Raw genomic sequence first — 72,089 nt, 5'->3', positions numbered from 1 at the left:
TCTTATAATTAGGACCGGAGGAGTAATATAATATCACAGTATAAATATCATTTCATACTAATTAGCCTCTTTATATTAATTTTGATAGACACGGATGACTCAGGTCGATATCAAGCTGCGTGAGTCTCAGGGATTTGCCTTGGATCCCACCGCCTCACTTTTAACGGGTAGTGGCCGGGCACAACACCCTGGTTGAGTTAGCAGGCTCAAACTTGGACCTACACCGACTAGGTTGCCCTACTCAGGTGGCGCTGGCCCTTTCTATATTGCGAGGAACTCTAGGGCGAGCACGGGAGCGAAGCGGCTGGGTTCCTCATCCCCAGAGGAGTTGCGAGAGGAGCTCAGACAAGCGTTGGAGGCTAGCATCAAGGCCAGGGTGGAGGCCAGGATCAAGGAGCGTGATCATCAGTTACAGGAGCATGATGCTCAGCTCTAGTTACAGCTTGACCAGTTCAAGGCAGCTGCTACGGCTATGCGTGATGTGATGATCAGTATGGCTCCAAACATCCCAATTCCTGAGATCCCCGACATACGCCTGCCACCAGTCCCGCCCCTGCCCCCCATCAGCCAGTCCAGCCCCAACATGTTCAGCAGCCTGGCCATCCCTAGTAGGAGGGTCCAGCGGAGGACGATCACAATAATGCTGCTTCTGCCCCTCACCCTTGATTTCTCCTGTTTTCATTGTATAGGATTTTATTTGAATTTTGATTTTATGATTTTATATTATATTTAGATATTTATTTAAATTTTATGTTTATTTGTTTACTTTAATTATTTATTTAAATTTTATGTTTATTTGTTTACTTTAATTATTTATTTCTATGATTTTGTTTATGTCAAGTATTAATTAACATTAAAATATTTATTAATTTATTACTATATAAACATTAAAATTTATTAAACATGTTACACATGTTAATTAATTAAAATATTTCTATAATTTATTAATTACAATATAAAACATGTTACACATATAGACGTATACCTGCAACCGTTGATACAAGAATTGATCGACCTGTGGACGAATGGTGTTGAGGCATATGACTCATATGACAAGCGACTATTCAATCTCCATGCAGCCTTGATGTGGACAATAAGTGATTTTCCCGGTTTAAGAACTTTGTCCGGCTGGAACATGCATACTGGGTTGGCCTGTCCTGATTGCAATTTTGATTCCGTGCCATGTCACCTTCCACACTGTCGCAAGTGGTGCTTCATAGGACATCGACGGTTCCTCGATTCCAAGCATAGACTTAGATTGCAACAGATTCACTTTGATGGGAAACAGGAGAAGAGAGATCCTCCTGTTACTTTGTCTGGTGTGGATATTTTGCGGCAGTTAGAAGATGTTAATGTCGAGTTTGGTAAGAGTGTAGATCCCGAATGATTGGGACGATGATCTCGTGGGACATCTGATACACAACCTATGCAATGGCGGAAGATAAGCATATTTTTCACTCTTCCTTATTGGAAATCTAATTTGCTATGACACAGTTTGGATGTTATGCACATTGAAAAAAATGTGTGATAATGTGCTATATATGTTGCTCAACGAAACTGGAAAGTCCAAAGACCATCTCGCAGCTAGAAAAGATTTACGGGCTTGGGGAATTCTTGAAGAGGCTTGGCCTGATGAAAACGACAAGTTTCAACCAGCTAAATTCACCTTGACAAAGCAAAACAAGGATATCTTCCTCTCGACATTGAAGAACATAAAAGTACCAGATGGATATTCTAGCACCATCTCAAGGTGTATCGATCTGTAGGCTCAAAAGGTTACTGGGTTAAAAATTCATGACTCCCATGTTCTTATGCAATAGCTACTTCCATTGGCCTTGAAAACCACACTTCGTTCCGATGTATCAGTGGTTTTGGTGGAATTGTGTTCATTTTTCAAGAAGTTGTGTGCGAAGGTCTTAATAGCGGAAGAGTTTGATCAGCTGCAAAATAAAATTATTCTTATACTTTGTCACTTGGAGATGATATTTCCTCCATCATTCTTCACTGTTATAGTTCACTTGACTGTCCACCTTGTTCGAGAAGCAAAGGTTGCTGGCCCAGTTCACTATCGATGGATGTACCCTATAGAGAGGTACTAAATTATCTTTTATCCCCGCCTCTTTAAATTTCACATTGTTGTTTCATTTGCTCGCAATTATTAATGCAATATTAACTTGCAGATACTTGGGAAAATTAAAATCATATGTTAGGAATAAGGCATGGCCTGAGGGGTCAATAACATAAGGTTATTCTAGAGATGAGGTCCTAACTTTCTATTCAAGGTACTTTGACGACATGGAGACATCTTTTAACCGCCTGTGTCGCGTAGATGATTCTCCTCCTGGTCCATCCACGTCAACTTTATTTCCTCCTGTCGAGAAACCAGTTGGAGGATATGAATTCTTCAGACTCACTCCTACAGAGAAACTCCAGGCACACAGACATGTTTTGATAAATTGCAGCCAAGTTGAATCCTTCATGCAGTAAGTATATCATATAAGCTCACTAGCTTTTACACTTTATATTTGTTTCTCACTGACTCTTCTAACAAATTACACTTTACTGTAGTGAGTTTAGAAGTTACCTTAGGCGTCAGCTACAGGGGCGTGTGCGTTCTGCTGACATTGAAAAAGAGTCCACAAAGAGTTTCCCAATTGGTTTACACGTCGAATACGTAATGACAACAGCCCATACACAGATGAATTCAAAGCTCTTTCCCTCGGTCCGTTAGACTATGCATGAAGGTTTACCGTGTATAATGTCAACGGCTTCAAGTTCTGTACGGTTGGATGTGATCAGGGATTGCTCACACAAAACTCTAGAGTTTGCAGGACATTCGGGACGAGATGTTATGCTAGCAGCGGTGATGGCAATATACACTTTGGAGGCGTCACTTACTAAGGAAAGCTAATTGACATTATTGAGTTAAGTTACCAACTTTTCACCGTGACACTGTTCAAGTGCTCCTGGGCAAATACGAAAACTTCACGGGGACTCGTTACTGACCACTTGGGCATCACCTCAGTTAATTTCTCTAGACTTATTCATACGGGGCCATCTGAAGATGATGAACCATATATCCTTGCTTCCGAGGCACACCAGGTTTACTATGTCGAGGACGAGAAACATAAAGACTGGAATATAGTCGTTCACCTCAAGCCACGGGATCTTTATGATATGGGTGATGGTGACATTATTTACGAAAGCGAACCCTTCTAACCCCTGAATTTTGAATACTTCTTTCCTCAAGGAGACGATAATTTGCCAATTATCAGGTATACGTCTTTTCTTAAATTATTTAAATAATTAACTACTAATTACTAATTTCTTCTAAATACATTATAATTCTAACATAGTTTTTTTAAATATGTCCTTTTAGGCCGAATGATGATGAAGAATAGCAGCATCAAAAAATTTTATTATTAAAAAAATTTTCCTTCCATAAATACATATGTATAAATTAAAATTGGTTTAGTTTTTTAAAAAATAAAAAATTATAATTTGTAGCGGTTACATAACTGCTACAAATTTATTATTAAAAAAATTTTCCTCCCATAAATACATATGTATAAATTAAAATTGGTTTAGATTTTTAAAAAATAAAAAATTATAATTTGTAGCGGTTACCTAACCGTTACAAATACTAGCAGTTACTTATATGCTAGAAAATAGACAAACAGCTACAAAATGCACCAAAACGCTGCAAAAAAACCGCTACAAATGTGTCGCTAATCTCTATAAATATCATATCACCTCTACATTTATTTACCCCATCTCTTTTCTTTCCTATCCTATTTTTCCTCATAATTCTCTCTTTTTTTTCTTACTCTCTCATATGGTGGTTTCTTTCTCTTCACTATATGGTAAGTGAATTTTATTTTATAATTCCTTATATCTTTTATTTGTCTTTACTTATAATTTACTAACATATTTATTTCTCTTTTTCTTTCAAATTTTTCTTCTTCACACTTGTCATGCCCTCCTCAACTGATTCAAATACTTCTCAACATAACAATTTAAGTTCAATATTACAAATTATCTCATCTTTAATTCAACTATCTTATTAAATCTTCAATTAAATTATCTTGTTAAATTAAATTCACTTCTTTTGACACACTCATAATTTAATTACATATTGTTTATTATAAAATTCAAATATATAAAAAGTAATACATAACTAATTATCCAAATTAACAAAAATTCTCCAATATAATCTATTTAATGGTTTTAAATTTATAATATTATATTTTCTAATAATTAAAAACCACAATTTTTTTTTGTGCCTGGAAAAACATTTCTAGCGGTTCAAGACTGCTAGAAATAAAAAAAATAGCGGGACAAATTTCGTGAAATTTAAATTTTGCGCCAAATTTCTAGCAATTCAAACCGCTAGAAATGTTTTGGCGCCAATTCAAAAATTTAATTTCCCGACAAAATCTGATTTGGTTTAGAACTTTCTAGCGGTTATATAACTGCTACAAATTTTTTTGCTTTTTCCAGCAGTTTCTATCTGCTAGAAATTTCGTCTCCTACTACTAGATTTTTCTAGCGGTTAAGAAAGTTTCTGACGTTTTAACCATACTGTGTAGCGGTTGCCATAACTGCTAGAAATTTTTTCTTGCACTTAATTTTTTAGCAGTTTTTGTAATCGCTACAAATGTTATTTGTTGCGATTAAAACCGCTAGAAATGTCTTATTTTAACCGCTACAAAATACATATTTTTTTGTAGTGTGCGAATTGGCCAAGACCGAATCTTGGTCGGATTCAAGTGTAACAACAAACGTGAAGCCATATATCACCGAAGAAAGAAAAGAGAGAATCAAAGTAGGGGGAGATGGAAGTGGCATCAAGGAAGTGGGGTGGGGAAAGAAAAAAAAGGAAGAGGAAGGAGAGGAGCAGAAAAGGCGAAGAAGAAGAGAAGGGGAATGGCAATTTTGTCTTTTTACTAATATTTCATAATTCATATTTAAGAACCGGTCTCTAACAGCAATTTTGTGAATTGAAAAACTTGATTTGTAATGTCATATATTAGGGGGTATTTATTTGCAATTCCCCCTTTCTTCTTTTCTCCCTTTTTCTATTATTACTTTCCCCAAACCTCTCCCTGCATTTAATTGATTAGTGTAACTTAGTACATTTTGCACAACTAAGATTTTCATAATATCTAAATAATTATAATAAGTTAATTTGAAAATACTTTAAATCAACTAACTTTGTAAAGTTTCTCTTTAAAAACTTTAATTTCACGCTGATAATTGCAGTAATTTTAATTATCATGAACTAATCTTATCCTAATGTTGCTTGCATCTTAAAAATAAAATTAATTTCTGTCCATGTGACTGATAGCTTGAGTAGCTTTCTAAACTTGTGATATGGACTGGCCAAAGTACCATAGAGCACACGATAAATCATGAGTTCCTTCTCATGAACCAATAAGACTAGGGGTGAGTATGAGGCTTGGTTGTCTAATTTGCCTACTCGAGTTGGCCAAAAAATGCCTAACTCAACCCAAAAAGTAGCTTCTCAAACAAAAATGGGTATTTTCAAAACAGGCTAATTTACGGTAAGGATGAGTATCAGGCACGGCTTGCTGCCCCTATCTATTTAGCGTACCCAAAAAAAGATAATTATATATATTATAATAACATGTAATGTAATATTATTTTTCAAAAAATAGCCCCTTTTATTTTGGACTTGGTTTCTCTCCGATGCTCTTTCCATTTACTTCCTCTCCACCACCCACCTCTTCACTCTTGGATTGAAATTTGGATGACCCATATTTGATTTTTTTTTAAATTACTAATAAAATGTCAAATTATTAAAACATAAATAAATAAATCCAAAACCTCTAAACTTTACTTATAATAATTTAAAAATACAATAAAAAGACATTTAAAAACTAATTTAAAAAAAGATCAAATCTGAATCACCCAAATTTCAATCTAACAATGGAGATAGGTAGTGGATAGGAAAAGTAAAGGAGAGAAGCCAAGTCCTTTTATTTTGACCAAAAAAAATTATTTAAGATTTTGTGCAACTTTTTTGTAAGTGCATCATATGAGAATCAGAGAAGAAAGTAGAAGAAAATCCAAATTAAGTATCGATATTTGTTAAGACATATAGTAATATTTTAAATTTTAAGACTTAAGTTTTATACTTATTTTGAAATAGTTCAAGGTGTGGAGTTATGGAATGTTTTTTTTTTTTTTTGGTTAGGCACATGTATACTTTTATTGGAGGTAATCATATTCGAGAAGCTATCAGACACTAAATATAGGTACCTCTCCTAACAAGGATTTGAATATTAGCTCGTCATGTTATGAGAAACTAGTTTTTCTGTTAGATTCAATCCCTGTTGGTTTATGGAATGAAATTGAAGTAAACAATAGTATTTGTCAGGTATAATTGGGTTTTTTCCCCCACATATGGTATCCTGCCCTACCCAATGTAACACCTTATCTAGAAATTTGCCAAACTTAACACAATATAGGAATGCAACACTATTACCATGATAATTAAAGAAAGCGCATTATAAACTTTATTTTAGATTTCTTTTCTTATTGTCACATAATCATGATATAAAAGAATAAGACAATCAGTCAGTAGTATAGCATATCATGGCTATAAAAGGATTATACTTGCTTATTATGCATAACCATGTTAGGAAAGAATTATACCCCTAACATGGTTATAAAAAGCCTTCCATGTACCTGTTTGACACAATTTGCCGCAATTAATATAGCCAAACAATTTAACTTATTTCAAAGAAGTTTCCATAAATGTTTAATCATAAATTCACAACCCTCAGAGCTCTCAATAGGAAATTTATAATTAAAGATATAAACAGTTTCAACATGGAGATATAAAAAAAGATGCATAATGATGTCCTAGGTAGCAAATAACTAATGACTAAACATAACTAGAGTTTAGGGTGCGATCACCAATAAAGGTGATCTCATGCCTCTGATTTCTTCCCCACTAGGGCTCCTCTACTACTCTTACCTGAAAATGATATATGTAACGGAATGAGATTACTATCTCAGTAATGAAAACTCCTACCCATTTCATCTACCATCACCCTTAAGAGGCACCAAGTAGGAGTAACAATAATCATTAAACATGTTACTATCACATAACAGATACCAGATATCACTAACATATAAGCTAAAGAAAAATATCAATATATGTACGTACTTTACTCATCATTCATTACTATTATTAATCATTTAATTCCTGCCTTATATCTTCCTTATATCTATTGACTTGAACCTATGGGCTAAGTTCTAATCATGTGACTACTGACTCTCATGAGCTTCCCATACGTGTGATGCGGACTAGCCAAAGTCAACACACTCGGGCCACAGGTTCCTCTAGAAAAGGGGGATTCTGCCCTAATGGATTTACTGCCCAATATCCTAGCGGGGATGCTGCCCTACGGGGATACTGTCCTAGGATACTCTTGGAATGTCGCAAAGGAGGGGATACTACCCTCTTTGATAGGCCAACCATAGTGCATGCTGTAGAGGCAAACCACGTGGTAATATATGTCTATCAATCTCCATCACCACACCTCTCTCGAGTGTTAAATAATTAATCATAGCCATGAGATTTCTCAATCCTTATGAGGTATCTCAAGAACATGTTTCATATGAGATTCAAAACATACCTCAACCATATCAGATAATTAATATCATACCATGTAATAGTATTCTTAGGTAATCAAGATATAAACATATTATTCCAGAAACTTATACTAACATATAAAACACAAACAAATAAAACAGTAGCTTGGACACTTCGCAGCAGCAAATAAACGACCTTTCACCCCAATGAACTACACAGTACGCCACAATTCCATAATTTTATTCAAAAAGCACTCATCATACTTCTATCCAGTCCTAAGTATTGGCAACACCTGCAAAAATAATAAAAAAATATGGTTCGAGTCGTGTCCAAAGACACTGTCCTTAAGAGTTATTCCGCCACACAAGTTAGAATAAAAGGCGGCACTCCCCAGGATTAAACGAACCCTTCCTACATAGAGCAAGGTGACAGAACAGCAGAAATTTAAAACTCAGGAGAAGAGAGAGAGGAGGAGAGCTCGGGGATAGAACTTGACGCACACTGACCATACACCACACATTGCCTTTTATAAGCAGATAATATGCGACCGTTGGGCTGCCATAATGATGATTAAATATGATTTTAATGACAATTAAAAGAGCGGTTTTAAAACAATTAATTAAGGTAAATTAAATCATTTTAAAGCCATTAAATCTGGTTAATGAAAGAATAAAACTGACTAATAAAAACACATAAGTGCTTCAACGGTCATTTCTAAAAACTCCTCTTCTCAGCTATTTTATTAGCTCAAGCTCACATCTTAGTAAATACTAAGGTTTTCTCAATCTTAAGTAATATGAGACTTCTTTTGACACACTCACAGACTAAAACTCCAACAATCCCCCATATGTGTCAAAAGGAGCATTATCATTTGAGTTATACACATGGGTATAACCATTTCGAATCTGGTGTCTTTCGGACTATGAACCAGACCTAGACCAATAACACTTAGTACATAAAGATGTCAGTGAAGCCTGCTTCTATGAACCAACAACTCTTGGTGTGTACTAGAGGCATTAAGAGTCAAATTATAACCCCGCAATTTCTGCTATTAACATCGGTTTTGCGCATTATAATGGCCAAGCGTGTGCCCAGTTCTTAACGAATGCTCTAGAGATTTCGCCACGATCTCATAGGAGTGGCCTCACTCCACATTCGTAAAGGTGATTTCATTAAGCGTACTTGCAATGAGCACACCATCTCGTAGGATTATGAAATCATTAAGAGCTTTGCTCAGCCTCGCCAAGAAATGCGTTCTAGCACTTTCTCACATCATAGGAAGGGACTATGAATTTATAATAGTGCTAGCAGAACTAACAGACGACTTGTTTTTCCCATTTGAACCTTCTTCATGGGGTCTCCAATCACAAAGGTTGGGTTTCCATCGTTGTTAATTTCATGTTGGCTCAAGTCCCATTCCTCTCAATGTTTCTAAAATATGTTTCTTCCCAAAGTTTTCATTAACGGATCCGCTAGGTCCATTTTTGACCTCACAAAATCGATTGAGATAACTTCACAATTTTTAAGCAAGCTTATTCACATAGTATCTCAAACGATATGTACTTGCACCATCATTTCCTCTACAATGGTTATTGCCATTTGGCAATCACAACTCATCAACACTAAGTGTTGGTTTTACACCAAAATATTTGTTGAGAAGTTTTCAACAACTTAGCCTTCAATCACCACTAAAGGTAAATGATCACTAATGGATTTTCTCATATAACTTGAAATTCAGTTAACATCCGTGTATTTCAATACATTGGGAATCCACCGCACAAGATACCATCATTTATGGTACTCCTCAATATTTAATTTCCCTCATAGGACTTCATTTAAACATATGCTCAATCTTACAACACAGGTTTTATCACTGGAACTAATTTAATTTAATGCAACAAATTCTCAAAATTTTGTGCATATACAGATTGAGCTATACAACTATCTCAAACAAAGTATCATAGAAATATTCACATATTGGCTTTTAGGTACCAACCTCTGGAAACACTTCTCAACTTGAGAGATTTTGTCACTACTTTTATGATTTAAACACTCAAAAACACATTTGTTTCACGTATGCGTCTGTTTAAATTTTGAAGCTAAAAAACATGATATTTCATATCTACATTAAAATTCAATACTCATAATGGTTGTACATACTCATGCATATTTATACCAAGATAATTTATTTATCCACAAATAATGATATTATGAAAATTAAAGCACATTTATTTCTATACAAAATAAATGATTTAACTTTCAAGCCACAAAAAACTTGATAATTCACAAAATTTGCCCTCAGTAGCAAATAACAAAGCCTCCATTTTTTCAATCACAGCATACATATTGAGACTTGTGAGATAAGGTTAACACAATTAAATATATTTTTCTCCATCAATATTTTTTTTTTAAAGGTACCTCATATTTCAAGCCCCCCCACACTTTCAAATATCTCATTTATATAGAAAAATTATTTCCATACCTCATCAATAATAATTCTAATTAAACTAGAGTCTCACACTAATATTTCTTCCCATTCTAATTAAATTAGAATTTTTTCCACAACAAAGTCTACACGACGAGATAATAAGCCAACCAAATAAATTATATTGATATTGCAAATAACATAATTTTTTTTTTTTGGTATTATTGCCACACGCAGCTCAACGTTTGGATATATTCCACAAAGTATATCAAGCAAGACAATGAATTTGGCACCATCAAATTTATGTATCTGTAGTAAAAACTGAGCCTAACCATTAGTTCATTACCGAGACACATTGACACAGCCAACCATATGATGCCAACCACAGACAAGCAACTAAGGACGCACATTTAACCGTGGTATTAAATCTTATTATTACTTTCTGGGTTTTCCATAGCACTGGCACAAAAATATTGAACATAACGGTAGACAGCTTATACTTTAATAGCATTCAAAGAGTAAATTACATAACCATATTTTCTGGAAGTAACTTCACCATCTGTTTTGTTTTTACATTTAATAATCATAATTTATATGACAATAAATGTTTGAACTTCCAAATTGAGGAAAATTAAACTAATATTGCTCCTTCAATATTTTAACGCTTAAATAGATTTTAAACAAAAGGTTGACCACAAGGACGGTAATATATAGTATTTAAAACTCATAAAGAACAAATGGAATATAATGTATATTTAAGACTCATAAAATCAGTTTTATAAACGATAACAATGAGCAATCATTTTATCAACCATCCAAAGGAATTAAAAGCACCAACGGATCATACTCATTAATATATATAAAGCAATAGAACCTCCAACATTAAAAATATTTTAAGTGAGGAAATTAACATAATCCCTTTTAAAATAACCATTAACTTCCAGAATTTCCAACAAGAAAAACCTCTCCACAATGGTTATTTCATTTTTCAAAAATGAGTGCATCAACCACCATTATTTCTTTTTAAATATATGAATATGTGGAGTTGACTCGGGAGCTTGATTCATGAGCCCTGGATGAATGATTATTGCCCACAATATCCCTCTTGCATTGAATTATAACATGCCACATATTTCTTTAGAAACTTATACACAACCGATTAAACCTTAACAGTGTTATGAATCACGGAACTATTTTAAAACAATTCATACACATCTAAATACAATAAATGTCTCATTAACGTCTACATGACCGAGAGATAATCATCGACTCAATTCAATCCACAAAACCATTAACTCATAATAACGAATACTAAATATATCACAGCATAACGTTGCAGCTCCTGCAAGTTAATGTAAACAAAGCATCAAGCCTTACTTTTCACCAAATATACAACCCTCAAACAAACATTCACAGGCAATTGATAATAGGTTTCATGTTTCATGTTTCAAATTTGTCCACAGAACAAAAGAACAACACCGCAGGCTTCAGCTCTGTTTTAAAGCTAACTAGCTAAGTATAAGCGTGCCTGTGGCAGGAGACCAACCAAAGTATCATCATGATCTCACGGGAAACCTGATCAGCAACAACATATTCACTCTCTATATGCATAACAGCAAGTCATTTTCGTGAAGGCTCACTCTCCAAGAATCACCATCACCATGATGGTGTTCATTCCGAGACTTTTCATCTAAGATGTGGTCCCTTGGAGGTGTTGAGTAAATCCGGTTAAAGAGTGAGAGGTGAGTTTAGCATGGTGTTCATTACCACCATCATCCTCTTAAGCAAATAACATATGTTCTGTAACTCAATTTTATTCATAAACATCATCAAATCCACTGTCCCAACACACATTTTTCATCGAATTCACGAATCACTTACTAAGTGGCCGTGCTCGGGTACCACTATGAGTTAAAGCCCAATTCTCAAATCATCTTTGGTCTCTATAATTACCAAAGGTTCATTGCTTGTTGTCTCATTCTGCCATAGAGACAAGGAGCGGCTTATTTTAGCCAATTTTCCTATTATAAGGTCTCAAGAAGTATCCTGAAATGATGCTCAAAACATAAGATCAAACTCATCAGTGTTCTTCTCACGCAAGGGAACAACCAAATTCATATAAAATGAAACTATTACTTTAGGACAAAGCTTAGAGGCTTCCCTATATGATCACTTCGTTGTTGACGAGTGCTAAAACAACTAACTTTGCGATTGAGTGGTATCTTCAGTGTGACGTAACTCTTAAGATTGTTGTCCAAAGACACTGTCCTTAAGAGTTATCCCGCCACACATGTTAGAATAAAAGGCAGCACTCCCCAGGATTAAACGAACCCTTCCTGCATAGAGCAAGGTTGTCGAACAGCAGAAATTTAAAACTCAGGAGAAGAGAGAGAGGAGGAGAGCTCGGGGATAGAACTTGACGCACACTAACCATACACATACACCACACATTGCCTTTTATAAGCAGATAATATGCGACCGTTGGGCTGCCATAATGCTGATTAAATATGATTTTAATGACAATTAAAAGAGCGGTTTTAAAACAATTAATTAAGGTAAATTAAATCATTTTAAAGCCATTAAATCTGGTTAATGAAAGAATAAAACTAACTAATAAAAACACATAAATGCTTCAACGGTCATCTCTAACGGTCGGTTTTAAAGACTCCTCTTCTCAGCTATTTTATTAGCTCAAGCTCACATCTTAGTAAATACTAAGGTTTTCTCAATCTTGAGTAATATGAGACTTCTTTTGACACACTCACAGACTAAAACTCCAACACTAAGGTTGTAACAATTGATTCTTTTTTCACAAACCAATCCCACCAAGCAAGTTCTAAATTTTTAAAAGCTTTTCTATAATTTCAAAATAGTTTTTCTATTCCATATTATTCAAACTCTATCCTAAATGGTTCAATTTAATTGAAAAAAACTCTTCATAGAGGAACTTGTAGGAGAAATAAATAAAAATTCACGTTACGTGGTGCCCAACCAGCATTTACTGGCCAAAAATCAAGATGCTGAACTTGAGATCATCAAATCAAATTTTAGATCTACAAACGGAAAATATACATTGCTATAGTATCTTATGGGTAAGCTATATTTTAAATTTCAACCGATAATTCCCTCTCTAAGATTTTCAAATTGTTACTCAGAATTCTAGCCCATACAAATTTTTCTAAGGTTTGCAGTAAGAACAGGGATACCATAATTTAGATTCAATTCCCAAGATTCTTTAACTTATATTATCTCTAAATTACTAGATTCATTAGAATCATCAATTATAATTGATTTATAACCCAAGTAGAAATCTCTTAATTTATAGCCTATGTCTTATTTTCAAAGAACTTGGAAAAACAGATTTAATACGAGTTACATTATTCTCACTACGGAAGTTTAATCATTGATCTAACCATTGAAATTAATGTATTGGATGTCTTGAGTCTATTTTTGAAATTTTGGCTTGATCTAACAGTGAACAAATTTAAAAACAATAATTTACTACTCAGAGTTCTATCTACAAAATCTGAAAAAAAAAAAAAAAGGAGTTTAATATATACCTAAAAACTCATACCTTAGATATTGACTAATCTAACTGTTGAAATTGACGAGTTGGATGTCTCAGACGAGAAGACTAAATTTTAGCCCAATCTAACAGTTTATGAATTCGCACATAGCACTTTACGGAGATTATCTCAGTTTTGTACGAAAATTATTTTACTTCTTCTTAGCTCTCTCTTACTACCACCTATTTATACGCTCATAGAGTCTCATCTTCCCATCATTTAGTCAATATGGGATTTTTTAACCTTTCTATTTTATTCATTGATTCATATATATATAATTATACATATACATACATATGATCATAAATATTTTAATTGCTTATATATATATTTAATCTCTGTTAAATCACTATTAACAAATATTTACTCATATATTTACTTGAGGTTTTAGAGATTAAAAAAATAGGATGTTACACCCAACTTGTCCTTGCTAAGCCTAAAATGATTAACGCTTCTACCAAGTATATGTAGGCAATGCTACAAAATGTAGCCCAGCCATCTTTCGGGCTAAGCATTAGGCAAGATCCTTGCCTAAACCGTAGTCCAGTCCATATGCAACCCTAAGTGGGATAAAGAAAGGGTTAGCCATATAACATCATATGATGGTCGTACTATATGATAATAAAGTAACTCCATGATCAAGCTAACCTTTCATCATTCATTCATAATTAACAATAAAAAATGTAACATACTACCTCTGATTTTAAATATAAAATATAGTTTGTATTTAGAATTGAGTTATAAACTAGATCTTATATTAAGAATCGGAGATAGTATATCATATATATTCCAAGCATATTTCTTTTTCTTTTTTTTTTTTACCGGCTATTCCAAGCATATTCCAAATCAATGTCATAAAATCATAACTTTCAAGTGTAAATTTAGGTCCGGATCCTCTTCGAATTCCTCCCTCTTATTTTCCTCTCAGAGTCCCATATTCATCCTTGGATTAAAAATGAATGATTCAGACTTAATATTTGAAAAATGGATGTCCACTTTCTCTCTCCTAATTATGTACTTAAAGCTAAACTATTCATTTTTTGATCTAATGGATATGGAATTCTACGAGAAAAATGAAAAAGAATGAATCTGCGAAAATGTCCTTCTGTGTCCTTTTCAAGCGTTTTGTCTCACGAGACAGTCTTACAAAATTACCTATTATTGAAAATTTTACATGTATTTTTCAACCAAAATTTAATTACGATTATAGTAGCATTTTTTGAAAAAGATAATGAGTGTTTTGTACTTTTACCCAATATTCTTTTTAGTAATATTACATAGATATTAATCAAGAGAGAATCCTATATAAATACCATTTGAATTTTAAAATGTCAAATTAGTTATTCTAATTTCATAAAAAACAAATAAGCCTTTAGGTATTCATTTGGGATTTACAATTTTTGACAATTTACCTACATACCCCTTCTTTCATTCTCTTTTTTTCAGATCAAAGAGAGCTCTTCTCCCTTTCTTCAGGCTCTTTTCTCCCTCCCTTACGATGTTCCCCGTGTCATTCTCTTCAAAAATAATTACAAACTCTCTCCTCACTTCTAAGTCGTCCCTCTCCAAACTTCCAAGTCCGGATCATTTGTTTAGGGTTCCTTTGAACTTCCAACCTCCAAAATTATTTTAAATTACCTCTATGTTCCTTATGTTACCATTCTTTAATCATACAATGGGCTACTTCTTTATTTCTCTGGCTTCCTCATCATGCTTGAAGAACACATATTTGTACCCTGGGCTTTTTCATTCCTCATTTGAATATATGTAATGTAATGGCTATCACAGGGCTACTGGTTTTTGATAAATACCATCATTTTAATGGTCAATTCTATTACAAATGTAGTAAATAATAAAAGTTATTATTAACATGTTTATTATGACATACTTTAAGTGTACTTATCTACTATCTACTAATTTCTCAAAACATTTAGGTCATTGTTTAGTAAAATTATTTGGAAATGACTAATAACAGGTTGCAAAATATGTCATGGAAATGGACAAATTCATTTCACAAGTTGTCAATCATGCTACATATTTGGTAAAATTGTTTGGAAATGACTAATAACAGGTTGTGAAATATATTATAAAAATGGGTACTTTCATTTCGCAAGTGATTAGTCACATTACATGTTTAGTAATTTTATTCAACTCAATCCCCTAAGTTTCGCCTAGTTTGTAAATGGCTAATAACAGATTGCAAAACACGTTATGAAAATGGTTAAATTCAATTTGAAAATTGTTAATCACTTTACAAAACCTGTCAATGTTTTCCATTTTACTTCAATGGTAGTTTAGTACCAAACTTTGCAAATCTCATATTTCTACCTCATGACCATTTGGTCCTTTCACTTATTTACATAACCTATTTGTCTTTTTAAATTTCAAAAGGTAGTTTTAGGTCATTTTTCCATTAATCAATGTACACAATTATGTGTCTTATTTGATTAATTTGAGTCGACATAGTCAAATAGAATAACCATTCATCCATCATGTTTTTAAATTTATTTCTTACCATGCCCAATGGCACCAGGTGGTTCCCACTAAATTTTAGATGATCTTATGTTGCCTTCTTTGACCTCAATTTAAAAAATTCATTCCAGGAAAAAAGTAAGAAAATTATTGTTAACAAATATAGTATTATATTATTGTTATAATATATTCTTTTCACAATCCCCAATCCAATTTTAACCATTCTTGCTGGGACTGCTAAGGAAGGGGCGGGCCGAAACGATCTCGCCGTCTCACAGTCTGTTTGATATGAGGAAAAATGAGATGAGAAAAAGAAAGAAAAATTTTAACAAATTCAATTTAAAAATTAAAAAAGTAAGATAAACATAATTAATTTTTATTTTTTTATATTATTTTTTAATTAAAATTTTAAAATCACACTTCTTCAATTTTTTAAGTAGAGTTTCTTAAAAGAAGATTTTTCCCTCCTCACTCCTCCGTTTCCCCTTGGGATCTGATAGCACCCAAGGTATTCCGTAGTTAATTTTTTTAATTACTAAAACACCCTTCTCCATGTGGAATCGACTGAATCGTAATCCCTTGCCTTGTCCATTCTTCGCGTTCTGCGGAGTCCGGAGTCCAGAGTCCAGCCACCCTTCTCAGTTCTAACGACCTCTCAAGCCACCTCGTTTTGCAGCCGCCGGCCCAGCCTTCATCGTTCGCCGGCAACGCCAATCCTCTCCGTCGCGATATCGCAGTCAGGTATATGGCGGAAACCACCTCCTTTCTGAATTCGTCGTCAAACATCGCTCTCTACTTTCTTCGTGCTTTCTGCATAAACAAGTTCTTGTAAAAGGAAAATGAATCTTTGATATCTTTGTGGCTTAACTTTTTCTGAAATACTGCCTTTGTGAGCCCTAAACTTGTTGTGAAATGCTGCATTAGTAAGCCCTCAGTCTCTTCAACCCGGCAAAATGCTCAAGATCCCTAGTTGAAGCTACTAGGGAAAAAACTGCATTGCATTTTCTCTCTTGTTTTCTTTTCTAGGTATTCTCTCTTTGGAATCCTTAATTTGGCCATAGCTGATAAGAATAATTGGATAATTACGTTTGCTGGTTTTGCAAAAGGCCATATTAATGTAAACGCCATTCCGTGTTTCTTCCTGGTCCTTGCTTACCTTCCTGTTCTATTCTGAGACCCAATTATAATTTGATTTGTAAACAGATTAGTAATCATAGAAAGAGATGGTTTATGTAATTATTTTAAACCCCTTTCTACTACAACTAGGTACTATTATTTGTATGCTACTATCACCAAAGGAAAATGTGTGGTTGATGTCCCAGTAAAACTGTATTGTTTTCTGGTATTGTCCCATAATCACTCTCTAACCCTGGTTTTCCTTCCACGCCAGTGGATGAGGGAAAAAGAGCATTTTACACATTCATCTTGAATGATGGTAGTGATAACAGAATGCAAGGAATGTATAACCCCTGGTTTCATAATTCCATGGTTGCAAGTTGAAACACCTCACTTATCCTGATTTTGTAGCACATCAGGCATTTTTTTATCAGTACATGGTTCCAGGTTGTAAACTGGAGCTATTTGTCCATATTTTGTAGTGTGCTCTGTGCTTGAGCCTTTAATTTATGACATTTGTAAAATGCTAGCTTGTTGCATTTTTATTTACTTTTGTTATGACATTTAATATATATTACTTTTTTAATTATCAATGAAATTGAGTTTTTATACAATCTAGTGACAAAATTTTATTTTTATATTATAATAAAAATATTTAAGTTGATGTCAATGAATTATGATATAGCCATATTGTTTCAAAAAAACAACATATAAAAAATGGAAAAAAAGAGACAAGAAAGGAGCTTAAATTTGATAGGGGTATAATAGTCTATTTATTATTATTTCGATTCTCTCCTCTTGCAAACCAAAGTAACATTAAAATTCTTTCCCTTCCCTTCCTTCCACTAAAATCCCTTCCTTCCTATCTCCTCCCTTCTGGTGAACCAAACAGACCCTTATTGTTCCAGAGTGTCATTGCCATGTGGTTGTGCTTGCAGGTTGTCAGTGATGGACTCGAACACTTTTGTTGAAGAAAATGAAACTTCAGATCCGACAAATAACGTAGAAGAGCCTGGTAACAGTGTAGAAGAGGCTTCTGAGCTTCCTTCACCACTTCAAAATCATATAGATGATGGGAAAGGTATAGCCTTTTAAAATATTTGATGTAGCTGCTGTCATTATCCATGATTGGGATTTATGCATTTGAATAAATTCCTCTAGTCTATGATATATTAGTAATGAATTTGTTTGAAGTCTATATTACAAGAGTGTTCTTTTTGTTTGTTGATTCCAGTCTCATTTCAGACACTTTCTCTGTCTCTTCCTTGTAAACGCACTAGATCTTCTATATAATTTCATTTACCAGAAATTGGAAAGGAAAATCTTAAGCACTAGAATAATCCAGATTATTATATTTTGCCCTAAAACAGCTCAAGGAAACAAGAACCACGGACCCTCAGAAGAAGAAAATATTAATCCTTTTGGAAGCTCAGTCAAGTGGGGTAACTAGTTTAATCATGTCCTGGACAAAGTCTTTGAACTAGAATAAATACTAATGATACTGAATCTCACTCAAACGTTGCCCATTCAGAGCCCAAAGGACTTGATATACTCATTTGGCCTTAGTACTTCACAAAGCAATAAATTCTGAGGTCCAGTTATGATAAAATCAATACCTTTGTATCTCTTAAGAACTTCAAATCTTAGTAGAGAAACCATGCTTCTGAATGTGCAATAAAAGATTGTGCTTCTAGCAAGAAATTTCTCTGCCTTGAGCCTGTTGGGGGCTTTACGGCCGACCCAGTGGATTGGAAGATGCTAGGGTAGCAAGAAGGGAGCAAGTTTTAGTTATTTGCCTTTACTGTTATTTAGAAGTTATTGTGGCAGAACAAGAGTGACATTGATGAGGTGCTTATTCCCTGTAACAATAAACCATGCAAATATCTTGAAGATAACAATAAACCATGCAAATATCTTGAAGATATTATTATTTCCTTCTGGGAAGAGATTGGGAAAGATGCTATTATTTATCTAAAATCTGGGATTAAGGGAGTGTTTGGCAACCTCCAAACCATGGTTTCAGAAGCACTTTTCCGCAAAACGAGACAAATTCCTCCATATATTTATTTCGTAAACCGTAAAAGCACTTCTGAAACCATGGTTTGGTTTCTATCCAAACACCCCCTAAATATAAGAAATTCTAGTTTATATGTATGTGTGTGTATTATCTTTTGTGTTTCGTTTTCTATAAACAGAATTGTTTTCAAAAGCTGGAACTAAACCAGCTATTGATGATTCTATTTTTCTCTCATCTGGTTCTATCTTTTTTTTTTCCCCACCTTTTTGCTTCAAATTCTGCAAAATTTTTTCTTGATATGCTCATTTGAAAGTTCAAAGCCTCTCCTAAGATTGAGGATTTCATTTTGATGGAGGTACTTGATAGTACCGATACTAATAGCATTTTTCTTGTTTGTAGATCTAATAAAGCTTTCTTAGTTGATGTGCACATGGTGTGTGATCTTATCTTAAAAAAGACTTTTCTCATTATAGTGCCCAGCCTCCTTCTCCATGTAGGATATGCCTCCTTTTCCACGTAGGATATGCTTTTTCTTGCATTTGTTGAACCTTGAGTTCATGATGTCAGCTATTAGATTTAGGAACTTTGATTTTTCTATTGTTCAGTTTTAAAGCTTTGACTATATTAAGGAAGTCAGGATTGTATGGGAATTTTTATGTAGCTACCCCATGGTGCATATGGCTGGAGGAAAATGCTTAGATCTTAAGGACAAAAGTTGATCCTGAAATTTATCAAGGGATGGGATATTTATGACATTTATTTTGGTTTTTAACACTTGGTTTGTTCATGGGAGTTTCCTTGACAATTGTGCAGAGACGTTTTGGAGCTTTTCTGTTCTAGTATGTTTCTCATCTTTTTTGTCATAAGTTTTGCATGTTTCCTTTATGTAAGGAGGTCTTGTTATTTTTTTATCTGTACTTTTCTTCATCTAGCATTAGATATTTAATGATGTTCCGTATTTATTTTATGTTGATAACATATGAAATGGTCTTTGTTTAAATATCTATTCTCTTTCAGCAGAAGTTGCAAAGAAGAAAAAGAAGAAAAATAAAAGCAAGTGAGGAAAATTCCCGGTCTTAATGTTTTTTCTCCAAATTTCTCCATTTTGCTGATTTTCTCATTTTATCTCTCTTTATGATAAGGAAAAAGAAAGAAATACCAGCGCAGACTGATCCACCGTCAATTCCTGTTCTTGACCTTTTCCCATCTGGAGATTTCCCTGAAGGAGAAATTCAGCAGTACAAAGATGAGTAAGTATACGAGGGAAAATTTTTTGGCAACATTTGTAATTTTAATTCCAAATTTTTATTGCAAATTTGGTTTGAGTTTGAATTCAGGTAAGGTGAATGTGCAGTTTACTCAACTTTTGCTTTTCTTAGTTTCTCCTCTTTTTGACATGGACGCGAGTGACTTTTTTCCTTTGCATTATTCTGGGGTAATTAATATTTATCCTTGGACCAGCACTTGACTTTTCCCACTGTTGTTTTTTTTTTAAATAATTTTTTTATTGAATATTTATGCTTGATTCAAAATTGTGGAAATTCCATCACTAGTATTAGAATATTTGTCTTCCATTGTGATGTAAGTACCCATAGTTATAGGAGTCGATTTAGGATCTAGTTTATTGTATTTATTGTATTCCAGATTTCTTGGACTCCTAATTTATGCCCTTTGGTGTATATATTTTGCTCTCTCCTTACTCAGAAATGCAAGGAATAAAATATTCTTTCCATTCGCACAAAAACTGTTCCTGCAGCAAGGCAGAAAGTGGTTGTGTACCTCATTTAGAAATTCCTTTGTGCTTGGAAATTCATTTCAAGAGATTATATCTCTTTGATGCCGGTGGTTTCTTTGAAATTGGGTCATGTTTCTTAAAAAAAAAATAGATTTTGTGAGCATAGATGAGAAATCTATTTTCAGCAGCGCATTGTTTTCTTATTGGCTTTCTGATCTGCATAATTCTCCTATTACTAATTTCTTCGTGATTAATTCTGATTGTTCTTGTTTGTCTTATTTCTTATTTTTTGTGGGACAAATAAAGGTGGAAAAGTTTTGTGTGAATGTGCATTTTCACTGTTACTTGGTTTATTTGGTTGGAAAGGAATGCTAAGAGCTTTAAAGTTTCCTTGGCCACTCTAAATGACTTGTGGAGAAGAGTGACATTCCCTATTTCCCTTTGATTTTCCGTTCAGTGGTTATTTGCAGTCTCTTTGACTACATGACTAGGGATTGGGCGTCATTATTTTTTCTATTTTGTGCATTTTTCTACTTCCCCCTTGTTTCTCCCTTTCATGAGGTTGTCTTATCCTCCATTCTTGTACCTATCTAACAAGTTTTTTCCTCATAAGTTATAAAAGAATTAATTGCCTGCTTTATATTCAGTATGCAACTATTGCTTTAAATTGTTGAACTTATATTAGGACTCTTCACTTGTCAATATTGGCTTTATTTTCTGCTTCTGCATTCACCTGCACTTTACTTTTATGTCGGACATGTAATTTTTTGTCCCTGTTGTCAATTTCACTAGATAGAAATACTTTCAGGTTATTACATTTGAATTTTTTTTTTTGGGGGGTGATTTAAGGCCCCATATATATGCATATATCGATTTAGGGCTTTCTAATTTCAACAGGAAAAAAAAGTTATTTTAGATTGCTGAAAAAGTACTTTATTGTTTAAAGATTTTATGAAAAGTGGAAATTATTTTGCATTTTGTAATTATTAGAAAACACTTTTTACTTGAAAGTAAGAAGCTACTCAGAATAGTTCCTCTGAATAATCATTAATATAATTTTTTTCCTGATTCTGATTATGTTTGATAGCTTGAACAAACATTCTAAAATTTGTCAGAACTACTTTTTTTTTTTTTTTTTTAATATTTCTTTCATGAAGAAAAGCTGAAACAAACAAGCCCTTAATGTATGTGTGTATGTGGGTGTTGGAATTTAACATTCAAATACTAACTTCTGCTTCTCATTAGAGCTCCACAGATGAAACCTGTATAAGAAAAGGTACCTTATTTTAAAACTTAAACAAACAATCTTTTTGGCTTCACCAATTTTTTATTTCAAACCTCGGGTGGCTATTTATTCTTGTTATTGCTTTAGTCTTGTTTTTCTGTAAGGTATATTGTTGGAGTATATTGGAAATTATTTTGATGGTTTTTTCCCTCAAAATCGTAGGAATAACTACTGAATGCATGACATACATCATGCGAGAAGTTCAGTTGGTGCCTTCTACATTACTAGCTCATTGACTCTTGCGGTTTTTCATTTTTGCTAAGTAGCAACTTTCAAAATCTTACTTAACTCATGAAGGAATACAAAAATATATATAGAAGCAGATGGCAACAGGTCTACGATTCAATTTCAGAAAATCATCTTCCATGATGACACAATAAAAGCAGTGCAATTTTAGGTTCTAAGGAAGGGAAGTCTTGGTTAGACTTTCGTCTTTTGTCTTTTTTCCATGCTTTCTGTTGGTCAACAACCAAAAGACAGTTGACATATCTTAATACATTATTAGACAACAAGTATACACAGATAAGACTTAATAAATGCTCAGGATTTTCAATAGGATTTTACTTATTAGTAGCTTTCATACAATTGTACACACGCACACACAGGCTTCTTGTAATTTTCTTTTAAGAGTAATGTCTTCTGTAATTTTTTTTTTCCATTTTACATTACACTGAAGTCTGTTGATGATCATTATGCTTCGGGCATTGCTCTTTAAATGACCAGATACCATTACTGAGTTGTTATCTATATGCCAGTAACCTCTGGAGGACTACATCTGAGGAGAAGAGAGAGTTGGAGCGCCTTCAGAAACCAATATATAATTCAGTTCGTCGGGCAGCGGAAGTTCATCGTCAGGTTGTGATTCGCCTTATTTGGTTCCAAGGTTAACTTTGTTTTAATGGGCTATCTTTGTGGAATGAAAAGGAGGGAGAAAATAATTGAAGATTGTACCTTTGACTTGTGTAAACAGGGAGGGGAAAATGAGATTGGAAGTGTGGAGATGATACAATTAGATCCAAATATATTCAAATTAATGGAAACTGCTGGGGTGTAAGTTAACTAGATGATCATACAAACTAGAAAATAGAAATCAACAATGGAAAATGAAATTCTAACAATTTGAGAGGCTTGATACCCCCAAACGTCTCACACACATCCTACCTTCTCCATTGGTCTTGCTGACCCCAAATTGCCTTTATTCGCTACCCCTCTCTTCTTTGACTGTCAAAGTTAGGCAATCTTATCGACCTTTTGCAATCATTCTGCTTCCCCTAAGCCCCACTGGCCCATTTCTCTTATTCTCCCCCTCATTCTCCCCCTCCTTCTAGAATAGTTCATTAAAGTCCCATATTTAATTTTGTTCCCCTTTCTTGTGTAGGTGGGCAAGGACAAAGGTCCCTTTCCATATCATAAGGGGGAAAAAAAATAAAACAAATATTGAACCTACTACTTTTTATTTTAAGTTGAGTAAACCATGAAAAGAAAGTTGCTTTTAAAAATCATATCACCTTTGTTTCAGATCTTAGTGAGATATGCTTTTTGTAAGTGTTAAAATATAACAAGAATATATTATTTTTATTGCAATCTGATATTTTCTTTTCTCATCTGATTTATACTGCATGCGTGTGTTTGTGTGTGTGTGTGTGTTTTTTTTTTTTGGGGCTTTGTTTTCCCCCTTTGGTCTCTGTTAAAAATTCAGAAACAATATCTTATCCATCTTTATATCCATTTTTTTTCCATTTACTTAATTACATTTAGTGTGGTTTGAAAAATACATTTGTTCTCTGATAAGATTTTAGCTTGGGAGTGTAATTGTCTAGCAATATCTATGCACACATATACTTGAGGGGGTATTCATTATGTATAAATCAGGTTCGCAAATATATAAGAGGCATTGTGAAGCCTGGAATGTTGATGACTGACTTGTGTGAAACTTTGGAGAACACTGTTCGTAAGCTAATCTCAGAGGATGGTCTGCAAGCTGGCATTGCATTTCCCACAGGATGCTCATTGAATTGGTTATTCTTTAAAGCTTGATTTTGTTTTTCCTCTCCTCATTGGTGGTTTCTACCTGGAATAGTCTGTTATTAGAAATTTTTTCACCCCCAGGGTTGCTGCTCACTGGACCCCAAACACAGGAGATAAGACTGTGCTTCAATATGATGATGTAATGAAGTTGGATTTTGGAACTCATGTAGATGGTAATATCTTAAAAGTCTTAATTTATTCGGATGCATGTATTGTTGGAACTATCGTTGATAATAGGTTACTGGTTTGGTACTCTGCCCAGCCTCTTATTATGATTTTTGCGTGCAGGGTACATAGTCGACTGTGCATTTACAGTGGCATTTAACCCTATGTTTGATCCACTGCTTGAAGCCTCTCGTGAAGCAACCAATACGGGTATTAAGGTATTGAAGTTTCTGTATTGAAGTTTGATTGAGTCATGTTGAAAAAGGAGTGGTCCGGACGTAGGTGTAGATTTTGGTTGTATTAATTTCAACCCTGCGTTCTTGCAAGGTGATTCTAACTTTTTGTTTGTTATTTTTATAGTAGAAAAGTTTAAGAAATTAAATAACAACCAAGCTAACGGCTCGTAACATAACAATGCTTTCTGTTTTACTTATATATTGATATATTGTTTAATTTGACTAGAAAATAACCAACAGCCATTTTTTCCTAAATTATGTTTTCACATAATTATTTGGCATGTGTCAGTTAAGGTGTATTATAATTAGTTCCACCAAAATGTTTTGCCTAACTGTACAGGAAGCAGGAGTTGATGTGCGCCTTTGTGATGTTGGTGCTGCAATCCAAGAGGTCATGGAGTCATATGAGGTTGAGATTAATGGGAAGGTGTATCAAGGTGAGATGCTCATGCGGATTTTTTTTGCTTAATTTCTTGGTTCTCTAGTATTTTCCTTTCCATAAAATGTATTTTATTTGGCTCATTTTTTATCCATGTTACATTTAATTTTATGTGAATGAACTTGAGGCTTAGCTTTCCCATTTCTTTATAATTACATATCATGTAAAACTACAATGATTGCCACTTATTGAGGGCTCATGCTTATTTTGACGCCAAATATAATAGGGACAAACACAAGAATCACATCCGTTTTCTATTCAAAAGTTACATGTTGACATTTAGATTCTTCACTAGCTGCTAATCTGATGTCATCTTGCTATGTGGTGTATGTTTGTTGGCTAGAGTAGGAAGAAGCCTGCATAGAATTTGTTGTGTTGGAGATAGTGATAGAAATCGTACAGGACTTGCAGAGTTATTTTAATACATGTAAAAGATAGTGCGGCTGAATTTCAGAGGAAACAGATTGTAAGAGATTTATCGAAAAGATATTGCGGCTAAAACCAGAAGGGGCTAAAAGAGGCAGAGAAAGCTGTATCTTCTGGTCGCAGAATATGCCAAGGTTTATACTTGAGGAGATAAGGTATTGGGAGCACAAGGGTAGGTAAAGCTGAGGGACTGGACAGTCGTGTGATGAGTGTTTAGAGTTGTGGAACTCTTGAGTCTCACTTTAGCAAGATGAGTCTTTTTGAAAGAAAGTGTTTCTGGGAGAGTCTGGCCTCTCTAATACCAAAAGTGTTTATGTAGAATGTTTGATGCTGTCTTTTGATCTCCATGATAATTTTTTGTTGCTGTCAAGCTGTAAGGGGAGTTTGGGCTTTCGCTGACATTGTCTTTGTTCATTTGGGCCTGATACAGGGTACTACTTGCATTTGTTACCCAAGCACTGATTCAGCTATTTCTGTTCTAAACTTGACTTATTTTTTCTGGTTTTTATGAGTTTGTGTGAAGTTTCTGTGATTTAGTTACAAGTCCCTATCTGAATGCTTGCAAAAAACTAATATTGTCGCCTTTGAATGTTGTGAGATGTATGTATATGACTTTTATTTGGTACTCTGCGCGTAGCTTTTTTAGGTGGAATTTTCATTTCTGATACATATGTTCAGCTCTTTCACTTTTTGCCTTCAGCCAAAGTTGAACAGCTGTTTTACACTGACCAGTTTCATAGGATTTTAGTTCATGTTGTTTTGAGGATATCCTTACATTTTGTATTATCTTCATTCTAATGCAAAATTTTCTTTTGTATAAAAGAACGGCCCTTGGGAAAAATTTCAACAATTGATTGTGCAGTGAAACCATCTTGTTTCTCTCGTTTTATGTTGGAACTTGTGTTTTTTTTCCTCCCTCCTGTTTGGATGAGTGTTTTGTGAAAGCCATACAAGTTCTATGGGAAAATATGCCTTGTTTACGGGGAACAACCTTATGCAGTGCGTCAAGGAATTGAGATAAGAGTTTTCTGTGCATTTGGTTCTGCGTTCATAGTTGCTTTAAACTACTGATGCTTTATGCAAGTCAAAAGCTTAAGATCATCGATGAGATTCTTGTAAAGTTATGCGCTTGCACATTTGTCTTGATGTTCCTCCTTCAAAATATCTAACGAGTAAACTACTGCTTATAATTTGATTCTTATTGTAGTGAAGAGCATACGGAATTTGAATGGACATAGCATAGGCCGTTACCAAATCCATGCTGGTAAATCAGTTCCAATTGTGAAAGGAGGAGAGCAGACAAAAATGGAGGAGGGTGAATTTTACGCCATTGAAACCTTTGGATCAACTGGTAGTTGCTGCTGCTTAAGATGTTGGGGATTAATATTAGAATTTTGAGTCCACACTAATACATAATCCAATTGCTCATTTATGTGCAGGGAAAGGATATGTAAGAGAAGATTTGGAGTGCAGTCACTACATGAAGAATTTCGATGTTGGTCATGTCCCGCTGAGATTGCCTAGAGCAAAGCAGCTGTTAGCCACTATTAACAAGAACTTCTCCACTTTGGCCTTTTGTAGACGGTATTTGGATCGCCTTGGCGAGACTAAGTACTTAATGGCATTGAAGAACCTGTGTGATTCTAATATTGTTCAGGTATTTCTCATCACTACCTCCATATTTGGGAAATAAAAGATCAGAAGAAATTTTTGCTCATATTCTAGATCCTTGAAGTTGTATTAACCCAAAAAAAAAAAAAATCCTTAGTTGATTGGCTCATGATTATTCACCATGCATCCCATAACATGTAATTTCAGCTCTTAAAATATAGTGTTTCTTCATGATATCCATATTTAGTGCATTGACATTCAATGTGGTCTATTTGGCGTTTTCTCTTTAGGCTGTCTGTCAGAAAATTAAAATTTTTCAAAAACAATTATGTTTTTTGTTTAATTAGATAAATTTCTGTGAGGATTTTTGCTACGATGATGAATTTTCCCTTTGGAAGTTGACAGTGGTGTGGTGGTTACCTGGAAATTCTATATTTAGACCGAGATAGGGCATGCCCATATTTTATTCCATATGATTTTACCTTTCCTTTTTTTTAGTTTAAAAGCAGATTAGCAGTTGTATTATTCTGAAGACCACTTGGATGTCTCTGGCAACGGAAGAGTCTAATCTCTCTTTTTTGGTGCAGCCTTATCCTCCTCTGTGCGATGTGAAGGGAAGCTATGTATCACAATTTGAGCATACGATCTTGCTCCGACCAACATGCAAAGAAGTTATTTCGAGGGGTGATGATTACTAATGTCAAATGTCCCCACTAATGAGTATATTAGTTCCCTTTTCGGTTTGTATGAGTAATCTTCAATTTAGTATGTTGAAAATTTTTAGAGGTATTTTGGATTGTGCTAAACTTTCACTATAGGAATTACTGAACAGTTATTATTACTTTAAATCCGAACAAAATGTGGATGTTTTCAGTCGGATTGGGAATATTAAGGGGTCGTTTGGTTCATCGAATCATAGGTAATAGAATGTAATGTAATAACAGGGAATGTAATACAATGCAAAGAAGATTACAATGAATTTGTTTGGTTCAACTTAATAATGTTAAAAAGAATAATAATTTTTATATTAAATTTAATAATCATAAAAATGAAAAAGAGTGAAATATTCTTATCTTTTTTCTTATTGTCCCCTTCCAACTCAATGCCTTATTCCTCCTCCTCCATCCACATCAATCACCATAATAAATTTCCAGAAAAATAATCTTTCAAAACAGAAAGAGTTGTTCACCAAAAACAAAAAAAGAATTGTGAAATCATTAGGTGGAGGAGGTATCATATTTGCAAAAATGAATTAGGATTCAAATTAACAAGACATACTTGGGTTCATATATAGAAAAAGCGAAATTATAAAGGTAAAGGAGGTAGAGGTCGTTGCTGAAGGGAAATCGATGGGGCAGGTAGATCTGCGAAGTAACTGGAATTTTGGAGATGATTAGAAGGAGTTCAAATGAGTATGGAGAAGTTTGATGGTGGCGACAACAATGCGGAGGTGAAGCATACAAGGAGATTGATGGTTGTTGCTAGGAATAGGTTTGTTGGTGAGTGGTAGATGGCCAGGGAGGAAGAATGGTTGACGGTTTCTTACTTTATTTTAAGGATAAAAGTGTAATTTTATCATGTCGTAATCCTCATTCATGGGGATAATTAATTTATGGGTAATTTTTGTCTAATTGACGTTATTTGGCTGGTTTGGATTCTTTACGTTCACCGAAATTGATGGATAAGATAGAGAAGAATTTATTAATATAATTAGGCTAGAATAATACATAAAGCTTCCCTCAAATATACCTTGGTTGCATTTAATTGAACAACCTCATAGCTTTCAGATTTTAATCAATAGCCCCATGCTGTGATGATGATTAGATTTAAAGGAATTTATGCCATCTCATATTATTTTAAATTATTTAATAGATTGGTGTAACAGTAATTTGTTGTAGTGTATCACCTCACGTCCTTTGTATATATTCCTCTATCCTATTTTTAAGTTATGTTTAATATGTTTTGCACAGCGAATTATAAACTTCATTAATTGTTATTTGAGATTCAATAGTTTTTTAATTTTATTCATATTTAATATACATTATATCTTATAAGAATAATGTCAACACAAGAAATAAAGAGTAAAATTTTCTATTCATGGCAAAAGTTTCTCTCTTTGCCTTATGAATAAGACAAAAAATTTTTTCTCTACCCTATGAGTAGGACTAGAGGAGTAAGAATTAATTAGATATTTAATTTGGTTTTAAATATAATATTTTAATTTATTTTGTTTCTAATATTTATTTATTTTACTCCAAGTAATAATTACACGTTAAGGAGTTTTCCTTAAGGGGTAATTCCATCGCATATGATTAATGACGATATTTTTAAAATAAATTATTTATTATTACAAATAAATAACTTATTTTCTTAATATTTGTCTAGCTCAAGGATTGAAGGTAGTGGTAAATTATTTATGCAACATTTCTTTCAGCTTCTGATCATCTACTTCGTCTTCGTGCTTGTAGATCTCATCTCTATCACATTATTCATTTAAGATGGAGTAGTTTTTTTTTCCCTAGTAATACAGTCATTGGTTATCATTTCAAATCAGAATTTTTGATCCCAAGTTTATTTCGTTTAAAACTATTAGTCCCCCTAATTTAAAAAGGATTTGGTGTTTATGTTCGCTGCGTAAATGATGCTAACGTGTCACTAACACTGTCTAATTTGCTGATGTGGCATGTTGACTGGGTAACAAGACTTGGTGATCATTTTGCTAACTTGGATGTTTGATTTAGGAAGTGTTTGGAAAAATCCACAATCACTTAAAAAAGTACTTTTATGAGATAAAATATTTTTAGGTGATCATGCAGTTCCCAAGCTCCCCTTTGAAGAAGGGCACGCATAAAACAAAATGCGTTGAGGGGGGAAAGCCTAACATGATTGAAGCCTGAAGGAAAAAGGAAGCGGGTTAGGTCAAGGAGCACCCACAGCCCGAGAAGTCTTACATAGCCATCATCATTTCAGTCGGCGCCAGTGACTGTCTGTGAAGGTCACAGGAACATTCTCATTAGCATCCCATTGGGTTCACAGCCAAGAATTCTTTCTGTTCAATCCGTTCGGCAAAAAAACATGAGCAATGTTTTGCTGTGATGTGCTCTTTAAATGCTCTATTTTTATTATTATTATTTCTACAATCAATCAAGCTTCCGTGCTATTTTATTTTGTTCTTTGTTCTTTGATTACTAGTTTTTGTTATTAGTTTTATATTGCAGATGGTATACAAAAAGTAAATAGATGGCCGACTTTTGTGTTCCTTTCCTATCTTGTACAATGACATGTAATGTGCTCTGTTTTAGTACATGATTATCGCAAAATTCATGATCCGATTCTGCGGTTATAGTATATGTTTGTCTTTTTGTCCTTTTTGTTAAACTGCTGGAGTCATGGGTTTGCTACTCATAGATTTTCGGGACTTTAATTATATTCCTGAGAAGGTTTTTTTCTCCCTATTTATAAGTTATTTTATTAAATTTTTAATATGAATATATTATTTTATTTTTTATTTATTACAGTATATATAGTTTTTTTGAGTTATAAGTGTCAGGAAGTTTTTTAAGTCTTAATATCAACCCGGAAGTTACAAAAAACGTAGCAATTTTGCCTCGATCATTATCTCATTTAATTTTGACAGTTAATTTAACCAGATTGCTTATGTGGCATGCCATGTCATCATCTCTCATTTCTTCTATTCCACGTCACCCCCACCACATCATCCCCTCCTTCACCCCCTTGCGAGTTTCAGAACCCCCTTCTCTCTCTCTCCCTTTTCTTTTAAGTTCCAGTACGCCATCAATGTACAGAGGAGAGAGAGCAATAAAGAGAAAGAAGACAGAGTAACCAACCCAAGAATCCAACACTGCAGAACGAGATCATCACATATGTGCAAAAACGGAAATGATATTATGACAAAAAATTTGCAGATGATAACGAAGAGGTTTTGTCAAAATCTCTATGTCACACCACAATCACTCTGATAAAATAAAAAGGTTCGCAAGAAAGATCTCGGGAGTTTTTTTTTGCCAAATTTGAGTTGCTAACGATGATTTGTGAAGGAGAACAACTCAACACTCCAAATTGATTTTTTGTCCTTCTCCCTGCAATTCAGATTTCAAAGAAAAACACAAACCAAAAATATAAATTTTAGAAACCATAAATCGAACACAATTTTGGAGATTGAAACCCATAAATCCTATTGTGGTAATAAATGCTAATAAATGGTGAGAACCTGCGAGAGAAGACAACAAGAAGCACAAAGATGAAATCTCGAACCACGATGGAAAAAGAAGCATGAAGATGAAATCTTCAACTAGCAGAGGAAGACACAACGAGGAACTCAATCTTCTGAAACCCCAAAAAAAAAAAAAAAAAAACAACAGAGCATATCCTTCGATCCCACAGTGGTCGGCAGTGATATGGTCATCCAACACTCCGAATCGATTGAATTAGCAGCGAGAGGAGACGGTTGTTTTGCAGCTACTGGGCTTTCGGATATGCGAATCTATATTTGTGATCTCCGTCTCCACCTCCGATGCCGAAGTAAGAGCAAACGGAGTGATCGACCCAATGCTTCCCGTGAACTTCTACTGCAACAACAGCAACTAGGCGGTCTCCATCTCCGACGCCGTCATCGGCCCCTATATCCATCATCAACGGCTACGGCAACAACAGAAACTAGTCCATCTCCTTCTCCGACGCGGTCATCAGCCCCGGTATCCATCATCAATGGTGAGCGATTCTTGAATCTCTAAGAAAGGGACGGAGGGGCAACAACAATGAAGGCAAATGGTGAAGACGAGAAAAGGGGGGGGGGGTAGTGAAGGGCTTCTTGTTGGGCATTCTAAAGGGCTTAAAAGTACGAGTGAGAGAGAGGGGAATTTTCTGGAACTCAAAGGAAGTTTGAGAGGCGATGATGAGGTGGCGAGTGATTTGGAATAGAGGAAGGAAGAGTTAATGATGTGATATCTCATGTGGCATGCCACCTAAGTAATTTGGTCAAACTAAAGGTCAAAATTAACTGAGATAACGGTTAGGATAAAATTACTATGTTTTTGTAACTTCCGCGTTGATATTGAGATTTAAAAAACTTCCTGACACTCATAGTTCATAACAGTTTATTTAGGGCAAATTTGCACCTTTTGTCCTTTTTTTAAAAAAAGTGTATATATTAAATAGGGAGAATCCCAATAAAATCCTGCTAAAATACCTAAATCTAAATAAAACCCTGCACTTTTAATAATTTACTAATTAGGCTATGAAGTCTCATTAGGAATTTCTAAATGTTGTTAAATAACCAGAATGTTTCTCATTAATTAAAAAGAAAATTTGATTTTTTTTATCTTTCCAAATTGTCCCTCATATCTTATGATTATTTTTTAGACTAAAACATATGTGCAATTTTACAGTATTTAGAATTTGTACATATAGACAAAACTTTCAAAAGTATTCTAATAAAACATTTTAAATTACAACATAAATAGTCTTGAAATAATTTTTTTTGTTTTCTGTTGGTAAATATTTATTTTAAAATTTTAAAATATCTTAATTACAAAAAATATTTAATACTAAGTTCTCATAATTTTGTTAGTTTCATTTACTTAAGCAATTCCAACCAAAAAGGTTATTTATAATAACTTAGTATTAAATATTTCTTGTAATTAAGATACTTTAAAATCTTAAAATAAATATTTATCAACAAAAAAAATATTTATTTCCAAGCTATTTATGTTGTAATTTAAAATGTTTTATTAGAATATTTTTTTAAAACTTTTAATGAAACATACAAAAAATTTGAAAACTATAAAATCACTTGTGTTTTTTTACTCCTACAAAATAATCGTAAGAGATGAGAGATTACTTAGGAGGAGTAAAATAATTAATTTTTATTTTTAATTAAAGGGAGGCATTTAAGTCATTGGACAACATCCAAAAATTCTAAATTAGGCCTCATGGCCTCATTAAGAATTTGTTAAAAATGTAAGCCTTAATTTGGGTTTAGGTATTTCAGTCAGATTTTATTAGGATTTTCCCTATTAAATATGATTAAAGTTAGAAAATTATTATATTTTATAGAGAGTTAATATAGTTTAAGATTTTTCTTGATTTGTATGAAATATGTTGAAAATGCTTTATAAATAAAACTAAAAAGTCATGTTAATGACAAAATTAGCCTATACTTCGCAGACTTTGGGTTTTGGTTGAGTATTTATTATTCTTTTCTAGAGCTGGTAATATGGGTTGAACCCGTGGGTTCAACCCGCCAACCCGTCAAAAATGGCGGGTTAGGGTTGGCCAAAAACCAACCCGCCAATAAACGAGCCTTTTTAACCCGCACCGCCAAGCCCGCAACCCGCCGCGGGTTAGCCTGCCAACCCGCGGGCTAACCCGCATTTATTTTTTTTATTTTTTAAAATTTTTTAATTATTATAATTATATTATTATATAGTATATCCTATCTAAAAAAATATTAAAAAATACTTATATAATTTATTTGGTACTTTTGATCAAATATTTCAAGAAAAAACAAAAAGTTTATTATTATTTTTAAATATTATATAAGAAAAAAATATTAAAAAGTAAAAAAAATATTTTAATAAATAAATAAATAAATGTTGGCGGGTTGGCGGGCCAACCCACCAACCCACCTTGGCGGGTTAGGGTTAGTTAAAAGCCAACCCGCCTTTAAACGAGCCTTCTCAGCCTGACCCGCCATGGGTTCAACCCGTCACGGGCCAACCCGCAACCCGCGGGTTGGCCCGTATTACCAGCCCTATTCTTTTCTAACCAATTAAACTGGTGATGCTATTTTGAAATTTGTGACAATGGTTTGCCTTACCCCAAATCTTCCTTGCTTTATACACTCAAGTGATCATTATATATATATATATATATATATATAAAAGAAATAGGAAGTCAAATGACTCGTAAATATTAATAATTTGGATGAGAATAATGGGTAAGGTCTTCACAGATTTCTTTCCATGTTTGGATTTAATTTGATGCTGTTAACGCTCAATAACTGCAATTACATTACCTTTGATATCAAACCAACGCAAAATAAGGGAAGAAAGTGAGAGGAAATGTAGAAGGAGAGAAATGCAGTGTATCAAAGATTAGGTGAATAAATGATAAGAGAGGAATGGAGTCCATGCATTGAGCAAGCCGAACTGGAAACAATACACAGTTTTCACCAAAATACCTCAATGCTTAAATTGCATCTGACTTAACAATTAGCAGCAAACACCAAATTCTCATCACAAAGTCTCTTCGATTTCCCTGCTAAGTATATGAACATTAATGATATAAGGTACGGATACGGATCGGCTAGAAACAAGTTAGGAAACTAGACGAACGATCAAAGGTAGGACCTTAAGAGAACCTGTCTCTTACAACTAGTACTGGGAAAACGGACCGGCCCGTGACGGGCTCGGGTTTAAACGGGCCGGCCGTTTAAGCCCGAGTTCTAAAAATAAGTCATTTTTTCAAGCCCAGCCCGTGAGATGACGGGCTCGGGCTAGCCCGCGGGCTTTTGGTCTTTTTAATTAAAATAATTTTTTTTATTTTTTTGGTATATTTTATCAAAATAATAAAAATGAAACAATAAAAATTACTAATAAAAGGTATAAATATAAATAAAATTGAGTCACAAATATAAACACTATCATGTCTAAATATATATTACAGTATAATAAAGTCTATTGAATAAACAAACTAAATAGAGGACAGACATAAACAACTAAATAAGCATTAAGTTCAGTAGATAATTACAATGCGGAAAAAGTTTAACTAACAAACATAGTATACATAAAGAATAATCATTTATCATACCGACAAAAAAGAAAAGAGTCCATCATTCTTAGTTCTAAATTTGTTTCTACTATAAAAATGATATAGATCTTTATTTTAGTTTAAAAGATTTTTTGATCAATTATATTTCAAGTATAAAAAATATGGGAGAATGATAAATAAAGACTGTAAAAATGATAGATACAATATTTTAATAGGTTTTGACAACTTATAAATAACAATATATTTTTATGAATATACCTAGTTTTAAATTTTACAATTTTCATGTTTTTTTGGTTATTTTTCCCACAACTATAGTAAAACTAAGAGTATGCTATGTTTAAAATGTTAGGGTTTTCTTTTTTAAGTTAAGAAAAAAAGACAGAAATTAAAAAAAAAAAATTTTGGCGGGCCTAAACGGGCCGGCCCGTGGCCCTACAGGGCCGACCCGTTTATTTTTCGGCCCTACAGGGCTGGCCCTTTTAAGCCCGACTTCCCTTTCAAGGCTCCAAAATACAAGCCCGGCCCTCGACTTAAACGGGCTTAAACGGGCTGGCCCGACGGGCTCGGCCCGTTTTCCCGGCTCTACTTACAACCCTAGCCATGGAGACACCACAAGGATGATCAGTCCTTGATACAGTCGAGTATTCCCCCGAGAATACGAGGCGGCAAGCAAAGCTCACTCAAGAGAAATAAAAATTCTCTAAAATTCATTCATTCAAATCTGTTTTAAGTACAAAAACGTAGCCTATATATAGGCAACCATAGAACACTCTAGACATAAATGCTAGGGATGATGCCTCATTAATGATTATTTGACTATGGGAGGCATCATTTCTTACATAGAAATAAAAGGAAATAACTTAAACTTCAAGAACAAATATGCTATTTGAAAATAGGAAACTGTAAAATAGGAAACTAATTAAAACAAACAGAATCCTAATTAATGTCAATAATATCACTCTTGATGCTTCTTGGACCTTCCAAACGGACCTTCATTGCTATTCACGTCCAGAACCATAAATGGGCCTTTTAGACATCCATTTGGGCTTGAATGTGGTTGAATCACGTTCTGGAATTCCCATGGTCCATAGCATAATGCATTTGGGCTCCAATTTAAAAGATTATAGCTCCAATGGACTCCTCCATGCATATATAATTGTGTTGGGCCTTCAACAACATGAAAACTGGCTTTAAATGCTCTTTTTGGGCTCTTAGAACGTGCTCTTATCTTTCTCAAGGTCCAAGTGTTCATACTCCAATGACTTATATGCCATGGTGGTTTTCGGGGTAGCCTTCCATATGTCACGTTAAGCTCCGCATGTATCCGTGTCATCATCCAAGGAATGATCCATGTCCTCCTCCATGTAAGCATTCTAGAGCTATAAATCCCTTGAACATTCTGGAGGGCTTGCTGGGTTTCTAATTGAGGGAGTGTTATTTGGGCTTCCTGACCTTCATATTCAATGCCTCCTCGTATGCTATCATTCCCTTCCTCTTCGAAAAGATTCGTCCTCGAATCTTGACCTGGATCAAAAGGAAAGAAGTTAGAATTTGCAAAAATAATTTGAAAACAATACTTACTGAGTAGAAAAATCATGTAAGTTATGTTATGGGTCCTGGCAAGATCTTGAAAAGGATCTTGATTCCTTGAAGTCACATGAGGATACTCTAATATTGAAAGTTGGTGAAAATTGCTCTGGGTTAGAAAGCTTTTCTTTCTCACATGCATCCAAATATAAATGATCATTTCAATTCCTCGTGCACCGACAACATAAACTAAAGCAATAACAAAATCCAAATAATAGGAAAGCCTCTTAACCACAATATGCATATGATAAGAACACAAATGAACAACAAAATTCATGTAACAATTAAAATCCAATGTATGAAGTTCACAGCATCTTAAAGACAAGTCATTAGGAATAACAAAATTTAGGCCATCAGAATGTTTTTCAATATCGCTTGAATGAAATGAGAATCCATCGGATGACTCTTTAGGAGTCAAATCGACTACCTGCAACACACTAGAATCATAAGGCAAAGAATGATTAAGATGGTTAGTAATCAAAGAATTATCCTTGCAATCACTCTTAACCTCTTTTTTCTCAAAATTCTTTTCATCTTTCTTTTCACTCAACTCAACACTCTCTTTTTTTCTCTCATTATTTTGACAACAGTGAGATACTTCACTTGTTTCTTTACTCAAGCTCTCTTCTTTTTTACAATTATCCACAACACTGGAGTCAATGTCATTTGAATTGTATGTGGAGATGACATCTTTCTCTTGATCATTCTTCTTTGAAGAGGAGCATTGTCTTTTCTTGAGTTCTTTTTCATGCTTGCTAAGTAGAGGAACCAAATCTTCAATCTCCATGAAACTGCACATTTCTGCAACACGGGCTAATCTAGGATTAAGCCCACGTATAAAACAATCCATAATGGCTCCTGGAGTCTCTTTCACACCAGCTCTAATCATAGCTAACTCCATCTCATTGTAATAATTCTCAACATTTAGGGAGCCTTGTTTCAACTCCTGCAACCTTCTATGCAAGTCTCTTTTAGACTTGGAGCTGCGATTAGACTTCAAATGGTCTACTTCAGCATTTAGCTTTTGGACTTCTTTTAGGAAGAAGTTAAGATCTTCCCTAAGCTCTTTATGACCATACATATTTGGTACCTGAAAGGTTAGAAACAGGGAGAAGAATGGACCTCACCACTCTACTCACATGATTCACTCAAAACAATTTATGCCACTCATGTTTCTCTCAAATTTGGCTTTTAAATTGATGCATAACACTCTTGCCTTTTACCACTCAAGCTTGCCTCCTATAATATTCTTGATTGAAACTCAACAAAATCAAGAGACAATGTTAGTTTGTGATAATCTTCACAACCAAAATTGGTAAGAAACCAATGACTATGTGAAAGAGGGGGAAAAAAGGATAGGCCAAACGTGAGGATGGAATGAAAGGAGGGGCAAAATGAGGAGAGAAGAAGTTTATGATTTAAAAAAAATGGATAGGAAAAAAAAACATGGAAAAAGGGAGGCAGAAATTGCAAAATGAAAATAAGGTTGCGAAAGTAAAGGAAAATAGGAAACAAAGTAATTAGGAAAGGTACTACCTTGAGACAACTTTAGAAAAGTGAGTACCTTGTAAGGAAAGAACTAAAATTAGGAAAGTAATATGAAAAGGAAGGAAAACAAATAGGAAACAAAAGAAAGAAGGAAACTTGAAGAAAGAAAAATAGGAAAGTAATATGAAAAGGAAAGTAATTCAAAATAGGAAACTAGATAAAATAAAGGAAAGTAGAAATAGGAAAGTAGGAATCTTACCACCCAAGTATAAAGATTTAGGAAATTAATTGTGACTTGCAATGGAAGCTCTTTCAAATTAGGAAACTTGTCTCTTATGCTGCAATCTCTAAAATCTAAAACTTTCTCCTTTTTTTTTTTTAATTTTCGAATTTTTTTTTCAGCAACTTTGCAGTCCCTTTTTTTTTCTTTTGTTTTTTTTTGTCTCAACACAACAGCACTTTTTTTTTTCTTTTTTTCACGAATTTTTTTTAATTTTTTTTTTGCTACTCAAAAGAGCAAAGCAAGTCAAGTGAACAGAAAAAAAAAACAATGGGTGGGAAGGAGAGGAAAAGGGGAAAAAACGAAAAAAAATAATAAAAGGAATGAAAATAAGGAAGAAAGGAGGAAGACAGAATGAGAAGAATGGAAACGAAAGAAAAACGGAAGCAATAGAGAAAGCAACAAAAATGAAAACACCAAAAGGATAGAACTTGAAAGCTAGCAAACCTTAGCTCTGATACCAAATGATATAAGGAACGGATACGGATCGGCTAGAAACAAGTTAGGAAACTAGACGAACGATCAAAGGTATGACCTTAAGAGAACCTGTCTCTTACAACCCTAGCCATGGAGACACCACAAGGATGATCAGTCCTTGATACAGTCGAGTATTCCCCCGAGAATACGAGGCGGCAAGCAAAGCTCACTCAAGAGAAATAAAAATTCTCTAAAATTCATTCATTCAAATCTGTTTTAAGTACAAAAACGTAGCCTATATATAGGCAACCATAGAACACTCTAGACATAAATGCTAGGGATGATGCCTCATTAATGATTATTTGACTATGGGAGGCATCATTTCTTATATAGAAATAAAAGGAAATAACTTAAACTTCAAGAACAAATATGCTATTTGAAAATAGGAAACTGTAAAATAGGAAACTAATTAAAACAAACAGAATCCTAATTAATGTCAATAATATCACTCTTGATGCTTCTTGGACCTTCCAAACGGACCTTCATTGCTATTCACGTCCAGAACCATAAATGGGCCTTTTAGACATCCATTTGGGTTTGAATGTGGTTGAATCACGTTCTGGAATTCCCATGGTCCATAGCATAATGCATTTGGGCTCCAATTTAAAAGATTATAGCTCCAATGGACTCCTCCATGCATATATAATTGTGTTGGGCCTTCAACAACATGAAAACTGGCTTTAAATGCTCTTTTTGGGCTCTTAGAACGTGCTCTTATCTTTCTCAAGGTCCAAGTGTTCATACTCCAATGACTTATATGCCATGGTGGTTTTTGGGGTGGCCTTCCATATGTCACGTTAAGCTCCGCATGTATCCGTCTCATCATCCAAGGAATGATCCATGTCCTCCTCCATGTAAGCATTCTAGAGCTATAAATCCCTTGAACATTCTGGAGGGCTTGCTAGGTTTCTAATTGAGGGAGTGTTATTTGGGCTTCCTGACCTTCATATTCAACGCCTCCTCGTATGCTATCAATTAATCAATTCAAATATCTCTAAAATACACAGTTATACAGATTAACACCCATCTTCAACTAAAATACAACCTTAGCGTCTAAGTTTACAAATTCAGATTCAGTACTTTCCAAACTAAAAACAACATTCACAAAAGCCACAACACACATGACACGTTCTAGAAACTTAGTCTCCTTATACAGTCAACATTCTCTTCTTCTTCTTCAGCTCATCTAAAAGGATTGTCAATTGGTCCATCAAATTGATCAAAGTAATTGTACCTCCAACGCTCATATATGTCAAACAATAAACAATAACATAAATTCTTTACCCCAGTAGCTCACTCAAATTATTAGATAAAGATATAATCCACTAATCTTATAATTTGGACACTTAACGAACCTCCTACCATAATTTTGTCTTGTCCGTGAAGTAAGAATTATGACTTCATCTCCACCTTTACTTTATTCGTTGCCCCTTTGAGCTACCCTTCTACCCATGGTGCTCAAGGAGGAACTTTCATAAAAATTGCATACATGGCAGAAGATAGAGAAGAAGACGAGATTGTAGAGCAAATCAAAGGCTGTGGAAGAAAGTGAATGATTTACTTTTCAACGGAGTTAAAATGTCAAATGTTCTTCGACCTTTATCAGACCTCTTTTTGCCTTTGCCGGATCTTCTCTGACTTTCGACATCCGTCTTATACCTAACCCCAATGCCCTAAGTTTCTCTTTTCCCCTTAACCTCAAGCGATCTCCCCTTATGCCCTAGCTTTCCCTTTTCCTTTGTCTTTCCTGGGCGTGCGTTTTACAGTTCACCTCCATTTTGTTTTTAAATTTCCAAGTCACCCGCCAGTACAAGAAGTCTTTTTTTTTTTTTTTGTTTAAGGCTTTGTTTGGTTCAACGGAAGGGAGGGGAGGGGAAGGGAGGTTAATTAAAGGAAAGGGAGGGGAAGGGAAAGGAGGTCATGGTTTTGTTTGGTTGGAGGGGAGGGCAAGGGATGAGAGATTTCTTGTTTGGTTCATAAGAGGAGGGGAGGGGAGGTAATTATAAATTGACAAATATGTCCTTGTCTCTATATTTAGACTGATTTATTTTTTTATTACAATAGTTATATCAAAATTATTATTTCTTAATTTATCAATTTCAAAAAAAAACCAATTAACTCACTTACATGTGATTAAAAAAATGATAAAACTAAAAAAATTAGAAAATATGATAAAAAATTTAATATTCTATCTCATTAATTTTATAAATATATGTATTAATATATATGATATGTATATATTATATAATTATAACACGCATGTTATGATATGTATATATTAATATATATGCATGTTATCTGAGATTATAATACACATATGCTATGATATATAATTATAATACACACATGTTATGATATGTATATATTAATATATATAATATGTATATATTATAATATTATAATTATCAAATATTATTAGTGGCTAAAAAGAGAAAGAAGTGAAATTTTTTTTTAATAAGATGGACAAACTTAAAATATTGAAAAGTCAGTATGAGTAGTTTGGTCAACATTAGATATAACATTTCTCTCCCCTTCAAAAAACTCCAAATTTAGAGGGAAGCATGGGGAGGGGAGGGGAGGGGAGGGGAGCACTAAAAGACAAATTTCTTCCCTCCCCTCCCCTCTATTTTTCCCAACCAAACACACTCCTCCCCTCCCCTCCCCTCCCCTCTCCTCTCCTAAAAAACCCTCCAACCAAACAAAGCTTAAGAAAGATCTCCAAGTCATAAGTCAATCTAGCATGCCACACCAGTGAATTAAATGGTGTTAGTGACACATCATCATGGTTAACGCTTTTAACATAAGCACCAAGTCTTTTTTACATTAGAGGGATTAAGAATTTTAAATAGAATAAACTTGAGGGATCAAAAGTTTGGGTTTAACATTTGAAAGGCCAAAAGTAAAATGCAGGCCAGACTATAGGCCCTTCTACTCCTAGCCAAAAGTAAAATGAACCTCTTTCACCCCTGGCCAAAAGTAAAATGAAGGCAAATTATGAGGGTAAGTCATTATATTAACCTTTTTTTTTTTAATTTCAAACCTTTTGTTCAGAGTGTTGAAATTTCTGTTTTTTGTGGTCAGATAAGTGGAATTTATCTTTTTCAAACGGTAAGTGCGAGGCAGCTGGTTTAATTCTTGCTTTGGATGTCATTTTGCTGCAAAGTCACTATTCAAATTTAGGATATTTGCTGCCATTTTATCGGTGATTACGCAAACCCATAGCACTTCATTCTAACCACTGTGTTTACAGAAACGACATGCCCTACAATTTTCAGTTGAAAGTCACGGTCTTGTTACCATTTATTTGTGAGGAATTGAAATATTTGATCTCCTGAACTTTCCCTCTATAATCCTTGAAATTAGATTTATATATTGAACATTGGGGAAATGCCATTACCAGAATTTTAGAAAGAAAGGTGGCAGAGATTGGGAGGTATATGGATGTACTAACTCAGACAGTTAATATAAGATATGAATAACTAATCTGTGAATGTTAAAAATAGTTAATTATGTTAGTTACATTAAAATTTTGAATGAAAATCATGAACAAAAGATGAAGCAGCTGTCGTAGGCAACAAGGAGGAAGTGGGCAACATGATTATGTTCTCAGGGACAATGGGAATTAGGGATTTGCTGAGGAAGTTAGGATAAATAATAATGAGTACAATACAAAAAGGGTTAAGGTGCGTTTAACACCTTGAATTATTTTTTCAAGAGCGTTCAACGTCCTACAATGATTTTTAGTGTATTCAGTATTTTGAAGTAATTAAAATGGTGCACCCCTATCCTAGACTAATAGAAACGTTATTTTTTATTGTTAATGTCATGATTTAGCTGAAATTTGACCCAAAAAAATCAAATTATTGATATGGTTTTTTGCTAACTCAAATTTTAGTTTTTTTTTCTTTTAAAACCTTTTTTTGCCACGTTGTTTTCTGTTAAAACTAAAGAGCAATTGATGCAATAATTTAGAGCAAAAGAGAGAAAAAATTAGGGTTCAATATTCAACTCTATCTCCCACCAGTGGAGATGAACATTGTCCCATTTCAAAGCATAAAATCAACGAGCCAGTTGGTGAAAATCTGTGGGTTGAGTGTTGTTTTCTGCTTCTCCATCGTCTGTGAAAACATCTCGCTCAAGTACATCCCAGTGGTGTTTAACTAGGCCATTGGAGCAACCACTCCCTTCGCTTATTTTGTGAACAGGAAGAGGGACGCTTGGGTTACTTACATCGCTCTCGTGCCTGTCATTATACGGGTCATCATAGCTGTTGGGGTAATAAGATTTTCATCCATTGTTTTGGATTTTGAATCATTCCATTGCAAATCGACACTTACCTTAATTAATTTGTTCCGTCGAAGAAAACTTCTAGGTCCGCCAGCAAAAGATGGGGTAGGATTTTTGGGTCAAACTTAAGCTGAATCATGGCATTAACGGACAATATAACATTTTTGTTAACATGGGACATAGGTGCATCATTTTAATTACTTTAGGACACTAAACGCATTAAAAATTACTTTAGGATACTGGAGGCACCTAAAAAAATAGTTCAGGATGCTGAGTATACCTTGACCCATACAACAAATTACATGTCATCTACTAAATAATTTTAAATAATATCCGGGCTTTTGGTTTGGTACAAGAAATGATTATGGAATAAAGAAGTTATTCGTATTTTTAAGCTCTTTAGCTAGTACTTTAAATCTGATATTCATACACAGAATAAACTTCATCGTTCTTTTATTATTTACCAAAAAAAAAAGAAGAGAATTAATTATAAGAAGCGTTGTCATTTTGGAGTCATTCCTATTCCAACAGGTAGCTAATTATTTTCTGTTATTATTTTGACAGTGTATAAGAAAGATGAGAGTGTATTTGATATCTCAGCATATTTACAAAATATATGTTGGAGAAATATATTTAAAAATTTTATATGATGACTGTAGGAAAATGAGCCAGTCCACCCTTGGTGGATTGGACCCAAGCCCAATTACAATTTGGGGTCCTGGTGAAAATAACAAGAAATGTGGGTCATTAGTTGTAATATTCCCCGTCTTGTTTTTTGGAACTGCACGGTTACGAGGAATGGATAAGTGGAGGTAGTTACAAAAAGGAAAAAACTGCCGCCATGTATAACTTCAGTTTTTCTTTCCTCTCCATGCAACGGACCGGGGGTTCATTTTTTTTATTCATTCAGATAAACACTTCCTCCCTTCGTCTCTCTCTCCCTCTCGTGGTGCATTTGCTGTGAAAACACAGATCCGACTCCGTCACCGTGATCGGACCTCCGCGTGGCAACCTGATTACATTGCAGACTCCAGGTATGCCCGAAATCCTTCATTGGTATCTGAATGAACACGTTTTTTTTTTTAGATAAACATGTTTTTTTTTTTTATAGGAGGGGTGTACTGGGCTGGAGGCAGGATCCAGCCCAGACCAAAATCACAAAAAAAATTGGTGAAGGGATCCGGTTGGGCCGAAATGGACCCAAACCCAACCGGTCCAAATACCTTTTTTTTTTAAAAAAAAAAGGGTGTCCAAAAAAAAACGAATTTAAAAAAAAAATTTGGACCAAACAGCGCCACGTGGCGCGTTCTGCCACGTGGCACCCCACCTTGGCAAGTGGGGACCACCACCTGACAGGTGGTGGCGCGTGGAAGCCGCAGGCACGGCGCGTGTCGCCGGTGGCAAGCTGCATGGTGGCGCGTGAAGTACACACGCCGACAGGGCGAGTGGGAAAAATATTTTATTCAGTTTTTCGCTAATTTTTCCTTCTAGGGGCGCGTGTGGGCGCGTGGAGGGTCCGTTTGAGGTGCGGTTTGTCTCTAAAAATCCCTAAAATCAAGATCTTTATTTTGATATATAATTTGATAATTTTGGAGATAATTAAGGATCTATTTGTGAGTATTTTCTGTGTATTTTCAGGTATTTTTCATGCGGAAATAAATTCCAGAATATTCAAAATAATTTAAATTATTTTGTTCTAGGTGAAAATGAAGCAAGAGGTTTCTAGTGGCACTGAAAATATCCAAGATGGTTTATTGGAATACTTATACATGGATAATGCGGTTCCAGAATATGAACCAGAGGATGAGGATCCTGAAGAGGACCCTGAAGAGGTTCCTCAAGAAATCCCGGAGGAGTTAATGGATTCTGGACCTGAGTCAGAATCTTTATTTCCCACTGAACCCCTCCGTACCGAACCTCAATTGGTCTGTAATGATTCGCTAGATCTTCCCAATAAAACCGAAGTAGAGGAAGGCGAAGAGGTGGATCAACCCTGTACCCCTGCTTTAGCTATGAGAATAGCTGAAAGTGATGCAGCTAAATTGACGAACATAAAAGGCATCAATGGTGTGCTCGCTAGCTACGTCCATTACATGACCGATAAGAAGAATACAGAATTCTACCTTAGAGTCATAATGGAGTACATAAGAGCAATAAGAGTTAGAGGCGGACCTAAAGGCAAACCCATAAGAAAGTCTTACTGGATTTGGGCCATAGAGCTAGTGTCCTCCTTTATGAACAAAACGCGTAAACTTAGAAGCCTAAGAAAAGCAATGCTTGATTACATTTATGTTCATATCAAATGATGTAATATTTGTATTCGCCATGAATTTGTGGTTTTATGCATTGTAAACAGACTAAGTATGTTATTTCATTTAATGAAATTACTTGAATTATTGTTGTATGATTGTTCATGAATATCATATGTATGCCTTTTATAAGTGGGAGCTTTTAGAAGATGAGACTTCTAAAGGTTACAATCTTTGAAGTGCTTATATAAAATCCTTGATAGGACATGATGATTATTGCTAGTATCTGTGTGATGGGAGGTACAAACGTATTCTCTTGATCATAGATCTTGTAATTTCATTATTTACTGATCGAGGATAATATAGACACATTACATTGTATACTTCATTGTGCTATATAACTGAAATGTTCTTTGGTTCGGTTCTCTTCAAAGAGAACATAGATTAATGTGGGATAGATTTGTCACAGAACTAAGAATGGCAACCAAGAACATAATTGCTGAATTGAACAAGGGAGAAAAGCTTAACGGGGACAACTGGGACATCTGGCACCGAAAGGTCCAGTATATCCTAGAGGAACAGGATGCGATAGAGCCTCTCACCACTGCTATGGTTGAACCTGAGGCTGGCAACACAAACCAGCACAGGAGAGACCAAGAGGCATATCTAACCTGGAAAAAGAAGAATAGCATAGCAAGAATCACACTTTTGAGCTCCATGGCTGATGACCTGATGTGTGAGTTTGAGTCGCACAAAACTGCACAGGCCATGTGGATAGCATTGAAGGATAAGTTTGGTGGAGTCTCTACGACCAAGCTTAGAAGGTTGACGATTAAGTTTGATACCTATAAGCTCAAGCCAAACAATCCTATGAAGCAACATCTGAGAAAGATGGCCAATATGATCCGGGAACTGAAGGAAGCTGGACATAATCTGTCTGATGAGCACAAGTGCAGGCTGTCATCAGGTCACTCCCTGCAAGTTGGGAGCACATGAAAGTCAACCTAACCCACAATGAAAACATCATCACTTTTAACGATGTAGCTAAGCATCTGGAGCTGGAAGATGAACGTCTAGAGGCTTACAAGAGCTCTGGACAGACTTATTTAACTGAGGATGCTGGTACTTCCCAATCTAAGCCCAATTTCAAAAATGGCAAGAAGCCCCAAAAGAAAGGGAAGAAGGGCGGTCCTCAATTTAAAAAGGACAAGAAACAATTTAAGAAGAAGGGAAAGAAAGGCGGGAAGAAGAAGCTAGACCTGAAGAAGGTCAAATGCTTCGCCTGCCAACAAATGGGCCATTTCGCACGTGACTGTTCCAAACAGGCTGAAAGCGAAAAGGTATTAGTGAATTATGTGAATTCACATGTTTCATATGTTTCTAGTACTGTTTTTCTAACAGAACCTGTTTCTTCTTCTTGGATTATAGACTCAGGCTCCACAGACCACGTAAGCAGGGATCGGGGATCCTTCGTGGAATACCGTCGGTTGCCGTATCAAAGCAAGTGGCTTTATGTTGGGAACAATGCGAGAATCGAGGTTCGAGGGATTGGCACCTGCAAGCTTGCTTTGCGTGGTGGAAAGACCTTGATACTCCATGATGTGCTTTATGCTCCCGACATCCGACGGAATTTAATTTCTGTTATTTGCTTAGTAGACTTTGGGTTTAATGTTTATTTTCATGATAAAGTTGCAGACATTTCCTTTAACTCTGAATTTTATGGTTCAGCATTCAGATTCCAGAAATTTTTTGTTATGGATCTTGCTTTTGGTTTTAACGCTCATGATTGTTTTGCTATTTCTTCAAGCAATCCTGATATGAATATCTGGCATGCTAGACTAGGACATATTAATCAAAATAGAATGATTAAACTAGCAAAAGAAGGAATGTTGGGCACAATCCCTAACATGAAAATGTCCTTATGTGAAAATTGTCTAGCTAGTAAGGCAACTAGAAAACCTTTCGGTAAGGGAACAAGAGCTGAAAATCCATTGCAATTAATCCATTCTGATATCTGTGGTCCGATGAGTGTGAGGGCGAGACACGGAGCTTGGTATTTTATTACCTTTATTGACGATTTTTCACGATATGGTCATGTCTATTTGATCTCGCATAAGTCTGAAGCACTTGAGTGCTTTAGACGATACATAAATGAGGTAGAAAATCAAATGGACAGTAAAATTAAAGCACTACGTACTGATCGAGGTCGTGAATATTTATCTGATCAATTTAAACAGCTCTGTGAAGAAAAAGGGATAATTAGACAACTGACTATCCCTGGCACTCCACAACAGAATGGAGTGGCTGAGAGGAGGAATAGAACTCTTCTAGACATGGTTAGGTCTATGATGGCTCAAGCAAACCTACCAATTTCATATTGGGGTGATGCTTTGTTAACGGCAACCTTCATACTTAATCGTGTGCCCTCAAAATCAGTCGCTTCCACACCCTATGAATTATGGACAAAACGCAAACCGGATCTAAGTATCTTAAGACCCTGGGGGTCAGCAGCATATGTTCATGATGATTCCCACAAGCATGGGAAATTGGGTCCTAGAGGAAAGAAATGTATCTTTATAAGGTACTCTGAACAATCTAAAGGATATGTTTTCATAGGTGAAAACGAAGATGGAACAGTGACTGAAATGGAATCAAGAGATGCCACATTCATTGAGACTGAATTTCCTAATAGAGGAGATGTTGACCGCACTGTATCTCTTTATGAGACACAAGAGCAAGTCAGTGCAGAACAAATTGACAGACCAGAATCGTCTAGGTGTGTCAATCTGAGTGGGAGCCAAGAAAGGTCAACACCAAGACCTGAACAAAGAAAGAAAGATAAGCAAACGTCAGAAGAAGTAACAGGGAAAGTGTTCCCAAAAGACGCTTTCAAATAGAAAGCGAATCTCTCTTAGTTACTCCAGAAGGGGATGATGAGCCCCGTTCTGTACGAGAAGCCTTGTCAGGTCCTGCAAAAGATGAATGGATGAAAGCTATGGAAGAAGAAATGGACTCAATGAAAAAGAACCAAGTTTGGGTGTTAGTTGATCTTCCAAAAGGGCGTAAAGCCATTGGGAACAAGTGGGTTCTCAAAATTAAAAGAAAAGTGGATGGATCAATTGACAAATACAAGGCTCGATTAGTGGCAAAGGGGTACACACAACAGGAAGGAATAGATTATGAAGATACATTCTCACCTGTTGTGCGTTTCAATTCTATTAGACTCATTCTGGCAATAGTAAACAGTTTAGATTTAGAATTACATCAGATGGATGTAAAAACCGCATTTCTGAATGGTGATCTGGATGAAGAAATCTATATGGAACAACCATTAGGTTTCATTGAAAAAGGAAAAGAAAATAAAGTTTGTAAACTTAAAAGGTCCATTTATGGATTGAAACAATCATCCAGACAGTGGTATTTGAGGTTTCACAAAGCAATAACCTCATATGACTTCCATATAATAGAGGAAGACCACTGCGTCTACATTAAGCGGTTTGAGGGTAATTTTGTCATATTATCCTTATATGTAGACGATATACTATTAGCCGGAAATAGTCTAGGTTTGGTGGTGGCTATTAAAGAATGGCTTTCATCGAATTTTGAAATGAAAGATATGGGTGAAGCAGAATACATACTTGGAGTTAAAATCCAAAGAAATCGTTCAAAACGAATCCTCTCTCTTTCACAAGAGAATTACATCAACAAGATTCTTGAGCGATTTAACATGAAAGACTGCAATTCCATGAGTACCCCTGTTGCTACTGGAGTGGCTTTGAGTTCTGACATGTGTCCCAAAACCGAATCCGATAAAAAGAAGATGGAAAGAGTTCCATATACCAGTGCTGTTGGTAGTCTGATGTACGCAATGATGTGTACAAGACCAGACATATGTTATGCAGTGGGATTGGTGAGCAGATTCCAGTCTAACCCCGGTGAAAAGCATTGGAAAGCAGTGAAGAGGATCTTGAGATACTTAAAGGGCACTTCCAATTATGCACTGTGCTACGAAGGAGGTGACCTGCGTCTTGTTGGGTACTCCGATGCTGATGTAGGCGGAGATGAAGAAGAACGAAGGTCAACTTCAGGTTATACCTTCTTACTCAACAATGGCGCCATATGTTGGAGTAGCAAGAAGCAAACGTGCATTGCATTGCATTCGATGGAAGCTGAGTTTGTGGCTTGCACTGCAGCAGTGCAAGAGGCTTTATGGCTGAAGAGATTTATAGAACACCTTGGATTTGGAAATGAGAGTACCAATCCGGTGATGGTATACTGTGATAATACTGCAGCCATAGCCTATACTAAAGATCCTAAGTATCACAGCAAAACCAAGCACATTGACATCAAGTATAATTTTGTTAGAGATTACATAGCACAAAAGATTGTTACTGTACAATACATTTCAACCAAATGTATGGTAGCAGATCCTCTGACAAAGCCAATAGGCGAAAAAGTTTTTAAAGAACATGTACAAGCCCTTGGCATATGTAAAGTGTAATATAAATACTTCATTAATGAAATTATATTTCGTTATCACTTTATGTGTCTGTCTGAAAGTATACAATGTCTAGTATGTCGTACAGGTTAAAAAGGTTAGCTCTCTCACACGGGCAACCGCCTTTGACACTCAGGTGGAGTGAACAAAGATGAGACATTTGTGTTCACCAGTAAAGCAGCAATGAATGTTGATATGGTAGAGAAGAAACACAAACTTTATGTCGCCTTGACTAAAGTGTAGCAAGTCAAGATGAGATCCACGTTGATAAAGCTGGATCGAAGTTTGGAATCCCACTTCCATAATACCTGTAGCCAGACAACAAACTCTTCAACGTCGACGTCATAACAATGAGCAGAGTTGAAAAATTTGGGTTTAGATACTGAGTGTGTCTGGACCCAAGTCTGTACGGTGTTGATAATAAATATAAATCGACATACGCTCTTATAGTAAAAGAGTAACACTGTAGCATGTGTTTCATACCACATGTGCTGAGAGAACCGCAAAAGGGAAGCAAGTGAAAGATCCCTGTTTCATTGCTGTGTGAGTCCCAGGGAGGAATTATCCTCCTATTGGTGTCCTTTGACTTTGATAATATCATGAAGATATGTTTCAGTGACTGCTACTTTGGCATATGTCCTATGGTCATGATTGATGCGATCTAAGGTAGTATGCTGAGAAAGCGACTGATTCATTTCAAAGTGATACTTGGGCGAAAGGAAGATTAACTATGATATACACACCTATGCTAGTGTCTGTGACATGTCCCTTATGACATTTTGTGATCGTAAGTGTGGATACTAGACATACGAGAAAGGTAATCTGAGTCAACCATTGACTCGAGAGGGATTAGATTTACCGTGAAAAGTGTATATAAGTAAATCTGGGACATCTGAGGCATAATTTTAAAATTCAAGCTACATAAAGGAGAGGGTGACTTGTGCTGATCCTTCAAAAAGGATTTCTAGTACAGGGACCTAAGGGAAGACGTCATGCCCACGCGGTCACGGCAAAGCACTAAGTATGAAATTGAGGGAAGGTGAAGAGACTAGGCCCGTGACATCTAATCCACCAAGTGTGAGTGGGAGATGTAGGAAAATGGGCCAGTCCACCCTTGGTGGATTGGACCCAAGCCCAATTACAATTTGGGGTCCTGGTGAAAATAACAAGAAATGTGGGTCATTAGTTGTAATATTCCCCGTCTTGTTTTTTGGAACTGCACGGTTACGAGGAATGGATAAGTGGAGGTAGTTACAAAAAGGAAAAAACTGCCGCCATGTATAACTTCAGTTTTTCTTTCCTCTCCATGCAACGGACCGGGGGTTCATTTTTTTTATTCATTCAGATAAACACTTCCTCCCTTCGTCTCTCTCTCCCTCTCATGGTGCATTTGCTGTGAAAACACAGATCCGACTCCGTCACCGTGATCGGACCTCCGCGTGGCAACCTGATTACATTGCAGACTCCAGGTATGCCCGAAATCCTTCAATGACAATGTATTATGCCTAATTTGGCTCAACAAAAGATATACTTAAAAAACATTATAAATAATCCACTTGAGATATTAGTAATTAAGATGCAATGAACAAAATAATACTGTTATCAGGGGTAAAAGTAATATTATCATCAAATGGGAGTGAAAGAAAAAGAACTCTTTTTTCCTTAACTTATGTTTTGTGCTGGAGGTTCCCCTTCCAACGTTGTTTAACAAAGCAAATTTTTTTTTAATGAAACAAAGTAATTTTAATATGTATTAAGTACTTTCTTTTTTTACTATGAAACAAAGTAATTTCTGAACATTTATTTATAAACATCCAAAAGAGTTATAAAAATTGCAAAGTGTGATGTTTATAACCTTTCAAAAGTTATCTCTTAAAATTCTATAACTAAAACTATATAACTTACAGCATGAATGGTTTTATGTGAATTTCTGTAATTAATACACATAGCTTTCAAATGTTATTTATTGTAACTCTTAAAATAAAATTTAAGGATTTATAATCTACAAATAGTCAGTATGTTCAAAGTAATTGTATATTTTTCCTTAAATTTTCTCATCTTATAATAAGTATCTTTTTTTTCTTGGCCAACTTATAACATATATCTTACTCATCTAAATCTGATGTATTTTTCCTGTTTTCATAGCAAAAACAATTATTTTTCAAGACAATTTTTTAAGCTTTCCTTAATAATTAGAAGATTAAAGTCGGTAAAAAAAAAAGAAGAAGAGAAGATTAAGAGCCTGTTTGTTTTTGTTCTTTGTTTTCTTATTCTCAAAACAATTTTATAAAATTGTTTTTAAGAATAAGTTTTGGAAACAAAAAACAAAATTTTTTTTTTGGAAAATAATTTTTAAAAAATCACATTTAAAAAATATATAAAAAAATTATACTTTGATAAGTGGTAGTTATCATTGATAATGATAAATAGTAGGTAGTAGAGGAGAAGATAAGAAGATTTCTCTAATTTTTCAAAATAAAAAAATAAAAATAAAAATTGTTTTAGTTTTTCAGTTTTTAAAAATACATTTTTATTTTTTTATTTTTTAAAACAATCAAATAAAAAAAAATTGTCAAACAAGTTTTTTTGTTTTTAAATAAAACAAGAAACTAAACAAGTTATTAATTAAAAATATAATAAATTAAAAATAATCGTCTCTCTTATTGTGAAGAATTTTCAAATTGGATAACCGAGCGTCTCTAGTTCCGACTACAAGCAGTGCTTAGCCGGTGGATTCCCTTCAGGCATATCCCTTTCTTCCTGAGTGTCTGATGTTTGCAAGGTACGTGAAATGCATTGGGATTGTTTGATGATTAATGGCGTTGTAATAGTTGGTCTTTGATGTCATATGCATGGTGCTTAAAACCTTCGAATGGTTCTGTAAATAAGACCCTTGGTTAAATGCAGATGCAGAAGGAAGGCGGATCGAAGAATGGAGGCTGAAGCTGTAGGGAAGAGGGAGAAGGATGTGGAAAAGTGTATTTATGGCTGATTGATGCACAAAACTTTTGCCCTAACCCTTGCATGCCCCATTTTTTAACTCTTTCGAATCTCCCAAATGCATTATCAGCCCCATACTTTCCTCTCTTCTGATGAAGTACTCTTATCTCTGCCTCAACCATCACTTGCCCATTCTCTGTTTCCCAACTCTTCTGCTGACGCTGGCTGCACAACCGATCCTCTGGACTCGGTTTCAAATGTTCAGAAATTGATCGTCCATCAAGTTCGCCCCATAAGATATGGACCTGTGAGTTGAAATCATCCCCCGTTTTCCCCTTATTTTCGAGTATGTAAATTATCCCAAAAGGGAGTTTTGAATGGTGACATGGCGGCAAAGTTCATTTTACAAAGTTAGAAACCTTTCCATTGAAGTTGAAATGCGGATTTCTTGTATTCCGGTGTTGTTGGAGTTGGATGTTGATGTTTTCAATTTTTTCTCTATTAACGGGACGGAGACACACGGGACGCGCTTATATTTGGCGGTCGGGTATTAAGCATAAAAGCTAAAATATATGGGGGGACTGCCTGTGGGCCAATTCCTAATGTTTTCGGTATTATAATTTTATTTGGCAGCAGAAAAAAATTAATACAGGTTTGCATTGGAAAATACACATCAAGGTGTCTTTCTTGATTCAAGCTGTTATTTTATGCTTTGGTTCTTTCGGAATGCAGGCTGTCGAAACTTCTCAAGGGACTTTCGACATACCCACAGTTTTTCACAGTTCGTGGTGGGACAGTTGGGTGCGTCAAATTAACCAAACCAAAACCAACAACCCGTTGCGATGTGAGGTTTGCAAAATTGATCTTAATAGCAAGAGTGTGTTTGAAGACCACATATCAGGGAAGACACACAAGAAGAGCATACAATTGCACAATAATCCGAACAACACTATATCATCTGGAACTGCTAATGTAACTTTTCAAATCCAAGAGAGTGGTGTCCAAGGACAAGAGCTGCTTGTTGATGCAGACAAGGATTTAAAGTCTAAGAAACAGAAGTTTTTGATCATGGGGGAAGCAGAGCTCGCTGATCAGGTTAGTTGTGGATTTAATCAGATTTTGTTAAGGCTATCTATTTCCGTGTGCTTTCTCCCTCTTCATTTGACTAAATTTTTTGGCTAAATTATACGCAACTTCCTTAAACTTTGTGGCATGTGCAGATAACCTCCCCCATCTTTTAAACTTTATTGTAAATCCTCCTAAACTCTCTTTTGTATGGATAACTCCCTGGATATTTAGTTTTGTTCATTAAGTTTCTTCACTTACCTTAAAACTTAAGGGAGTTGTATGCATATAACTCAGTTTGTGGGTGTTATATGTACAGAAAAGTAAGGTTTAAAGAAGTATGTAATTGTTGGTTGGGGTTTATCCATATAAATTTAAAATTTTAGGCTGGTTAGTTATTAAGGGCCTGTTTGGCTTTACCCGATCACAGTTCTGCAGTACTACCTCTGGTCCTTAATATAAGACCCTGTTTGATTTTTATTTTGGTCCTAAATATAAAACCCCAATCCACTTTGTCTCTCATATTTATATATTTTTTTCCAAAGTAGCCCTTCTAATAATATAGTTCTAGTCAATACACTTGATTAGTAAGGATGTTTTAGGAAAGACAACACCTATTTAGGACAAATAACTAACTCAACTTACTTCCTTAATCTCCTCAAATTAGTTAACTGGCTCTTATTCTTATAATTAGGACCGGAGGTAGTATAATGCAATGCTATGTAATGGGAATGGGAATGCCCCATAATATTAATTACCCGGATGATTTTATTTAATGAGTTATTTTTTAATAATTATTTAAAATTAATATGTGACAGAAAGACAATTTTATCCTCAAATGGCAGCTGTAGACAGCATTGTCAGTCTCTTTCTTCCCATTAAGCTCATTCTCATCACTGTCCTCATCTTTGCCTGTAAACCATGGTGCTTCCTTTGCTCTTCCAGTTCCCAATCAGAAATTACGAAACCTTGTTGCTCTGGTGGGGTCTAACATTCATCAATGGTGGATTCGCCCCTCTTCCAGCTTCGAACTCGGGCCAACGTTCTCCTTCACAAACATTTGCTTTGTAAAAGCATGTGTGTGTATTTACCTTTTGGGATCCTTAATAAACTCCAATTTCCCTCTCTATTCCATTTCTTAATTTTTCATCTTGTTCTTCCAGGGTTTTTATTTTACTAGAGAAAGTTCAGAAGCTAGTGATACAATGATTTTTGAAGCTGCCTTGCTAATAGTAGTATAAGTCGAGGTGAAACTAGGATTATTTTCTCTAGGATTCTTGTGTTGATTTGCTTAGAGTCTGATATGTATTTCAGTTTGATGGGTTTAAAGAAGGGACCTTTCGTTCTTAATTTTTAACGAGTCTAACCAAATATATTTTTTGTGGGTTTTGTCCGCTAATACGCATGTATCTTTGTTTGCAAATACGGTGGAGGGATTTTGCAGATTAATCATCTGATGGCGCCATTTGTTTATGGAGGGCAAATATTGTCTTTATACTTAGGTCATTGAGGACAAAATAGACATTTTGCGAAAGATTGTGGGCCTGCAATGAGTATTCATAAGGGACCCCCTTAGGAATAGATATTAAAAAAAAGGTGCAATCTTTTTTACCAGTGGAATCCTTTTTACCATCGTTAGGCTCAACCAAACATATCATAATGTGATAACGATTCCCATCGTGTCTACAATTGGGTTGAACCAAACAGGCCCTAAGTTTTAAATGTTAAGGGCGTTGTTTGTATATGATTCAAAGCTCATGAGAGTTTTGTTTAATTTAGCTGAATTGTTTTATGTTGTTTATCTATAATTTTCCATCTGCTCGTTCGTTTTCTTAAAAAACTGTTATTTTATACTATCATTCTTTTGGTGTGCAGGCTGTCAAAACTTCTCAAGGGACTTCCGACATGCTCACAATTTTTCATAATCTATGGAGGGACAATTGGGTGCGTCAAATTAACCAAACCAAAATCAACAAGCGAATGCGATGTGAGGTTTGCAAAATTGATCTTAATAGTAAGAGTGTGTTTGAAGACCACATATCAGGGAAGAAACACAAGAAGAACATGCAATTGCACACTAATCCAAGTAACACAGTGTCATCTGCTATCGCTAATATGAATTTTCAAATCCAAAATAGTGGTGTTCAAGGACAAGAGCCACTTTTTGATGCGGACAAGGATTTAAAGTCTAAGAAACGGAAGCTTTTGATCATGGGAGAAGCAGAGCTCGCTGATCAGGTTAGTTGTGGATTTAATCGGATTTTCTTAAGGCTATCTGTTTCCTTGTGCTTTCTCCCTCTTCATTTGATTAATTGTTTGGCTTAGAAACAACTTCCTTAAACTTCATGGCATGTACAGATGACCTCCCTCATCTTTTAAACTTCATTGTATATACTTTTACATGGATAAGTCCGGGGTTTAGTTTTGTTCATTTGTTTTCTGCACATACCTTAAAACTGAAGGGGGGTATATGCATGTAACGCAAAAGTTTGTGGGTGTTATATGTACGTAAAAGTAAAGTTATAATTGATGGTAGGGGGTTATGCGCCCAAATTTAAAGGTTTAGGCTGGTTAGTTATTAAGTTTTTAATGTTTAGGGAGTTATTTGTCTATGGTTCAAAGTGAGAGTTTTGTTTAATTTAGCCTAATTGTTTTATGTTGTTTATATTTAAATTTCCGTCTGCTTGTCAGTTTTCCAAGTTCTCTAGGCATAATTTCTTGTATTTTTTTTTTTGACCAGTGCATAATTTCTTGTATTAAACATAGCTTTTCTCGACAGAAATACCTGAATGATAAATGTGAGGATGGTTAGCTGTTTTATCACTGTGCAAACTCTTCACCCTTGTATCAACTGTGAGGATGTTGTAACACTGATTTTTATCGCTTCCATTTTTATATGTTGTGATTTTTTTCCATCCAAAAATAGATTGCAGTATATTCTCATTGACTGGGCTTGATGTTGCTGTTTGGCCAAACTTCAATCTTTTTTCCCACTTGAATCTAATAAGTAGTTGAGCATGACAGCTTTTCAAGGTTCTTTCCTTAACATCTTAGCATGGATACGTGGACTAGGTGAAAGTCTATATGCATGGGCCAAGCGGTTGGCGCTACTGCCTTTTTCTTTCTCCTTTTGTGGCTGTGTATGTTTAGGGGCCATGAGAACTACAGTGTTCTTACTTATAACCATCTGATGATTCATTGGAAATGATATGCAGCAGGCGATGGATCCAACAAATGAGCCATTGGAAAAGTTGGACACTAGTAAACAAGAGTTGATCAATTCACATAAACCAGAAATTGCATTCATGTTAGAAGCTCCAGAAAAGGACGTTGAAACAAAGAAACAGAAGTGTGAACTTGAATTCCCTTCTAGATGTGAAATTTGCTCGATCGATTGTAATAGTAAGAAAGTATATATCAGTCATTTATCAGGGAAGAAACACCAGAGGAACCTGGAGAAAGTGTCACAATCTGAAGATAACAGAGCCATTGCTAGTGTAGCCAGTGCTGCTGCAGCCACTATGACAGAAATTGATGTGCAACAAGCAACAAAACAAGCAATTGAGCCACAGGAAAAGCTGGAGACTAGTCCACAAGAAGGTATGGATACACATGAATCAGGAAACATAGTCATTTTTGAGGCTCCAGAAAAGGATACTGAGACAGAGAGACTTAGAATTGAACCTTTTGGTGGGGCTGCAATTACTTTTTCCATAGTGTGCGAACTATGCAACGCAGCATGCAACAGCGAGACGGTCTTTAATTCGCACCTCCATGGGAAGAAACATGCTGCTATGGCGAAGAAGCTGACAATGTCAAAGTAGCTGGTTTCCAAGTGAGAAAATTTCGTAAATTGGCTCTTGAAAACCTGCCAGGTGATATTAGGCGTGGAGCATGAGTATTTGAATATTGTGATGACGACAAATTACTCCTGGAGAAAAAGTCGCCATTGTGCTGATTGGATGGCAAGAGCATCTAATAGCTCTTGGGGGGAAGGTATGTGTCTATATAACTAGATTTTACTTCCCTGAGGGATGCATGGGGAGATTAAAAAGTAACAGTAATTTATAGAGGTTAAAATTAGTAGTACTTTATTATTGATGACAATTATTATCTTAATATGTAAATATAATTTAATATATGTATTCAATAATTTTAGTTTCTCCATAAGAATATAATAAATATAGTCAAATATGGTGCATTGGTTTTAATTAAAGCTTTATAACGAATCACTCTTATTATAACGGTGAAGGGGGTCAATTAAACTCGCAATAATAAAAACCATCAAACTGTATTAAAACAAACAAGAATGAAAGTTGATGGACAACATAACTTGTATGGGGATGAAAGATCAATAAACTGTAACACATCAAATAAATTATGAATTACTAACAAGGCCTCTAACTCATCTCACATAACTGTACATTTTAAGTATTAAGAGTGGCTTAGGAGGTTGGCGCTAATGTTGTCTAATCACAATCAGAGAAAAAGCAGATCGTGAGAGGAGGAAGGTCCAAACGAAAGAGGGGAATAATAGAAGAATTAGAAACCATAATCACAATGACTATGACCAACAATCACGGACCATAAAAGAGACTACGGCCGAAGGGCAAAAATGAGACTCCGGCATATGCTTGGGGGACCCAAAAAGCAAAACTGAAAAAGTAAGTAGTTGCATACACACAACTTTGTTTCTATTATTTTTATATAATAACTGATTTCGTTGTTTTAAAATATTAATTGGTTTATAATTTATCAAATTTTCTCAATTATAAATATTAGTTCCTATACTCATAATTTGTTCATTATGACTAATGTGAATATTGATTATACAAGTTGTCAAAACATCACCAAATGAAAAATGAGATTTTAAGAATAAAATAATTAAATGAAATTACTTATTATCAGTGTAAAAAAATTACTCATCCGATCTTTAATATAAGATCTATTTAACTAATTTGATTAGATTAAGGAAATTAGATAAGTTAGTTAATTGTAAGAAATGTGACACGTTTTTCTTAAAATACCATAATCATCTTTCTTAATACCCCTTCTTCCTCTTCTACTTGATTATGGTTGAAAGAGTATCCATATGGGTAATTTATAAAAAATTGATAAATATGAGAAATTGGTCTTATATTTAGAATAAAAACTAACTCAACAATTAGGTCCTATACTAAGGATCAGAATAATATTATGCTAATTATTGTCTCTTTCCATTTAATATTAATATCTGCAAGAAAATTAATGTCCATAAACATAGTTTATTTTAATTTTGTTCTCATTTAGTGCTCATTACAATGATGAGTATGGTGTGTTTATCACTGTAATAACATCCGAATCATTTAAAATGTCTCATTTTTCATCTGGTAATCTTTGTTAAATCCAGTTGAGACAATCAAAATTCAAATTGGGCCTACATCCATCGTCAATTTTCTTTTTTAATTAGAGAGGGACATTATAATCTCTTAACAATAATAAAAAATCCTTTCCTAATTAGAAATTTATTGAAAATGTAAGCCTAAATTTGAATTTTAAAATTTCAGCTAGATTTATTTGGAATTTTTTCATTTACATTTCTGGCCATATCTAGATCTTGTAGCGCTCAAATATAATTATAAAGTTAAAAGAATTTAGCCTTTGATAAAAGAAAACACATCTTAATTTACATTTATTTGTGTGACTTAACTGGATCCAAATGAGATGGCCAGAAACTAGTTGACATTGCGTTGTGTGTGTGTGTTGGGGGGGGGGGGTGTTAAAGTTTTATTTTACTCATAATATTATTTTTTATTCCCAATACATTGCACTTGAATACTTTAAAAGATTTAGGCATCGTAGAGCATCATATTGAAAAATAAAAATGCAAGAATGACACATTTGCATTCTGCATATATGTAAAGATACTTTTACGTTTACTACGAAGTAATGAAAATAAGATATAAGGATTGGGATTAAGGTTGAAAACATATTTAAAAGGATGTTTAACAGGAATGATTTCTTATCATATGGGATTAAGTAATCTTATATAGATAGGATTAGAGAATACTACCTTCCTTCATGGTATTTTCTAATCCCATATATATGGGTTTGTCTAATATCAAGTATCATATAATTATTCATGCTAAACACTTTTTTAATATATTTTGGCACTTTCAATTTCAATCTTTATTCTTTATTTTTAATGCTCTGTACCAAACAGAAAAGTAAGATTAAAAAAAAAGTTGTATGTAATATATACCATGTTTCTAAAATAAAAATATTTTTAAAAAGTAACGAATACATTGTTCCCCAGTCCCCGTCAATGAACTGTGTGGGCCCGTTTCGATATGATTTAAAATAAACAATATCAATGTGATTTAAAAAAAAAAAAAACTGTTTAGATTTCCTACTATATCTAAATCCTCAAAGTAGTGCTCAAATAGTTATAAATTTAAAATAATTTATCCTTAAATAAAATATATATATATATATATATATGTATGTATGTATATCATACTTTGCTTTCATTTGGTGCGATTCGACTTGTTCCACATCAGAATAGGCCCCATAGTATGAATTTTATATTGGTCCAAATTCATATTTATAAAAATAAACATTAAAATGAATATTAGCGTGGAGAAAAAAATTAGTTAGAATGGTTATTTATAATTAGTAGGCTAATTTACATAAAACATCTCAGAACTTAAAACTATTTACCAATAATCTTATTGACCTTTAAAAGAGTAAAGTATACTTTTAGCCTTTTAACTTTACATACGGTTTCGTTTTTTAACTTTAAAAAGTAAACTTTTAGTTATCTAACCCTAACACTGTTAATAAAAAATGATGATATTAAACTCTTGAATGTTAATAAAATATTATTGAATGCTAACATATTATGTTTAATTTTCAAAACAACCATTATTATTACAAAAAATCATTATTTAAGGTTAATAATTTTAAGATTAAAAGACTAAAAGTATATTTTTTAAAGTTAAAAGACCAAATTAAAAACTTATATAAAATTAAAAGACCAAATATATATTTTAACCTCCTTTAAAACTTTACAACAAGCTTTCTCAAATTTTCAAGTCCACGCTGATAACTACAAACTTTTCGATTTTACACCTCTTTAATTTTTTTTATGCATATAACTCTTTCAAACTTTCAGTTATATGCAAATAAACGTCTTAAACTTTATGTCAGTTGCAAATAAATAATGAACAAAACTAGTAGTGTGGAAGTTCTATATATAAATATAAAAGTTCAAACAGGTTTATTGTAAAATTTTAAACGTTAATAATAAGTCTATTTACATATGAGATAAAGTTTACAGTTTTGTATAATTTAGCCTAACTAATATGTAAAAAATTTGTGACATTTTCTTTCCAAAAATACCCTTATCAATTAAATGATTAGACTATAATGGGCACATCAAACAAAAACTTTCAAATTGGTCCTGGAAGCGGAAGGGGAAACGTCTAAAATTGTTCAAATGAAATCCAAGCTAGCTATCGAAAGATATATATATATATATATATAGAGAGAGAGAGAGAGAGAGAGAGAGAATGTGTAAAGATGTGGAAAGAATTATCTCGTACGAAGCAAAACTAAAATTCACCCACCAAGTTGAAAACCAAAGGGTTGGATTTTTGCTATTGACACTGCGAGGAGGAGACTTAAAAGAGGGATAAAGTGATATGTGTCAGAACTTTAATATATAGTGGAAGCCGTTCTGTTGTGTTCAGTTCTGTTATTAATTAGTGGTATGGTTGTGCACCAACCCAACACTCTCCTCATTACCAAACACTTTCATCATAACGCATGAATTGGAGTTTTATATATATATATATATAGAGAGAGAGAGAGAGGGAGGGAGGGAGGGAGGGAGGGAGGGAGGGAGAGGGAGAGAGATTATATTTGCTACAAAAACAAACAAAACATTATATTTGTCACTTTCCAAAAGAGCAGTAGTGTGGAGTGAAAAATTGGGAAACACGTCAAATTCGTGCAATGAGTAGTACAGAATAGTTAGATTAGCTTCTAAGATAAGGCAAATCAATTGAAAAGTCAGTCTAAAATAAATACTCTTTCGCCTTCGTTTTTGCTTTCTGCAGAAATATATCATATTTCTGGTACGTTCCCAGCAGAGTTCTCAGACAAAACATGAAGCAGAGGCTCCATTAGTAATAATCAGACAGACATTAATTGACTGGTTCCAAGATGGCGATGATACTTCCGACGTTGGTTTTTCTGGGATTCTTGTCGCTTCAGATTCATTTGATCTTCTCTTTCACTGATCCTCAAGATGGTATATTTTATAATTTTGTTCTTAATTTTGCTCCATCGTTTTATTTAACTTATCACAGTCTAAATTTATTCATGGCCTTCACATATGTTTATGCATGTACAGTTGCAGTAGTAAGATCTTTAAAGGATATGTGGCAAAACACACCACCCAGTTGGGATAAATCAGATGATCCCTGTGGAGCCCCTTGGGAAGGAGTCACCTGCAACAGATCCAGAATCACTTCACTGTAATAAAATATTACATATATATATTTGTGCTTTTAATTAAGATGCTTGTTAGTTTCAGACATAGCATGAGCTTTTTATATTTCCTGGTTCATTGGCAATTGTACAGGGGATTGTCAACTATGGGCCTCGAAGGCAAACTGAGTGGAGACATTGGAGGTCTCACTGAGTTAAGATCCTTGTAAGTACCTTATTAACATTAGAATTCGATTTCTTTTTTTATATTTATTTTATACAAGTTAAAGGCATGCATGCAAACAAACATGTCAACTCGAGCTTGAGTTCAGAACCTTATCTAAGTGTGGCGGCCTGGCGGGTGGTATTAACACCAGAATAGCCTTCGGTTGGCAACACCGGAATTGATTAAAATGCTTAAATTTAATTGATGTTGAATAACATGTATGGTTGTTGGTGAACAGGGACTTGTCGTTTAACAGAGGTTTGAAGGGTCCTCTGTCTCCACAATTAGGAGACCTCAAAAATCTAAATATATTGTAAGGCCAAGATCTTCAATTCATTCGTGTCGTTTAACTCTTTGGCCAACATAACCTTCATGTCGTTTTAAGTCTTTGAACTATTTCATGACATTTTTCTTCTTCACTTATTGTTTAGGATTTTGGCTGGTTGCAGCTTCAGCGGCAAAATTCCAAATGAATTGGGAAATCTCTCCGAACTTTCATTCTTGTAAGAGCAAACTGCAATTATAGGGATTCAGTGAAGTCTGTGGATTTTATTTATTTATTTATGTTTTCAATTCCAATTATCCGTTGTCTATTTTGTTCATTTGCTTTTTCATTTGCTTTTTTAAATTTATAGTATTAAGTTTTATTTTACTCCCTTAATCTTATAAAATGTTTTTGTTAATTATCTATCTTTAAAACCGTTAGTTTCATTGCTAAAGTTGTTGGCAATAAAATTTTAAATATGGACAAAATATTCTCAAATATTAATATATTAAGTATAATTTTTTAGAATAGCAATAATTAACACAAAAGGTTATCATTTGGTTGATCAGGGCATTAAATTCAAACAACTTGTCTGGAGATATACCAACTTCATTGGGTAATCTTTCCAAATTATATTGGTTGGACTTGGCAGACAATCAATTAACAGGGCCAATTCCCGTGTCCACTCCCACATCTCCTGGATTAGACATGCTTTTAAAGGCCAAGCACTTGTGAGTACTTTCATTTTGATGATATTATTATTATTATTATTATTATTATTATTATTATTATTATTATTATTAGTTTCTTTTTATTCATTTGGAAGGCAATCGTATCCAAAAGTACTATTGATTTATTTATTTTTCATGTGATAATAATGCAGCCATTTCAATAAGAACCAGCTATCAGGTCCCATTCCACCAAACCTTTTCCACTCTGAGATGGTACTCATTCATGTGTAAGTTCCAAAGATGGACCCAAAAAAAAAAAGTGAAACTCTTTATTTAAATGCTTTTTGCCTGTTTAATGAATAATTGATTAATACAAAATGGAATTAAAAAATTCTTTATAGGTAAAGAGATGGAAACAAAACAAAGTTGATAAGAGAAGAGTATGAATTCCATAGTTGGCAGAAGAATTCCATAATTCAATTTTTTTTTTTTACATAGAAATAATGTGTGTGTGTGTATATAAACTCATGACGCATATATAGATTTTATTTTATTTTATTCTTATAATTTGAATTTTCATTGTAATATTTATAAAATTTAAATAAAATAATAATTTGACTGCTATTTTTTTTATAAAAAATATTTTTAAAAATATAAATTAGAAACTTTAAAATTGAATTATTCAAATTAGATCTAAACGGTAACATGCTCATTGATTCAATGACCAATGGAAAAAAAAAACGGATTAAAACATATAACGGCATTAATTTTTTTTTAGCTTTTTAATATATAAAAATACATAAATTTAAAAACAATCAAGTTAACGCCTATACGTATAATCATTACATTTGTGCATAAAATCACAAGTTATTAATGTTTGCATCTTTTTGGACAATCATATCAAGTCTTCTTACGTTATTTGATTATATTGAGCCTTCTTGCAATGGAACAGGTTATTTGATGGGAATCGTTTAACAGGCACAATTCCATCAACATTAGAATTAGTTCAAACACTTGAAGTTCTGTAAGTAATCATGCTTACTCTGTTTTAATTACAATATTTTATTTCTCTTTATTATCTCTTATTTTTTTTTCTGGGCTTACGACAGTCGGCTTGATAGAAATTTCTTTACTGGAGAAGTCCCGTCAAATCTCAACAACCTAACCAACCTCAATGAATTGTGGGTACTTATCCTTGAGGTCAATTTAAATTTAGAAATCTGGTGGTACTTTCTTTACACCTGCTCCCAAATCAAAATTTAGAATGTCTAAGTTATATATTTTTAGCTTCTATTATTATTTAAGTAGAAGTATATATAATAACTAAATTAAAAAAAAAAGTGTAAAAACCAATTTTCCAAAGCACCTTAAGCCTGGGAATGAGCTTTTAAATACCATGTTTTTCTCTTTCAGGAATTTGGCACATAATAAATTGACAGGTTCTTTACCAGATTTGTCTCAGATGGATACTCTCAATTACGTGTAAGTAATAATAGTCGCTACTTGTCAATTCAATTTTTATGTGCATATATTTCTTTTAACTTAATTTAAATTTATGATGTTGAACGTGACAGGGATCTGAGCAATAATTCTTTTGATCCTTCTCAACCCCCATTATGGTTCCAAACTTTACCATCACTTACCACTTTGTAAGTCTTCTCATAATATACCTTGTGTAAATTATGTCATAGCTATTAGTTACATGCTATTCCCTCATTATTTATTTTATTTACTCCTATAACCGCACTGTAATTATTGAGCAAAAGTATATATTTGATCTTTTTACCTAATGCAAAATTTCATTTTGATATATTAATCCTATAAATGTTTATTTAATCATCTGAAAACACTATTAGTTTCATTAAAAAAATGATGCTCTTAAAATCTTAAATGTTCACAATACATTCTCAAATACTAATATATTTATTAGGTTTCATTTTTAAAAATAAAAATGATTGGCATAAAAAAATTTATTGTTTGAAACTAATGGTGTTAATGGTAGATGACTAAAATGACACTTCATCAAATTAAGAGATCAAAGACCAAAGGTGCACGTTTGTGTAACTATTACGTGAACGTTAACCTAAAGTGAAGTTTAGTATATGGAAAAAAGAACTTGAGGAAAGGGAAAAGGTAAGAGAAAGTATTTTTATTATGTTTAAAAATGAAAGAGTGCTTTCTCATATTTATGAAAGAAAGTTTTTCTATTTACACTCCCTTTCTCATTTCCATTTTTCTATAAACAAAAATCCTAATTTCGTTCATTTAAAGTTCTGAAGGAAAATCATATTACTTAGGCTAGTTGTGAAGCACCATTTATCTGATATAGAGTTTTTTTCCTTGTTTTTTTTTTTTTGGGGTAAACTATTAGAATTATGGAGTTTGGATCACTCGACGGTCCTCTGCCATCAAAACTCTTCAGCAGTCCCCAAATACAACAAGTGTAAGTCTCAAATTTAAACTTGGATTGAATCCTAAACAAGCATTGGAATGGTAGTTTTCTGGGTAATTTACTTAATGATTTTCAATTATTGTCAGGAAATTAAAGCACAATACATTGAACAACACTTTGGACATGGGGGACAGCATTAGCCCTCAATTACAGCTTGTAGATTTGCAAGACAACCAGATTACTTCAGTAACACTCAGTTCTGGATACAAAAATACGTTGATGTGAGTAATTTAATTTTGGTCATTTCATTAATATGACATGAAAATATCTCCCGCAATTTTATGGTCCAGTAGGGATAAAGAGAGTGGTAGCACATGTTATGAACTCCTAAAATAATTCAAGAGAGAATCTCACCTTATTCTCTATATCTCTCTATTTCATCGCTAAGAATTATTTTAAAGGATCCTTTTCAGACGGGGTTTGTCTTTGAGTTTGTGTTTTGGTCTTCGCCTCCCTAAGTGAACACAAGTTCGACTGTGTTCGCTTGGAGGTTGTCAAGTGAGTCTTGTCACTTTCTATATCTCTTTCTACTAGACCATGATATTTTCTACATAGAGATTCATATTTCAATATGTTGACTTGTGAATTAACATTCTTGTTGTGACTTTCAGTTTGATTGGAAATCCAGTGTGCCTTACAGCTCTCTCAAATACCAATTACTGTCAACTACAACAACGACCCAAAAAGCCTTACTCTACCAGCTTGGCTAATTGTGGAAGCAAATCATGTCCTACTGATCAGAAGTTAAGCCCGCAAAGTTGTGAATGTGCCTATCCATATGAAGGAATTTTATATTTCAGAGGACCCTTGTTTAGAGAATTATCAAATGCAAATACATTTCATTCTCTTGAGATGAGTTTGTGGGTGAAGTTAGGCCTCACTCCTGGTTCAGTATCATTACAAAACCCATTTTTCAATAGTGATGATTATCTTCAAGTGCAATTAGCACTCTTCCCACCAACAGGAACATACTTCAATAGGTCAGATATTCAGAGAATTGGATTTCGATTAAGTAATCAAACTTACAAGCCACCACCAGAGCTTGGACCATATTACTTCATTGCATTTCCTTATGCTTTCCCAGGTAACATAGAGACACAACCCACTTTTATTTATGTGCCATTGAAAATTGCGTTGTGTTTTCTTGCTTGAAATATGATTCATTTGCTGATATAATTGCTAGCAGAGTAGGTTGGTCCAACTAAATCACTTTTATGAACATAATACAATCATTGGGACCCACTTGGGCAGGATGCACCTTTAAGTAGGTTCTATTTGTTTTGTTTCTTTTTCTTTCAAAGGAGAAATTAGCCCTCATGCTCCTTTTTCCAATAGTTGGATCAAATCAATGAAACAAATTTTAGACAAGAAAGGACAACATGTTTTTGAAAAATAGAAAATCTCTTTTCCTGTTTATAATGATGAGTGATTACAATTCAAACTGCTTCAGAAACTCGTGGAGCGGCTTCTCTAAGCAAGCCTGTTGTCATTGGGATAGCAATTGGTTGCTCATTTCTGGTATTGAGCCTCGTAGGGCTAGGGATATATGCCATTATACAAAAGAAGCGTGCAGAGCAAGCCATTGTGCTAAGCAGGCCTTTTGGTAACTTATACTTATTTCTTGTCAATCCCCTTTTATCCTTTTTGTTTTTCGACTCCGAATGCTTTTAGCCTAGCTTGAATATATATTATATGTGAAATAAGAGTGGACTTTGGTAATGACTTTTATCTGTTAAGCATGAGTCCTATATGTGTTTGTCTTTTGTAGCGTCATGGACACCTAGTGGGAAGGATAGTGGAGGAGCTCCACAACTAAAAGGAGCGAGATGGTTTTCTTATGATGAACTCAAAAAGTGCACATCAAATTTCTCCCATAACAATGAGTTAGGATTTGGAGGTTATGGCAAGGTATTGCATTTTCATGCCAATTTAAATGTATATTTGTGTATGTAAAGAGTTAATCAGTTAGTAATCAGCATAAATCTATAATAACCATTCTATTTATGTTGTAGGTGTACAAAGGGGTGCTTCCTGATGGACAAATGGTTGCAATAAAGCGAGCCCAACAAGGATCAATGCAAGGAGGACTTGAGTTCAAGACTGAAATTGAATTGCTTTCACGAGTTCATCACAAGAATCTTGTTGCCCTTGTAGGCTTCTGCTTTGAACAGGGAGAGCAAATGTTAGTTTATGAATATATGCCTAATGGAACACTCAGGGATTGTTTATCAGGTATTTAATTGTCAATGCAAAGAACACTCACACAGAAATACATATAAAAAAAAATATATATAGTATGCACTAATGTATTGGTATTATGATGTTATTGCAGGTAGATGTGGAATTTATCTAGACTGGAAGAGGAGGTTAAGAGTTGCTCTCGGATCAGCAAGGGGACTTGCTTATTTACATGAACTTGCTAACCCTCCAATAATTCATAGAGATGTCAAGTCCTCTAATATCTTGCTAGATGAGAATTTGACAGCAAAAGTTGCAGATTTTGGCTTGTCAAAGTTAGCATCAGATAGTGGAAAAGGCCATGTTTCTACTCAGGTTAAAGGCACATTGGTAAGTAACTATGTAACTTGTGGTTTGTTTTCCATTCTCCTTCCTCATTTGGATGGCTAAAAGTTTTTTAAAAAAAAATATTGCCTTTACATGTAGGGGTATCTTGATCCTGAATATTACATGACACAGCAATTGACCGAAAAGAGTGATGTGTATAGTTTTGGGGTTGTGATGCTCGAACTTATAACTGCGAGACAACCTATCGAGAAAGGAAAGTACGTTGTGCGTGAAGTGAGGTCATTGATAAATAAGAATGAACAAGAGTATTGTGGTTTAAGGGACATGATGGATCCAGTGGTTATAGAAACTTGTAATCTTGGGGGGTTTCGTACGTTCTTGGATCTCACAATGCAATGTGTTGAGGAATCAGCTTCTGATCGTCCAACAATGAGTGAAGTTGTGAAAGCTCTTGAAATCATTCTACAAAATGATGGCTTGAACACAAACTCAACTTCTGCTTCCTCTTCTGCAACAGACTTTGCACTTTCTAAGACTTCTCTCACACATCCATACATGGATACTTTCAGCAGAAAGGACATTAATGAGACCAATAGTGCATTTGACTATAGTGGCGGCTATACACTTCCTGCAAAAATCGAGCCGAAATAGAACCAAACTATTTAAATTTGTCAAAAATACTGTTGGTAGTTTTCATGTCATATAAATATCAAGTTGTTTTCTACACTATTTTTTCTGACAAGTAAGCTATTGCATTTGTAACTCAAATGTTATTAATTCTTTATCAGCAATTTTGTAGTCATTAAAAACTACACCATATCTTATCATAGAGTTAACTACCTAACTATATTTTTTTCCATCAAAATTCTTATAATAATTTGTCAAACTATTTCCTCATGCTTATTGCATCTTTATGTACTTTTTCTTTCCCTTACAACTAAATGCGTCTGGCTACTAATATTAATGTGTGTTATCTATGCACAATCATATATAATTACAAGTTACAACTAATATTCTAAGATTAGGTTAGGTTTGGTTTTGATTAAAAACTAAAATTGAAAATCCTTTGTTGCGACTATAATAGATATCAAACCTAAGTTGTTCAAATTGACTATAAAGTGTTAAATTTAAGGTTTTGATGATAACAAATTAAGGAATCTGTATTTTAGTAAGTTGATCGATCACCTGATTGATTAAGGCTTATCGATCACATGATAGATAAACTTCTTGTATAAACAAATAACTTAGCAGAAATGTTAATCGATGACTTGATAGATAAATCAATTTGTATGTGTTGATCAATCATTATTAACACCATTTTGTATAAAAGTTTGCAGAAAATTATAGATCAATTGATCGATAATCCAATAATCGAATAACTGACAGATAATAGGATACAATTTTTGGTAAGTATTTATCGATCACATGATCGATAAATAAGTCATTGATGAGAAGACAGAAAAATAGTAAAGCTTCCTACCCTCGCTGTATTTTGTCTCAATCACCATTTATCGATCATAGCTTTATCGATAACTTGTTTTGTCATTGCATAATAACTTACCTATTTATCGATATTTTCCTTCTGTTTAAGTGTTTTGAAAAATACTTTATTGATCACTTAATCGATCAACGGTTTATTGATCAAATGATCGATCATTACTCTTTTATTGGTTTAAACTGTGTTAAGCACCTCTTCGATAACTTGATCAATCATTGATTTATCGATAAAATGATCGATCATCCATTCTTCTAAATGTCCTATTTTCACATAACGTGATCAGTCAAATTTTTTTCTAGGATTTCAAAACTAAGTCTCTCAATTATATTTTTATCGATCACTTGATTAATCAATCTTTAATCAATCACTTACTCGATTATCATAGGACTTGTGCTCTTTGTGAAAATCTTTGTTAAACTTCTTTGTCTCGATCAAATTTTCTGTCATCCATTTATCGATAAAGTATTCGATCAATGTATCTTGAAAATCAAATTCTCTCTTACTTATCTTTATCGATAACCTGATCGATCAAACATTTTTCAATCACTTATTCGATCAATGATCCAGTTCATTCAATAACAAGAAGCTACGGTGAAATCCAAAAATCTTCTAAATATTTCTCTTTGAGCTTTTCTTAACCTTACTGTTTATCTTAATTCTCTATTTTAAGGGATTCAAAATCATGAGTGACCTTGAGTCTTTTCTCCAGATGATCTTTCTCAAGTCACTCTTTTCATTTATTAATCACTTGATCGATCATGAGTTAATCCATAACTTGATCAATAAACATAGTTATCTATTTCGATCATGAGTTAATCCATAACTTGATCAATAAACATAGTTATCTATTTCAAAATCTTTTATCTTAATTAATCGATAACACAATTGATAAACCAGTTATCGATCATGACTTCGGTCAAGGATGTTCAATTCATAGTTATTCGATCTAATGTTTGATTAATTCCCTTCCCATCTACCATATGAATATTATTATCATTTGACTAGTTATCTTCCTAAGTTTCATTCTGAATGAAAAACTTATTAGATTGAAGTATTGATACAGAATACGAAGCAAGCTCAACGGTTATTTAAGTAGCCTGTAACCTACCATGTCAGAAGCATTAATAGCGAAACCGTTGCAACTGGAAAAACACACAACCGAACTCTCAACGGCTAGAAGGTCTTCCATCTAATGGTTATTAAACTTCTCCAACTATAAAAGGCACAAAGAAGCATTGAATGTAGAATTGAATACGTGAACTACCTTCTGCAAAAACTCCTACTGTTGCATTCAATACTCTGTTTTTCTCTTTACCGAGCTTCAATGTTTCACGTTCATTTACTCTGTGAGAGAGACTGATACATCATTTTTAATCACTTTCTAAGTGTAACTCAAGAGTGTGGACTCTTGAATGGGATTGTAACCTTACAGGTAGTAAGGGAGAGTGATTGAGAAAATAATTCCTGTACTGAGACACCAAGAGCCCAGTTAATCTTGGATCATAGTGAGAATCTCAGAGGTGTTCTAAGGACTGGACGTAGGTCAAGTGGTTAAGACCGAACCAGTATAAATCTGGTGTCTTTGATCTACGGTGAAATCTTTCTAACTCTAAGCTCTCTATTTTTATTAATTTCATCGTTTTAATTCGGATAAAATTTTTATAATTCACCCAATTCACCCCTCTCTTAGGTGAGACTATCGCTAATATTTGGTATCAGAGCAGGTTTCTTTAGTAAGGACTTAACAGTCTGAAGAGATATCCATGGCAAGTTTCAAAGACAGTGTGCTACCCGAAGGATGTTCAACATCAAATCCTCCTGGTGTCAATAGAGAAAACTACACCTTCTGGAAGATGAGGATGAAGATCTTCATCAAAGCTATCGAGTATGGTTTATGGGATGTGATTGAACACGGCAACTACATTCCAATAAAAACTGAAAACGGTCAACAAGTTCGTAAGAGTTTGAGAGAGTTCAATGAAGAAGACAAGAGGCTAGTGACATTAAATGATAAAGCTATCAACATACTAACCTGTGCACTCGCAATGGCCAAGAAGAAAGCTCCGAGAAGCCTGTAAAGTCGAAAGAAAAGGGTCAGGCAGCTATAAAGAAATGATACAAACCCAAGGTTCGAGATGATTCCTCGAAAAAGAAAGGTGTGCTCAAGATCAG

The 72,089-nt window shown here is 34.3% G+C and overlaps 3 protein-coding genes across 10 annotated transcripts; all 3 read left to right on the top strand.

Moving 5' to 3' along the window:
- The first annotated feature begins 14,347 nt into the window (after positions 1-14,347).
- LOC114759369 (methionine aminopeptidase 2B) lies at positions 14,348-28,138 on the top strand. 3 transcript variants are annotated; one of them, XM_028948564.1, is made up of 13 exons: positions 14,348-14,352; positions 16,330-16,335; positions 18,150-18,284; positions 20,238-20,277; positions 20,363-20,470; positions 22,996-23,095; positions 24,113-24,258; positions 24,350-24,441; positions 24,557-24,651; positions 25,010-25,106; positions 26,742-26,885; positions 26,974-27,191; positions 27,733-28,138. In XM_028948564.1, the coding sequence occupies exons 3-13, from the start codon at positions 18,152-18,154 to the stop codon at positions 27,841-27,843; spliced, it is 1,284 nt and encodes a 427-aa protein (XP_028804397.1). In that variant the 5' UTR covers positions 14,348-14,352; positions 16,330-16,335; positions 18,150-18,151; the 3' UTR covers positions 27,844-28,138. The 3 variants fall into 3 exon arrangements, with proteins under 3 accessions (XP_028804397.1, XP_028804518.1, XP_028804449.1); XM_028948685.1 differs by lacking the exons at positions 14,348-14,352; positions 16,330-16,335 and adding an exon at positions 16,665-16,828 and having other exon boundaries at positions 18,142-18,284; XM_028948616.1 differs by lacking the exons at positions 14,348-14,352; positions 16,330-16,335 and adding an exon at positions 16,672-16,828 and having other exon boundaries at positions 18,142-18,284; positions 20,241-20,277.
- A 24,369-nt stretch (positions 28,139-52,507) lies between these two features.
- On the top strand, positions 52,508-57,950 carry LOC114759235 (zinc finger protein 385B). Of its 2 annotated transcripts, none has more exons than XM_028948476.1 (5): positions 52,508-52,584; positions 52,710-53,049; positions 53,475-53,837; positions 55,683-56,045; positions 57,026-57,950. In XM_028948476.1, the coding sequence occupies exons 2-5, from the start codon at positions 52,861-52,863 to the stop codon at positions 57,629-57,631; spliced, it is 1,521 nt and encodes a 506-aa protein (XP_028804309.1). In that variant the 5' UTR covers positions 52,508-52,584; positions 52,710-52,860; the 3' UTR covers positions 57,632-57,950. The 2 variants fall into 2 exon arrangements, with proteins under 2 accessions (XP_028804309.1, XP_028804239.1); XM_028948406.1 differs by having other exon boundaries at positions 57,023-57,950.
- Positions 57,951-61,903: 3,953 nt separating this feature from the next.
- Positions 61,904-69,308, top strand: LOC114758916 (probable leucine-rich repeat receptor-like protein kinase At5g49770). Of its 5 annotated transcripts, none has more exons than XM_028948108.1 (19): positions 61,904-62,100; positions 62,203-62,326; positions 62,434-62,505; positions 62,744-62,818; positions 62,937-63,008; positions 63,340-63,501; positions 63,654-63,728; positions 64,394-64,465; positions 64,563-64,622; positions 64,855-64,923; positions 65,016-65,090; positions 65,813-65,884; positions 65,980-66,114; positions 66,505-66,977; positions 67,329-67,496; positions 67,662-67,801; positions 67,906-68,125; positions 68,226-68,461; positions 68,558-69,308. In XM_028948108.1, exons 1-19 carry the CDS (start codon positions 62,013-62,015, stop codon positions 69,068-69,070), a joined length of 2,901 nt encoding a protein of 966 aa, XP_028803941.1. In that variant the 5' UTR covers positions 61,904-62,012; the 3' UTR covers positions 69,071-69,308. The 5 variants fall into 5 exon arrangements, with proteins under 5 accessions (XP_028803941.1, XP_028804007.1, XP_028803883.1 ...); XM_028948174.1 differs by having other exon boundaries at positions 64,551-64,622; positions 67,344-67,496; XM_028948050.1 differs by having other exon boundaries at positions 64,551-64,622.
- The last annotated feature ends 2,781 nt before the right edge of the window (positions 69,309-72,089 follow it).

This window comes from Neltuma alba, unplaced genomic scaffold (assembly GCF_004799145.2).
Source record: "Neltuma alba isolate B1F8T4 unplaced genomic scaffold, ASM479914v2 tig00000217_pilon, whole genome shotgun sequence".
Classification (NCBI taxonomy): domain Eukaryota; kingdom Viridiplantae; phylum Streptophyta; class Magnoliopsida; order Fabales; family Fabaceae; genus Neltuma; species Neltuma alba.
This window is presented reverse-complemented; position numbering and strand designations above follow the sequence as displayed.

What these genes read in the sequence shown, in the direction of transcription:
- LOC114758916 (XM_028948050.1), top strand. Translation starts at nt 62,013, where the DNA reads ATGGCGATGATACTTCCGACGTTGGTTTTTCTGGGATTCTTGTCGCTT. An exon ending in GTTCAAACACTTGAAGTTCT is followed by an intron (nt 64,466 to 64,550) that starts GTAAGTAATCAT and finishes GGCTTACGACAG; the next exon opens with TCGGCTTGATAGAAATTTCT. An exon ending in GGATACAAAAATACGTTGAT is followed by an intron (nt 66,115 to 66,504) that starts GTGAGTAATTTA and finishes TGTGACTTTCAG; the next exon opens with TTTGATTGGAAATCCAGTGT.
- LOC114759235 (XM_028948406.1), top strand. Translation starts at nt 52,861, where the DNA reads ATGCATTATCAGCCCCATACTTTCCTCTCTTCTGATGAAGTACTCTTA. An exon ending in AAGCAGAGCTCGCTGATCAG is followed by an intron (nt 53,838 to 55,682) that starts GTTAGTTGTGGA and finishes TTTGGTGTGCAG; the next exon opens with GCTGTCAAAACTTCTCAAGG. An exon ending in AAGCAGAGCTCGCTGATCAG is followed by an intron (nt 56,046 to 57,022) that starts GTTAGTTGTGGA and finishes AATGATATGCAG; the next exon opens with CAGGCGATGGATCCAACAAA.
- LOC114759369 (XM_028948564.1), top strand. Translation starts at nt 18,152, where the DNA reads ATGGACTCGAACACTTTTGTTGAAGAAAATGAAACTTCAGATCCGACA. An exon ending in ACAGGATGCTCATTGAATTG is followed by an intron (nt 24,259 to 24,349) that starts GTTATTCTTTAA and finishes TTTCACCCCCAG; the next exon opens with GGTTGCTGCTCACTGGACCC. An exon ending in CAACCAATACGGGTATTAAG is followed by an intron (nt 24,652 to 25,009) that starts GTATTGAAGTTT and finishes CTAACTGTACAG; the next exon opens with GAAGCAGGAGTTGATGTGCG.